This window comes from Phocoena phocoena, chromosome 10, assembly GCF_963924675.1.
Source record: "Phocoena phocoena chromosome 10, mPhoPho1.1, whole genome shotgun sequence".
Classification (NCBI taxonomy): Eukaryota; Metazoa; Chordata; class Mammalia; order Artiodactyla; family Phocoenidae; genus Phocoena; species Phocoena phocoena.
Genome location: NC_089228.1, coordinates 84,617,765 through 84,686,856, shown reverse-complemented (window position 1 = coordinate 84,686,856; position 69,092 = coordinate 84,617,765). Strand labels below are relative to the sequence as shown.

Genomic DNA, 69,092 nt, shown 5'->3' with positions numbered 1-69,092 from the left:
TTAGTTCAACATGTATAGTCAGCAGGCATTTTACTGAGAAAAAAAATGGACTCTTTTTCTCCCCCCGCCCCGGCTTTATTGAGATATAATTGACATTTAACATTGTATAAGTTTAAGGTACACATTGTGTTGATTAGAAACACTTATATTGCAAAATGATTACCACGACAGTGTTAGCTAACAACTCCATCACGTCACATAATTACCATTTCTTTTTTTGTGTTGAGAACTTTTAAGATTTAAAAGTTTAAGATTTAAAATGTTGCCCTCTTAGCAACATTCAAGTGTATAAGACAGTATTATTAACTATAATCACTATGCTGTACATTAGATCCCCAGAAGTTATCTGTCTTATAACTGAAAGTTCATACTCTTTGGCAAACATCTCCCTTTTCCCCCCTATCCTCCACCCCCTAGTAACCCCCATTCTAATCTCTGTTTCTATGAGTTTGGCTTTCTCAGATTTCCCATACAAGTAATATGTATTTGTCTTTATCTGACTTATTTCACTTTGCATAATGCCTTCAAAGTTCATCCATGTGCCGAACGTCTTTCATTCTCATGGCTGAAATATATGTATATGTGTGTGTGTGTGTGTGTGTATATCTATCTTCTTTATTCATTTACCATTGATGGGTTGCTTCCATATCTTGGCTATTGTGAAAAATGCTGCAGTGAACATAGGAGTGTAGATATCTCTTTGAGATACTGTTTTCATTTCCTTCAGATGTATTCTCAGAACTGGGATTGCTGGATCATGAGGTAGTTCTATTTTTAATTTTTTGAGGACCCGCCATACTGTTTTCCATAGTGACTGCACCAATCTACCTTCTCATCAACATTGTACGAGTCCCTTTTCTCCATATCCTTCTAAACACTTGTTATCTCTTGTCTTTTTGATAATGGCCATTCTAATAGGTATGAAATGATATCTCGTGGTTTGGATTTTGCATTTCGCTGATGATGGTGTTGAGCACCTTTTCATGTACTTGTTGGCCGCTTGTATGTCTTCTCTTGGAAAATGTCTACTCAGTTCTTCTGTTCATTTTTAAATCAGATTGGCTTTTTTTGTTATTGAGTTGTATGAGTTCTTTATGTATTTTCAATATTAACCCCTTATCAAATATATGATTTTCAAATATTCTCTCCCATTAAGTAGGTTGTTTTTTCGTTTGTTGCTGGTTTCCTGGACTCCCTTTCTTAAAGAGAAAATTCATGTTTTTGATTTCATATTTTCTTTCTATATGTTCAAGGCAAACCTGTACCTGAATCCTTATTGTGTCTTCAAAGACCTTGCTCCATCTCTTCACCCTGTCCTTCCATATCTTCACTCCCTCTTCACTGTTTCTTCCCCAAAGCATCCCCTGGGCCAGTCCTTTTCCCACTTAGGTCACTCTTCCTTTCCCTCTATTCTCCTCTGGCTATATTCCCATCCCTTCCTGAAAATATTTTTCTTGCTTTCTCTACTCTCTCATTCTCATTCACTCACCAACAAACTGCAAAGTGACCTGCACACCCATATCTCTGCTAAATGTGTCATGAAAAAGCCACCAGTGAACTTCTAATCACAAGTTGACCATGTTCCTTTCCTGACCTCATCTAATTGAATTGCCGTGTACTTATTGCTTATCTGTCATCTTTCTTAAAGGCCATGTTCATGCGTTTCTGTAAGAGTTGTGTCCTCCCATTGTTCCTCACATGTACAAGCCTGACCCTTTTGGCTCTGTTATGTGTGGGCATTTCTTATCTGCCCACTCCTTGAATGTTGGCATTCTGTCTTTGGCTTGGTATTTTTTCATTCACAGGCTCCTTCTGAGCATTAAACATTCATGTCTTTAGTACGGAACGTCTGTACTTTTATATCTTTGTCTCCATCCCAGGTCTTTTTACAAGTTTCACATTTATGATCTGGCTTTTTTTGGGCTTGCTGTTATGCATTGAACTGTGTCTCCCAAAAAGATGCGGAAGTGCTAACCCACAGTACCAAATGTCACCTCACTTGGAAATACGGTCTTTGCAGATGGAGTCATTAAGGTGGGCCCTAATCAAATATGACTTGTGTCTTTATAAAACAGGGAAATTCTGACACAGAGACAGATATGTAGAGAGGGAAGATGAGACGAAGACACAGAGAGAAAGCTACCTATAAGCCAAAGAATGCCTGAGGCTACCAGAAGAGAGGCATGGGACAGATTCTCCCTCACAAACCTCAGAAGGAACCAACTCTGCTGGCATTTTGATTTTGGACTTCTCGAATTGTGAGACAATAAATTACTATTGCTTAAGCCACAAGCTCGTGGTATTTTGTTATGGCAGCCCATGAAACTAATACACACACCCACTCATTTATCCCAGTATTACTGCTAACACATGTCCAAAGTCAACTCATTATCTTCCCTCTGAAAAGGACTCTTCCTGCATTCTCTGGCTTAGTTATTCAGACCACTCTCTATTCAGTATCTCAGGTTAGAGGTCCAGGACTCCTAACTCCTCTCTTCTCCTGCATCTATCTAACCAAATGCCGTGATCTTTCACTTCTGCCTCCTAAATGTTACTCATATCTCTCTTCTTTCCATCCCAGCTCTTCCAACCCTAGTCCAGTCCTCACCGCTGCTGTGTGGACCACTAACTAGTCTTCCTGATTCTGGAATTGGGCCAGAGTGTCCTATCTAGAGAGAAAATCTGCCCATGTCACTATTGCTTGTAGCTCCCTGACATGGCGAACAAGACCTCCATGTTCTGGTCACACCCACCTCCCTAACTTAATCTTCTGCCCTTCCCTAACTGACCATGTAGGCAAGTGATTCCCTTCAGAAATATTTATTTTTTTTCATGCTTTTGTACAAGTTGGGCTCCAATGTGGAAAATTCTACCATAACACTCCTCTTTTAACATTTAGCTCAGGAATTACTTGCAGAAGGAGATCTCCCCTGTCCTCTTCAGCTTAGGATTGGAACCCCTCATCTGGTCTCCTGTAATGACCTGCATGTCCCCCTGCTATTGTACCTAAGGCAATGCACTTGCCATGTATTATTATGTGTGTCTTCCACATCTGAATGGACAATAGTGACTGTGTCTAATTTACTCTAGTGTTCCAAGGGCCTAGATTCTAGACTATGCAAAATCTCAGTAATTGTTGTTGCTTATTCAAATTTGACCTTCTATATCCTTGCCCTAATTTTACACTCAGAACTAGCGTCCATCACATCACTTCTATACAAAATAACTTGATGGCTGTAATCTCTATTCAACACAGTAGAGATCACCATGGGGAGCAACCTAGAACATAGTTTTGGCCCCTCTTTATAAAACAGGGAAAGTAGGTTGCTTTCTACTGACACCTACAAATTATAATTTAAAGAAATACTGAACCATTTCATGTTTTGAGCTTTATATATGACTTAACTACTGAAATTAGTTGGATCCTAGAAGGAGAAACATAAGAGACTCACACTGGGTAATTTGAAGACAGTGTTAAATGAGACAATTTACACAGGATTGGGAAGGTGGGAAGGAAACCACAAGATAATTCTTGAGAATCCCAGAACTTGCAACATAAAGGCCAAAAAAGGTTTGATGGGACATGGGAAGAGAGAAATTACCAGACTATGTGGAGAGGGCTGTCTGCTAGGAGCTGTGAACTATACAGGAAGGATCAGCCACCTGCAGTCCCCACGAGGAGGAACTTTAGAGATAAATACTCCCTATCCTCACTCTCCTGCCTCCACTGAAAATCCAGCAGGAGGCAGTGGACAAGAAAGTGTGGGATGCAAACCACTCAGGTCAGCCTCCTGGGGCCCGAGCAGGATGCAGGAGAGTGGAGCACACAAAGGGAGAAACACATGGACAATATCCAGCCCAACAAATATATAAATTAATATTCATTTTCACAAGTAGGAGGAATCATTGCCCTAGGGAGGTTACTGCCCTCGATTAAGAGTTTCAAAACATAGTTTCCTGTTTAGAGATTCAAAAACTGTGAATCTAGCCTGCTGGCTCCCATAGAGCAGCTCCTCTGGATTCATTGTTAACTCTATGAAGATGGCATGTTCTTGGCTATCATTTTATTTGAATTTTCATTCATCTTATATTTTTCTCAAAATGAAATCTGAGTAAAATAAAGAACTGATCTCAGATTTGAAAAGAGCTACAGCAAAGAAAACTTTTTCTGTTGGTATTTTCATCACTGAAGGCTTCTCGTTTATGAAATAAGGTGCCTAATGATTTTCCATCCAAGGTGGGGTAACTAAGAAGGAAAAATGGCATAGAATTAAAATTTTAATACTCCAACATAAAATAAAAATTAAAAAAATTGTAAACCAGCTATTCTCCAATATAAAATAAAAATTTAAAAAAATTAAATAGTGCTTCTCTGGTTATAACCATAGATGAAATAATTTTTCTTTACCTTCATAAACGAGTGAGTTCCCTCTCTTTAGCCCAGTCTTGGACATCTGCTTTTCCAAATATAAGGTAGAGGATCAGTCCTAATGTGTTAATGGCAAATGACAAGGAGAAGACATTCCTCCACCCAAATTCAGGGTCCTGAGGGGACAAAACTTCAAGTAAATATTACCCCTTTCATCCCTTTTTCTATGAAACTCATTAATAGTTTAGAAGACAATATTCACCAGTGGGTGTTCACATAGAAATTCATTTCCTGAACACAGCTTAATAGTTTGATGGAAAGAATTTCAAAATGGATTCAGAACGTTCTTCATAAAATGGACTTAAGGACCGTTGCAATTAACCTCCAGAATTGTATTTGTCCTTATTTATCAAAGTGCCATACATTTTCTCTTTTGTGCGAATCATGACTGTATATATGCTAATAATATTTCTTCTTGCAGTGCAAGAAGAATCTTGCAAGAAGAAGATTGTGGGCTTTGGAGCTAGACAGGTCTAAGTTAGGAGAATTCCAGTTCTACACCCTCTTAGTGGAAAGACATATTCTATCAGATTTTAATCATCAGGAAATGAGGACAATAATGTTTCATTTTTATAATTGGTGGGAGAATCAATAATTAAATGAGATCACTGCATATGAAATACCTGTAATAATACCTGCATGTATCAGGCACTTAAACATATTTGATTTTATTATCTCTTTGCTTTTGCATGGTTATGCAAATGAAAATTTCAAAGTGTTGCAGAAGTAATGGCAAGTTGCATAGATGCGTGGATTCATCATCTTCTCACAGGACATCTATGTGGCTGTGTAATTTCAAATACTGGATATTACCAGTGGATCACTAGTGAGTGCTTTGGTTTCAGAATAAGTAAAGATTGAGGTCATGAAGGAAATCCTTTTATATTTTTCTTTGCCAAGTTGATCTTCATGACAAAGTTACCCACAATTTAATTTTATTATCCAAAATGTGAAAACATTTTTTTATGCTATTACCTTTATGAATGGATTCAGCAGAGTGTTTTAAGAATCCTTAACAAGAAAACTTTACCTGACTGAGAAGAAATCCACTGACAGTGGGTGCCAGGATAGCAGATATCTGTGCAAACCCTCTCGAGGCTCCCATGAGAAAGCTGGAATGCCTGTGGGTGACCGGAATGTTCCAGGCTAGATCCATAGACACTTCAGCCCTGCTTAGCATATGAATCCATCATATAGTAATTATGTCAAAAAGGACTCTCTCTGTGTATATTCAATGAAAGGTACTGAGACAAATCAACAACACCCTCCTCCCACATACTTGAAAAAATGGCCACAGGCTATCAGTGGTCCTTACCCATGATTTATAATTTCACAAAGTTTGGGGCTCCTGGAAGGCTGCAGGCTAAATCTTTTTCAGGAAATATGAAAATGAGAGTGGAAATTATAGTCCTACCTTGGAGCAATATCTAAGGCATTGATATAGATCCCTGGCTGACTAAACAAGCTTGGTCCACAGGAGAGCGTCAGAAGGCTCGCTGCTGTGATATAGCTGGAGGCAACGTATGGCAGGACCACAAGGGATGCTGAAGAAGAGAGACTTCCTATGGAACGAAGAACAGATGAATTAACCAAGATACATCTTTGGCTGTTGTATGCCTTATGAATTATCAGAGCTTTTGGTCCTATTCTTAGCTAGAACTGTGGCAATTTTCCTCACTGTAACAAGTCTAAAATTCTTGGTCAGAAGGAAATCTGCCAGGTAACCTCCCAGGATGCCAACGACCCGGGCACAAATAAAAGGAAGGGCAGACAGGAAGCCACTCTGAGGGGAAAATCTTGAGTAAACCATCATAATAAAGGCTGTGAGATCACACCTTGTATTGATAAAGCACTAATAATCATACCGACAACTCTGAAATCATACTTTCCTAAGAAAATCAGTAGCTTCTTCCATCATACCCTCAGAAAAGCTACTCACATGACTGCTACATTATCTCTTGGTAATAAAAGATAAGTTTTTCTAGATGGGATGATTTGTGAAGGCAGAGTAATTCGAGAGTCATGCAAACAGGAGAAATGGGTGGAGGGAAATATACTCACATCTCTGATATCAACATTGAATACAGAGCTGATGTAAGTTGGTGTGTATACAACCATTATGTTAATTAACCATTGATGGCTGAAAGAGCAAAAACACAAGGACCGGAGGGGTAGAGATCTGACCATAGCTTTGATGGGAAGAGGCTGCTTAGAAGAGCTGACCTGAAAACAAATTTACTGATTAGAATAGTAAGATCTGAGACATGCTCACACGTTCTTAGTCACCCTGATAAATCCAGATGCTGATACAAGATCTCTGGAGAAGGTCAGAGTTTTAACGTGTACCTGTTGGGCCAAGGAGGATATGATGTATTCTTTTTCTGTGATATTTATCCATGGGTGAGTGACAGGGTCATCATAAATCAAAACAAACCAGAGAAGGCAGGAGACACAGCCAACACCTCCTGCCAGCAGAGGTAAAATTGGTAAACGTCTGTGTGAATTTTTTTACATTGTGTTATTTTCTGGTGTGGTTCCTGGGAAAAGCTCTTGCTCTTAATATCTTCTTCCCATTTCTCAAAATATTCACATGAATATCACAGGTTTCTAGAACCCATTCCTTTATATTTCTTGATTATTTGTGTACACAAAAATCACAGACCCTAGGAATGGGACTACACTTGACAGCTCAACCTTTTTTTTTTTTTCCCAACCTTTTTAATACTAATAAAGGAAAACGATTTCTCTGCTCACAACCCTTCTGACATCAAATGTGTGGGGTTTTCACACTAAGAAATTCTCTAATTCTCTACAGACACCAACCTGGCATCCTACAGTTTAGCTCAGTTCTGACACTATCTGGCCTTAGCACAGACCCTACAGAGTAAGGGCTCAGTCACACAGGCTGCCCCCCTACTTCAGATACTAATTGCAAGTAGTGAGTCCTCAAATTACCCACACTTCTGTTCAACTTTACTACAAATTCAGAGGTTCCCACAACTCCCTCTTAGTCTGATAATTTGCTGGAACAGCTCACAAAAGTCAGGGAAATATTCATTTATGTTTACTGATTTATTATCAAAAATATGATAAAGGATACTGAGGAACACCCAGATGAAGAGATACATAGGGTGAAGTCTGGAACCGTCCTGAGTGCAGGAGTTTCTGACCCTGTGGAGCTGGGGATATGCTACCGTCCCAGCACGTGGATGTGTTCACCAACCTGGAGGCTCTTAGAACCCCATAGTTTAGGGATTTTTATGGAGGCTGTATCATGTCGGCATAATTGATTATTAACACAATCTGATGCACCCTCTCTTCCTGGGAGGATGGAGGGTGGGGCTAAAAGTTCCAAGCTTCTAATCACCGCTTGGTCTTTCTGGTGGCCTCTAGCCTGAAGCTATCCAGGAGGATACCAAGAGTCACCTGATTAGACAAAAGATTTTCCTATAACTCAAGAAATCCCAAGGGATTTAGGAACTCTGCTTAGATGCTCCTATCATCCCGACCACTCACCATGAAATTACAAGAGTTTTAGCTCTGTGTCAGGAACTGGTGGCAGAAACCATATCTATATATTTCTTATTATGTCACAATTAGCCATTCTAATAGGTGTGCAGAGGTAGCTCATTGTTTTTATTTGCATTTCCCTAATGACTAAGGATGCTGAGTTGACCACCTTTTCACATACTTATTTTCCCTCTCCCTATCCTCTTTAGTGAGGTGTCTTTGCCCATTTTTAAATTGGGTTTTGAGAATTATTTACACATTCTGGATAAAAGTCCTTATTGTATATGTGTTTTGCAAGTATTTTCTCTCCATCTCAACTTGTCTCTTTATTATTCTAATAATGCCTTTTGAAGAGCAAAAGTTTTAAATTTTGATGAAATCCAATCTATCAGCTTGTTATTTTATGGATCAAACCTTTGGTGTCATAGCTAAGAAATCTTTGCCTAAATAAAGAGCAAAGATTTTCTCATATGTTTTCTTTTAAAAGAATGATAATTTCAGATCTTACAATTACATCCAACATTCATTTTGAGTTTTTGTATAGAGTGCAAGATATGGATCAAAATTCTTTTCTTTTTTTTTTTGAGCACCACCTGTTAAAAAGACTATCCTTTCTCCATTGAATTGTTTTTGCATCTTTGTCAAAAATCAGTTTATCATTAATGTGTAAGTCTATTTATGACTGTATTCTGTTTCAGTGATCTGTTTGTCTCTATGCCAATACCACAATGTCTTTATGACTGTAATTTTATAATATACCTTGACATCAGGCTGTGTTAGTCTTACAACTTTGTCATTAATTTCCAAAATTGGTTATTCTAGGATCTTTTTATTTTCATGATAATTTAGTTTTCAGTGCATGTTTCACATCTTTTGTCAGATTTAGCACTGTTACATATTTTTTGATGCTATTGAAAATGGTAGTTCTCTTTAATTTAAATTTCTGATTCTTTCAACTTTTGTATGTCTAAAAATATCCTTATTTTGCCTTTGTTTTTGAAAAGTTTTTTTTGTCTCTAGAATTCTATGTTAACAGATTTATTTTCTTTTTTCTTGCAGTATTTGAAAGATGTTGTTCCACTGCCTTCTTGCTTTTATTGCTTCTGATGGGAAAGCTGCAGTCATCATATCTTTGTTCTTCTCTAATTTTAAACTTTGACTGCTTTTAAGATTTCATCTTTATCACTGGTTTTGAGCCATTTTATTATGGTATAACTTGGTACAGGTTTCTTCATATTTCCTGTGCTTGAGATTCATTGACTTTTTTGGATCTGTGAGTTTAGTTTCCAACAAACTTGGAAAACTTTCAGCCATCATTTCTTCAAAGGTTTCTTTCTGCTCCCCCATCCCACTCCTCTCCTTTGGGTACTACACACCTTACTTATGTTCTCATTTTATTATTACTTTTTTCTCTGTGTAGGTCATTCTGGATGGTTTCTATTGCTACTTTTAATTTCATTAATCTTTTCTTCTGTTGTATCATCTGTCATTAATTCAATCCTTATATTGTAGTTTTTATCTCTAGAAGTTTGATTTAGGGTCTTTAAAAATATATTTTGCATGTTTCTACTTAAATTTTGAACAAATAAAGTTATAGTTATAGCAACTATCCTTGTGTGCTAATTCTAACATTTGTGTCGGTTCTGGGTTGGTTTTGATTGATTGATTATTCTCCCTATTATGGATTGTGTTTTCCTGCCTTTGTCCATACCTGGTAGCCTATGCCTTGAGCCAGACATTACGAATTATATCTTGTTGGGTGCTGAATATTTTTGTATTCCTATAAGTGTTTTTGAGCTTTGTTTGGGGTACAGTTAAATTACATGGAAACACTGACCCTTTGGGTCTGGTCATCATCATTTGTTAGAGGGATCCACAACAGTGTGTCCTCTAGAGCTAATTATTTCTCACTATTGAGGAAAGACATTTATTAGGATTCCGCCCAATGGCCCAAGAATCATACAGCTTTTCGTTCTGTCTTGTGGAAACAGGCACTATCCCTGATTCTCTAGAAGTACTGGACACTATTCTTTAAATTTTTCCAATGATTTCTGGCACACACACACCCCCGCCCCCCACCGGCCTCAGATGATGTCTCCACACAGGTATTCTAATCAGTGCTCTGGTGAGTATCAAGGGGGACTCTGCAGATAGCCAGGGTTTTCTCTGTGTGCAGTTGTCTCCTGTTAGGCACTCTCTCCTGTGAGCTCTACCTGCCTTACTTTCTCAGGGCTCTTACCTCCATCTCCTCAACTCTGATACTTCTGTCTCTCACAAACCACCACTCTGCAAGTCTGTCCCCTACTGCCTGCTAGGGCAGCAGATTTTGCCCAATCACTTGGTGTTAATAATGCATCATGGCATGTTAACAGCATCATAGGCAGGAGGACTTCCAAATCCTTTGATGGTATAAGTTAATTCTTCCCTACTATTATATTAAGACATTTTCTTTTACTAGGATCTTTCTGTCTCGATTCATTTCCTCCAGAAATGTACACACAGATAGACGCTCAGAAGAATCTCCCTGAATATGAAAACCTAGGGGTGGGGAGACAGCAGCTTACCAAAGATATAGAAGACAAAAGGCCACCCAAGGTCTTGACAGATGTTGCCACCCAGGAGGATGGCAATGCAGCTTCCCAGCATCATTCCTGCAAAGAGAGAATAAGCTGTGGGGCTCTGGACTGCCACCTGATAGATGCCTACAGAATGACAGATGACATGTTACAGAGCAGTATCACCATAAAGAGATAAGCATAGTAGAATATATGAACTTCAAACTTGTGATTGAGTTCATATGTTCTCCTGAGGACCCATTTTTCTGGCAGTTCCCTAGTAACGTTGCAGATGACAACCATGCTTCCTTTTATGCCATTTTAATTTTTAATTACACAATTCATATAACATATGCTATTGTAAAAGTAAATTACTGCAAAGAACCAAGGTTCCCCTCACATGCCCCCCAATCCATCCCCACTCGAATGTTAACCAACAGCTACAATTTATTATATGATGTATAATTGCATACATTTTCCTCTCTGCATATATCTATACATACATGCATCTCTTGGTAAATGCATTTATGTAATACGTAGACAGAAAGTTAGATAGATTTGTCTATTAATGTGCTAATAGCACTGTTTTAATTTCCATGGCTTTACCAAGTATTCTCATATATAGTGAGGCACATGTCCCTTTTACAACTTCTTCAAAACTAGACCATTATGTTTTTTTTAAATTTTCCAGACGAACATTAACATGAACTTGTCAGCTTTTATATATATGTATGTGAGTTATTATTAATTTTAAATAAGCAGGACCATAATGTACCTATTGTCCTGTGACATTTATTTTTTATTTAACAATTGGGCTTGTAAATATTTCCATGTCACTGCAGATGCTACCTAGTTGTTACTTATGAACATAAACTTAATTTTCACTTCTGAACTTAAACATAATTTATTTCTGTACAGTAAAATGTCAGAGGTACACTTGCTAAACTAAAGAATGTGCATTTTTTGACAGAACTGCTGAAGTATCCTGCTAAAAGCCCATACTAAATTAAACTGCCAACAAAGATTGTTTTCCTCATCTCTTGACAACATTGGACATCCTCAAAGCTCCTAGTTTTCCAAATATGAATGCAAAACAGTATATAAGTTTTTCTTTTTATAGTGAAGTTGAACATTTTTTTCATTTTTCTTTTTTGAACTGTTCATAATCTTTTTTTTTGTTTCTTTCACTTGCTTAACTTTGTCTCAATTTATAGAATCTTTATGTGTTGTGAATAATAACCCTCTGTCTGTCATGCTGGCTGCAATTCTATTCTCCCGATTTAAACTTTGTTTATGGTGTCTTTTGTAACCTAGCAGTTGTGAGTTTTCATGGGGTCAGATCTGTAAGTTTCCTCTGTAATGACTTCTAGATTTACTCCTTTGCTTAAAAGGGCTTTCCTGATCTCACAGTTAAAAAAAAAAAATCAGACCAGGGCTTGGACCCATGTCCCCTGCATTGGCAGGTGGATTCTTAACCACTGTGCCACCAGGGAAGTCTCAGCAACAACTGTTTTTTATAGCAGTATGTTCTTTTAAAATGAATATCATCTACACATATTCCCGTGGATCTCTCTGATGTTATTTGTTAATTATTTAAAATCTTCTTTCAATTCCTTTATTAATTTCTTTTTCATTTGGGTTAGTTCTTGCAGTTTTACGCACAGGCTCATTGGCCATGGCTCACGGGCCTAACCGCTCTGCAGCATGTGAGATCTTCCCGGACCGGGGCACGAACTCGTGTCCCCTGCATCGGCAGGCGGACTCTCAACCACTGCGCCACCAGGGAAGCCCCAGTTCTTGCAGTTTTTGAGTTTGGTTTCTCTCTTTCATGCTCTTGATTTCCTTCAAATGTTTGAGGATTTGGGAAAGCCAATCCTTTTTTTTTTTTTTTTTGCGGTACACGGGCCTTTCACTGCTGTGACCTCTCCCATTGCGGAGCACAGGCTCCGGATGCCCAGCCTCAGCGTCCATGGCTCACGGGCCCAGCCGCTCCACGGCATGTGGGATCTTCCTGGACCGGGGTACGAACCCGTGTCCCCTGCATCAGCAGGCAGACTCTCAACCACTGTGCCACCAGGGAAGCCCAGCCAATCCTTATTTATATTTGAGGATATCCCTTAGTCAGCTGTGATAACCAAAGTGAGTTTCCTTAGTCCAAACTGGAGCCTGCATTCCCCTATCAGTGGATATGAGCTCAGATGACAAAGACTAATCCTCCAGGGTTGTGAAGGGCTCTAGAGAGGCATAAGGTCAGGCAGGGTGTGTATGTGTGTGCGCGTGACTCGTTTTCTGGACTTGAAGAATCCCTGGCTCTCCTACCCTTCTCTCCTTACCCAGCACCCATACTTTGGCAATTTCCAGTTTGTTAGCCCTACTCTTTCCATTTTTCATGTTGGCTCAATGTAACTGAAGCTTTCTTCCTCCAGAATATTCATTCCAAGTACACTGTGCAGACAGATCATTATCAGAAAGCAGTTCTCAGGACAACTGAGAGCAATTCCAAAGAAAATTAAGTTGGATTCATGCCTCACACTGAACACTAGTATAAACTCCAATATGTCAAAAATTTAAATATAAAAAATGAAACCATACATATTCATTAAAAGCCAGGTTGGATGCTTTTGTAACATTTCTAACTATGACTCAAACCCAGAAACCATAAAAGAAAAGAATGATCAATTTGACTACATAAAAATGTATTTTTAAAAAATGGCAAAAGGCATTATAAGCAAAGTCAAATGACAAATGACAACTTGGGGAAAATAACTAAAAGTCATGTCACAAAGGACCCATCCCCCTAGTTTATAAATACTTGATTGACATTGAGCAGAAGGCAAAGAACCTTTCAATAAAAAAAGTTGAAGAACTCAGTGAAAGAATGTTGGATTGTAGTGGACTCATTTCCGTTATATGTCTTTACCTGAGAAAGCAATGCTGCAGAGTCGGCTTCGTTCATTTGGAGGACTCCATCTTTCCCAGAGTGCAAACTGACCCCCATATCCTAACCCCTGAAATAAAAATAGAGTTCTTGATATGTGGTCCCATAGAGAAATTCATATCCAGCGCATATTTATAAAATATCTGGGTACCAGGCTCACGCCCTGAAGTGTTCGAGTTGCAATGAGGAAACCTAGGCCAAGGTCAGCTGCCAGAGGGGTGAAGAGAATGAGAAATGAGGATCCAAGCAGAGCAGCACCAACCATTCGCTTTGTTCCTACTCTTCCAGCCAGGTATCCACTGGGAGCCAGTGTCAGGATCACGCCACAGTTGATAGAACTAAAGATGATGCCCTGGATTTGAGGGCTCCAATCATACACAGGGGCCTTAAAGAAACAGAGATTGCTTTGGCAAGCCATTTACAGGAAGGCTGTTGCATAACTTAAGAAGCCTCTTTAGATCTTCCACTTGCTTTCAAATCACTATTTCCTCAATTAAAACTTCTTAACATATAAACTCTAGAAAAAATAAATATTCAAACAAACAAATAGCAAAAATAAGAACACAACTTAAATCTTGCATTGCTTACCCCCGCAGGAAGACTTTTTGGGGAATTATTTGGGTCATCAAATGAGTCAACAGGCAGCCCCTCAGTGGAGCTGTTAAACTGGGACTGATGGTTTGTGCTGTTGGCCATGGTTACCATGGTGATGTTCATGATAATATTTTGTGCCACTATTATGAAGTTGCAGAGATGTGTGATGAAGGCTATTCCATAGCGAGTGGGACATAAGCTTGGAGCTGGAAATATTATGACATTATATTAGTGCTTTCTTTATTGAACCATCATGTATTTTTCACAAGTTATAATACAGAAAGGTATCACCTGATGATTTAAATGGCACTTCTATCAGCTTTGGGAAAGAAAGATTACAAAAGCAGAAAATGACTGAGTTGAGTCAAAGGGTGTTTTATACCACAGGTTTATAGACCCTGGCTTGCTCTGAGGTGTTCTGTTCTTCCTGCAATTTTGTCTCTCCCATTCCTAGGTTACTGTATTCTATGGTTGATGAAATTACTCATATTTAAATATATATAGATATGGATATATAGAATATATATATTAAAAGTAAATATATACGTATAAATGAAATATGTATAGTATACATATTTAAATTATATAATTTATATGTACTATATTATATACATATATAATGTAAATTTTAAACATTGAAGGAGTTGTTCTTTGGTATAGATTTATTATTCTTCTCATATGTCTCAGTCAGTGAGGGCAAACTTTCATTTAAATTTTGAAATTAAACCTCTAGAAAGATTTTCTCATTAGAGAAAAATTGACACTGACAAACTACGAAAAAATAGAGTGAAAGTGAAAAAATAACAGAAAAAGAAATGAGCACAAAATTAAAATAATCTGTTTTTGTACTTCCAGGAAAGACGGCTATTGCCAGGAAGAAACTATTGCAACAATCCAGAAAAGAAGTGAAGAACCGTGAACTAGGGTAGTAGCAGTAGAGGAACTAAGATGTGATAAGATCCCAGATAGATTGCAGTAGGGGAATAACTGAATCTTGGTTTCAATTTTACAGATGGGTGAGGGAAGGGCATTAGAGAGGTTCTTGTTCTAAACAGCTGGAAGAATGGTGTTGCTGTTCAATGAGGAAGAGAGTTCTGCAGAAAAAGCAGGTTTGGGGGCAGTGGGATGATAAAGAGCTTATTATTGGACAGTTAAGACAAAGATGCCTTTTAAGCACCCAAGAGATGTTGAGAATATTGTTGCATATAAAACTCTAGAGTTTAGAATAGAGGCTGAGGCAAAACATTGGGAGTTAATAACCTTCAAGATGATACTTGAAGCCATGGTATTTAGGAAATGAGAATAAATAGGGAAGATAACCAAGGACTGACTCTAGGGCTCTCCAATGCTTAGAGGTTGGATAAATGGGAAGAAACTGTCAATGGAAACTGAAAAGGAATGGTCAGTGGGGTAGGAAGAAAACCAGGAAAGTGTGGTGTCCTGGAAGCCAAGGGGAAAAGGGCTACGGGGAGGAGGGAGTGAGTAGCTGTGTCAGATGTTTCTGATAGGTTATGTAACACGATGGCTGAGCATTAACTCATTTAATCCTCACAATAACCCTGTGAAGCAGCTACCACTATTCCAACTTTACAGGTGCAGAGCGGTCAGCTAATCGTATAGCTCAAGTGTCTATGCTTGTAACCACTGCACTGCTTGTGTACAGTGGCTTTTATTTTGTCCCAGATGATTCCATGAGAATACCTTTGCCACGACCCAAGTGCAGTCATCTGTGGGGTTTGTATGGGTGTATGGTGTAGGAGAGGACAACAACACCATGCATCACCAAGAAGTCTTCAAAGCTTCAAGAAGAGAGGTGCCTTGAGGTTTACAAAAGAGCCTTTCCCTCAAGACCATACTCTCTTCTCCTTAAGTAGAACACAAATCTTTGCAGTGAATGTAGAGGGGAAGGAAGAATTTGGAAGAAACTTGGAAGTGTACTGTAATTAGAGCGAGGAGCTAAAAAATAATGTCTTTGTAAAGGTTTTCCTTTCTTTTTTGGAGCTGGGTGATGACTTCCTATGTCAATCAAATCAACTAATAATTTATCAGTTCTTTGGCCTCTGATCTCCCCAGCTTGCTTTGGGATCCTAGAGGCCAAAGGCTACAGAAAACGAGTATCAGCAAACCAGGAGACTAATGGCTCACAAATGGGTGGGGTGAACACCTGCCTCATGAGATTGCTGAAAGATCCACTAGAGGCTGTATTTAAAAGGCTTAGTCTGGTGCTTGCTGCATATTAAGTGTTCCCTACAGGCTACCACGTGTGTCCTCAAAACTTATTTGTTTCCGTGTCTAGTTAAAATATATGAAAAATAATGTTGGTACAACATCTCATGTCTTAAAATTTTAAAACTCAGTATATAATACAATAATACTGCCTTTTGTCAAATTGAAGTTATCATTGATTTAAGATGCATCATTTTTTGCTCTACTAAAAATCAATTGATCAACGAATCGACAAATCAAACTTAATAGATCCAAAACTAAACTCCTAAGTTCCCCCTCCCAATCTTGCTCCACCCAAATTCCTTCCCAACTCAGGTGATAGAAATTCCATCCTTGCAAACACTGCAATTTATCCTTGATTTCTTTCTTTCACAGCCTACATCCAGTCTATCTAGAACATACTGCTTTCTTTCTTTCTTTCATTCAAAATGTACGTAGAATTCAACCACTTCTCACCAGGGCCACTGCTATCTTTTTGTTTAAAGCCTCTTCCATGTGGTTCTAGCTACCAACATCTCTTGCCTAGATTTTTGCAATAGCCTTCAACTTGACTTCCTGCTTCCAGTCTACTCTCATTACAGCATTTGGAGTGCTCTAGTCATACCATAAATTTGATCACGCCATTTTCTGCTCAAAATTCTCTATGTGGTCACACTATTTTTCAGATTAAAAACTAAGGTCTCTTTAGTGGCCAATGGAAATGAAGTATTTATAACCATTGCTTAAAATTTCTATTTTTCTTAGGAAAAAGCCCTGAGGAAGTAATAATTCCAACTGTAGACAAGTGTTATGTTACAGGATATCATGAGATATATAGATAGATATGTTATATAATAACATATACAATATGTTATATCTATATAACTATATCTATCAATTAATCTATCTGTATGATAGGTAAGCAAAAACCCCCAAAACTCCACAACTTAAATATCCAACCACAGGGATTTTTCAGGTAAATAATACTTTATCTATTGGATATATTGGAATAATAATATGTATCCTTTAAGAATAATGATTGTATTGTAAAGCAAATTGAAAAGTATGTGTGGTCCAAAACATACAACATAATATATACGGCACAGAACTATATAAAATATACATGTAAACGAAGGCAATAAAAACAAATTACAGTGGTTACATACAGCATAATATATACGGCACAGAACTATATAAAATATACATGTAAACGAAGGCAATAAAAACAAATTACAGTGGTTACATACAACATAATATATACGGCACAGAACTATATAAAATATACATGTAAACGAAGGCAATAAAAACAAATTACAGTGGTTACATACAACATAATATATACGGCACAGAACTATATAAAATATACATGTAAACGAAGGCAATAAAAACAAATTACAGTGGTTACATACAACATAATATATACGGCACAGAACTATATAAAATATACATGTAAACGAAGGCAATAAAAACAAATTACAGTGGTTACATACAACATAATATATACGGCACAGAACTATATAAAATATACATGTAAACGAAGGCAATAAAAACAAATTACAGTGGTTACATACAACATAATATATACGGCACAGAACTATATAAAATATACATGTAAACGAAGGCAATAAAAACAAATTACAGTGGTTACATACAACATAATATATACGGCACAGAACTATATAAAATATACATGTAAACGAAGGCAATAAAAACAAATTACAGTGGTTACATACAACATAATATATACGGCACAGAACTATATAAAATATACATGTAAACGAAGGCAATAAAAACAAATTACAGTGGTTACATACAACATAATATATACGGCACAGAACTATATAAAATATACATGTAAACGAAGGCAATAAAAACAAATTACAGTGGTTACATACAACATAATATATACGGCACAGAACTATATAAAATATACATGTAAACGAAGGCAATAAAAACAAATTACAGTGGTTACATACAACATAATATATACGGCACAGAACTATATAAAATATACATGTAAACGAAGGCAATAAAAACAAATTACAGTGGTTACATACAACATAATATATACGGCACAGAACTATATAAAATATACATGTAAACGAAGGCAATAAAAACAAATTACAGTGGTTACATACAACATAATATATACGGCACAGAACTATATAAAATATACATGTAAACGAAGGCAATAAAAACAAATTACAGTGGTTACATACAACATAATATATACGGCACAGAACTATATAAAATATACATGTAAACGAAGGCAATAAAAACAAATTACAGTGGTTACATACAACATAATATATACGGCACAGAACTATATAAAATATACATGTAAACGAAGGCAATAAAAACAAATTACAGTGGTTACATACAACATAATATATACGGCACAGAACTATATAAAATATACATGTAAACGAAGGCAATAAAAACAAATTACAGTGGTTACATACAACATAATATATACGGCACAGAACTATATAAAATATACATGTAAACGAAGGCAATAAAAACAAATTACAGTGGTTACATACAACATAATATATACGGCACAGAACTATATAAAATATACATGTAAACGAAGGCAATAAAAACAAATTACAGTGGTTACATACAACATAATATATACGGCACAGAACTATATAAAATATACATGTAAACGAAGGCAATAAAAACAAATTACAGTGGTTACATACAACATAATATATACGGCACAGAACTATATAAAATATACATGTAAACGAAGGCAATAAAAACAAATTACAGTGGTTACATACAACATAATATATACGGCACAGAACTATATAAAATATACATGTAAACGAAGGCAATAAAAACAAATTACAGTGGTTACATACAACATAATATATACGGCACAGAACTATATAAAATATACATGTAAACGAAGGCAATAAAAACAAATTACAGTGGTTACATACAACATAATATATACGGCACAGAACTATATAAAATATACATGTAAACGAAGGCAATAAAAACAAATTACAGTGGTTACATACAACATAATATATACGGCACAGAACTATATAAAATATACATGTAAACGAAGGCAATAAAAACAAATTACAGTGGTTACATACAACATAATATATACGGCACAGAACTATATAAAATATACATGTAAACGAAGGCAATAAAAACAAATTACAGTGGTTACATACAACATAATATATACGGCACAGAACTATATAAAATATACATGTAAACGAAGGCAATAAAAACAAATTACAGTGGTTACATACAACATAATATATACGGCACAGAACTATATAAAATATACATGTAAACGAAGGCAATAAAAACAAATTACAGTGGTTACATACAACATAATATATACGGCACAGAACTATATAAAATATACATGTAAACGAAGGCAATAAAAACAAATTACAGTGGTTACATACAACATAATATATACGGCACAGAACTATATAAAATATACATGTAAACGAAGGCAATAAAAACAAATTACAGTGGTTACATACAACATAATATATACGGCACAGAACTATATAAAATATACATGTAAACGAAGGCAATAAAAACAAATTACAGTGGTTACATACAACATAATATATACGGCACAGAACTATATAAAATATACATGTAAACGAAGGCAATAAAAACAAATTACAGTGGTTACATACAACATAATATATACGGCACAGAACTATATAAAATATACATGTAAACGAAGGCAATAAAAACAAATTACAGTGGTTACATACAACATAATATATACGGCACAGAACTATATAAAATATACATGTAAACGAAGGCAATAAAAACAAATTACAGTGGTTACATACAACATAATATATACGGCACAGAACTATATAAAATATACATGTAAACGAAGGCAATAAAAACAAATTACAGTGGTTACATACAACATAATATATACGGCACAGAACTATATAAAATATACATGTAAACGAAGGCAATAAAAACAAATTACAGTGGTTACATACAACATAATATATACGGCACAGAACTATATAAAATATACATGTAAACGAAGGCAATAAAAACAAATTACAGTGGTTACATACAACATAATATATACGGCACAGAACTATATAAAATATACATGTAAACGAAGGCAATAAAAACAAATTACAGTGGTTACATTAAGCTTAGTAACATCTTTTTTCATATCTTGATTTTTTGAGGTTTCTGTAAATAATTTTTTATACTTTACTTAAGCAATACAATTATGCTTACAATATTACATGCAATAACAAGCAGAATACACAATAATATGTGTAGACGATTTAGTAGCATTTATCAAGAACGCAAGTGCATATGGACTAAGATTAGGAGGTAATCATCAAAAATAAAATACTTTTTTAGAAATGTACATTAATAGTACTTGATTTTTAAAAAACAATTAAACACCTTAAAAGACATGAATTCATTTCTTTGTATTACGATATTGTAAAAATCCACCATAAAATCCTAAAACCACATAGTCAAGGTTGAGTTTACCTTTCCCAGGACTGAGCTTCTCATCCCCTTGTACATCTTGGGAGTACTTCCCTGCCGTGGGACTCAATTCTGTCATGGTGGCCATTGCGTTCTCTCCTGATGACTGTTTTTCACCTACAGGGTGATATGTTATCCAAGGTGTCAGCCACGAGAAATGAGACTTCTTGGAAACATTTAAAAAGTGGGCAACAGGCAAACAGAAGCTGGGCCGTTCCATCTGCATGGGGTATAAGCAGGATCATTACCTAGTCCTGGCTCAATACAACAGGTGTACTGCGTCTAAGGCGTGGAACTGTTTATTAGGTAGGATCTGGAGTACTCACTGTGTGCCGATTTAAGGGCGCTGGATTTGGAGCTAGGCATTTCTAAGTTCAAATCCAGGCTTGTGATTTACCTAACGTGCTGAGTGCTACCAGGAGCAAATTTGTGTGTTTTAGTTTCCCATCTGCTGTTAACAAGAACAATGACAACAACAGCGAGGCAGCAGCACCTTCCATCAAGGACTGTAAGGATTCAATAGGCTGCACGTGCCTGGCGCTCAGCAAGTGGTTGCTATGTGGTTTATTGCCATCGTTGTCGTAGCTACAGATGTGGGTCATCGCGGAGCTGTCTCCTTCTGGCCTCCTCTACTGCACCTGAGAACCTGGCTTCTGGTACTCCTGATGACTCCCACACTGCTTCCCCGTCTGACCCACTGTGAATGTCGCTAACGTGTGTCATCAATAATTGGAGACCAAATTTGTATAATGAGATGATACAAGTTTTAATTGGATAAATTTGACATGTAATGTGTAAATTTAAGGTGTACATCCCGTGTTACTTTGATACATTTATATATTGTAAAATGGTTGCCGTTGTGATGATATTTATCACATTATATACTTAGTGCAATATTATTACCTATGTTCAATAAACTGTACATTAAATCTCTATGGCTATTTTAGTACTTGGTACAAATTTGTACCCTTAAATACCATCAATGTTACTCCCTACCCTCCATCCCCCGGTAACCACTGTTTTACTCTCTGTGGCTTTTTTACATGTTTGATTTTAAAGATTCCATGTATAAGTGATATCATGCTGTATTTGTCTGTCTCTGTCTGGCTTATCTGATTCAGCATAATGTGCTCAGTATCCATCCATGCTGTTGCAAAAGGCAGGATACCCTTTTTTCTCATAGCTGAATAATATGCCATTGTGTATATATACAGGATGATATAATTCTAACCCTGATCATTTTTGGCCACAAGTTGATGATAGGTCTACAGTGTTATAGAAAAAACTAACACAGAGATCTTGACCTTTCTGCTTATAAGAGAAGTAAAACGTCTTTCCTACATACAGTATTAAGATCTTTAATACCCAAGGGGATTCTTGTATGGTACTGTGTGTAGAATTACAATATTTGTGCTGTGTTTAGTGCTCAATTTATTAATGTTAAACCTCTTAAAGGAAAAGTTTCAAAACATGTAACTATTTATGCCACTAATAAATCAAAGTTGTTGGTTCAATAAATAATATCCTCTTAAACATTTAAACACTGGCACTTAACTAGACTCAGTCTAAAACCAGTGTTGCAAACTAAGGCATGGCTTCTTAGCATTTATAAAAATTAAAAGTTTCATTAGTGCAGTAAAAGTTTCATTACTGCACGTGCCATAGGCTGCCCCCTTAGGATATAGAGTTAGACCCTCTCTGGTGGCACACGGCCAGCAATGTTGCTTCTCTTTCTCACTTTGTGAGAGTGTGGGGTCACCAGGGTTGATTGGTCTTTCCTATTCCTGACCCCACTTTCCCTCAACTGCTTGCCCTACTTTCAGGACCCAAATCCAACAATCCTTTGTATAAACGAAACTTGTAGGAAGACATATGTCCTTTAAAAAATGGGGCAAACTTCTGTCTATTCCCCTCTACATATTGAAATTTGACTTTTAAAATATCCCTAATAATGCTATCCTTCTTTGTGTTATAACTATGATATGAGCATTTCTTACATTAATACCTTCGTTTTAGAGAGTTATTATGGAATCATGGTTTTAAAACGATTCCATTTCAATGTAATTCTATTTTCTTTTCATGTTATAATTATCCTACTTGGGTGCAGGTCAAGTTCAGAGTGTGGCCTTTGGATGTCTCCTCTCTATTTTTATTCATTGTTTTTCTTAAACAGCTTCATTGAGGTATAACTGACAATGAACTATGCTTATTTAAAGTGTACAATTCCATAAGTTTTGAAGGATGTATACCCATGAGACAATCAATGCAATCAGAATAGTAACTTATACATTACCCCCTGTAAGTTTCATCCTGTCCTTTTGTAATACTTCTCGGAAGCATTTCTTAGCTCCTGCCCATTCCTCCTGCTCTTCTACCCCTGGAAACAAAAGATTAGCTTGCATTTTCTAGCAATTTGATAGAAATGGAATCATATAGTATGTCCTCACTTTTTTCCTGGCTTATTTCACTCAGCATAATTATTTTGAAATTCATCTATGTTGTGTACATTAATACTTCATTCCTTTTTATTGCTGAGTAATATTTCATTGCATGGTTATACCACAATTTGTTTATCCATTCATCTTTTGATGAAAATTGTATTGTTTGCCGTTCATGGCCATTACAAATAAAGATGCTCTGAACATTCATGTACAGGTCTTTGTTTAGACATGTGCTTTCATTTCTCTTAGATAAATACGTACGAGTGGTACCTATGAGTGGATAAATACCATACGGTAAGTATATGTTTAACTTTTTGAGAAAATGATGAATTGTTTTCCAAAGTGGTTGTACCATTTTACACTCTCACTAACAGTGTATGAGAGAGTTCCAGATCCTCTACATACTCAACAATTTGATGTGGTCAGTCTTTTTAGTTTTAGACATTCTAAAGGATGTGTAGTAATATCTCATCATGGTTTTAATTTGCATTTCTCTAATGAGGTTGAGCATCTTTCCATGTGTTTATTTGCTATCAATATATCTTCTTTGGTGAGGTGTCTCTTCAGATCTTGGCACTGGGCATTCTAATTCCCTGGTGTGGCCAGAACATTTCAAAAATAGGCCTTTTAAATGTGAAACTAACACAACATTGTAAATCAAGTATACTTCAATTGAAAAAACTAGGCCTTTTGTACCTAGGGAAATTGCCCTGATTTTAATTGCAAAGATTGCTTGGGAGATACTTTACTAAAGACAAAGATGTGGCCACCTGCATTGTCTTGCACAACCTGGCAATGCTGAACAGGAATATGTTGTTTTTATTAACACCTTTTCCCTATGGGTGATATTTATTCTCACTTCCATGTTCTGTTATGATGTCAGTCAATGTAACTCTGTGGCTGTGAGACTCTACCATCCCCCTGCTGTGGGACTGTTTGGACTGGAACATTCTGAATGTTAGATTACTTCCAGTTTTCTATTATCTCTGTTCTAGACAACAAGGCATGCCTTGTCTCGGAAACCTGAGTGCCCAGTCCCAGCAGATGTGACCATATATTCAATACACAGAGATCACTCTCCCAGGAGGTTTTACAAGCATTCACTCACGCAGCTAAACAGGTGGTTGAGTATAGGCAACAAACAGGGATCCACATAAGGGAAAGTTCTGAGAGCAAGTGGCTGCCAAGGGAACGTCTGAATTCCAGGGAAGGTTGGTGACCTCAAGAAAGTTTTCTGGCTGGATGCCCCGGCAGTGCGGTTGCGAGGGTAATACAATTCCACTCCCGCTAGCCTCCAAGGCATAGGACTATACAAAAGAAACTACATACATATATTTATATATTATATATGTTTTGTATATGTGTGTGTATACACACACACACACGCACACATATTTTTTAACAGCTACCTTATTTTCCAGTATTGGTCCAGAAAACGCTGCTGGTGGCCTGAGTCAGATACTATATGGCATCCTGTGATGTTTCTGGTTCGAAGCAGTGTTCACAAGGAATTATACTGAGGTTTACCTTCCTGCAGAGACCACTGGGTTTAAAGGCTGGGGCTGTGCAACCAATAGTACCCTCCCTATACATCTGTGAGGGCACAAGTGTCATCAAAAAGTTGTAACTTCTACATCTCGGCCTTGAGGACTCTCCCTGATCACCTCCTTCCAACTGTCTTCAGCCCACCTACCGTTTTCTGGTGGCCCTGGTGACTTTTCCGTTGCCTCATCTCTTCTTCTATCCCCAGCCATTTTAGTTTGGTTAAATTTCACACCATCTCACTGGTTCCTACTCAGCATTCTTCTAGATGCTGTCTTAGACTAGAGTCACCCCCAGCCCTGTCTTGTGTCAAAGCCCTGGACCCTAACTGATCTGGGTGGGAAATCAACGAACTTGATTACAAAAGGATGGAGTCCCTCAGGACACTGGCACTAGTCCTGTTGCTGCTGTCGATCTGCCCAGGAGAAAAGCCCTGCACAACCTTCGCGGGGGCAATGAATCTTCATGTAAGAGATGGCGCTGTGATTGCCAAGGCTTTCTTATCTGAAGTGTTCCTTCACAACCACTCTGCAGCTCTTCTCCCACCAGCTGTTGCTGCAACAGAAATTATGATAGCTACTGTTATTAACTACTAACCCAGGCAGTTTACATCAATCCCAGATGGAGCTATTACTGACCCTTTTCAGCTAGCTCATCCCGTTGGCAAATGAAAGAGCTGATGTTTGCTCACAAGCCCCAAAATTAAACTCCCAAAACTCAGCCTTTAAACATTTCCCTAGAGCGCCTGCTTCTTGGAAATGTCTTCCACAGTTGGCATTTTCTCAAAGCTTATGGCTGATCGGGGACAATATTTCAGCTTCCTGCTTCTACATCTCTTCTCTCCGCCTTGTTACGGAGATAAGGCTTTTACATTTTCATTTACTTTTTTTTAAAACTCAATATGAGAAAACCTGCGACTTGGAGGGTATACAAAAATTGCCAATTGTTACACAGAAAGGACCCTTTGAGAGCTTTCGTAGCAACACCAAGGTAAGTGACTTACTTTGTGTCTGAGGAAGGACTTCGACTTAGAACCTGCTCTTCCTTCACGCTCTCTCCCTCCACAGCTTTGCCAGCAGGAAGCTGAAGATGCTTTGCCACCTGGGGCCTGACTCGGTGATCATTAATGAGATTCATCAAACTAGAAGTTGAATGAGAAGGCTTCTTGCCAAGTGGCCTTTGGGGAAATTTTCAGAAGAGTGTGCCTTGAGTACTCGGAATCTGAACCCCCTCTGCAGTTCTGCCTGCTTCTCTGCCAACATGTGATTCTCGACCTTTGTCCTCAGGTGTATCTCCTCAAAACCTCAGATGCGTTCTCTAGTTCAGACATTTGCGTGTGGTTTTTACTTTACTTTACTGTGTCTTCGATGACTTTAGTTCTCTTTTGAAAAGGTTAAAAAAAGAAAGAGAATATTATAATTAAATGCAGTTTAGTACTTTTTTCCCTTCTTTGTTGTTTTTTCCCTTTGAAATTTTATTTTTTTCTTTGAAATATTGAACTATAACAGATAAAGTTGAACTTCACTCTATTGCTTTCCCTGATCCTTTCTCTTTTACACACACACACATGAACAATAATATGTCTCACATAAATTTAGTGAGGTTTCTCCACATTTTTCTATTTTTACTATCTATAGGTATGTTCACAAACTATATAAAATAATGCTTTGTATCGTTTCTAAATTTGTGTACATGCTATCATGCGGTATGGGTCACACTATAACTCACTTTGGAGAATAAGCAACATGTATTTGGAACACCCACATGGGCACAGTGGAAGCCAACCTCTCTCAGTTTATGTTGACTTCTTTTTAACTACGTGCCCATGCAGTTGAAAACATCCTCACTGCTTTCCAAGTTTGCATATGGTTCTGCTTGTCTTTGTCTCAGAGATGAAGCAATGTCTTCAGATCTCCAGCTTTATGTAGATAGTTCACTTCCAGCTCCCTGCATGTTCTGTGCTTGCAACCCAGACACCTTTCCCTATGTGAGCATGAGAGTCAGTGTCCAGCCATGGAGAATTAAACCTCGCTCTGCATTTCTTTGAGCTCTCCTGGCTTAAGCTCTGGCTCATCACTTTGATTTTAAGTTCCTTCTTAGTTCTTAGTTTATGGCCCCTGAGGAGATCTCCTTTTGATTTTGAGCTTGACTCTTTATACCTATTTGGACTATATCATGGGACAGTAAATCCCCTCCCAGCATTCTGGTGGAGGAGTGGGACCCTGGCAAAGTCTATTACTGAGATCAAGGATTCTGAAGGAGGTGCCTGGGTCTTGGGGAGTCCAAGCTACTATTTTTCTTTTCTTTTTTGGCTGCGTTGGGTCTTCATTGCTGCGTGTGGGCTTTCTATAGTTGTGGCGAGCAGGGGCTACTCTTCATTGTGGTGCTTGGGCCTCTCATTGTGGTGGCTTCTCTTTTTGCAGAACATGGGCTCTAGGCGTGCGGGCTTCAGTAGTTGTGGCACACGGGTTCAGTAGCTGTGGTCCACAGGCTTAGTTGCTCCATGGCATGTGGGTTCTTCTTAAACCAGGGATCAAGCCCACGTCCCCTGCATTGGCAGGTGGGTTCTTAACTACTGCGCCACCAGGGAAGTCCTCCAAGCTACTATTTTTCAAGCATTTATTATATGTCCTCCTCACAATTCTTTCAGGTAAGTAAGTTTTATTATATTCATTATGAGATAAGGAGAGAAAAAAACCAATTTGTTCCATCTGCACTTTGGGAATTTAAGCATGGATAATCTAAGTCCATTATACAGAAGAAAGGGATGAAAATTTCACCTTCCTGTGTAAAAGATTTTTCCCTGAGTCATTTTTTGAAAGACTCTGAACCCTGCAATAAATAATCAACAACTTTAGAATTCAAATACATCTAACCCTGAATTATTATCCAAGTCAGAAAATGTGACTTGGTTTTGCAATTTAATTTTTAACTTCATCTTAAAATGCTCAACTTGGAGCATTCTTGCATTCAACTTGCTTTGATTTGGTAGAAATAGACGTAAGTTGTCTCTGTGTGGGAAAAAATCCAACTTCGCTTCATTTCTATAATTAATTTTCAAACACTTGAATACAGATAGAAATATTATCTTGACTTAGATTGTGATATCTACCTTTTAAAAATTTTATATGTTTTCCTTTTGAAAAGGGTTGGTTTTTAAATTGCTTTCTTTTAGTCACTAGAATTATTAGAAAGGATAGCGTGCACATTTCTCCTGTGGTAACTGTTGAAGTTATCCTCAGAGCTGGTTTCATAAGACTGTGAACAACTGTCATTAATAATTAGACACACGGGGACTTCCCTGGTGGCACAGTGGTTAAGAATGCACCTGCCGGGCTTCCCTGGTGGTGCAGTGGTTGAGAGTCTGCCTGCCGATGCAGGGGACACGGGTTCGTGCCCCTGTCTGGGAGGATCCCACATGCTGTGGAGCGGCTAGGCCCGTGAGCCATGGCCACTGAGCCTGCTCGTCCAGAGCCTGTGCTCCGCAACGGGAGCGGCCACAGCAGTGAGAGGCCCGCGTACTGGAAAAAAAAAAAAAAAAAAGAATGCACCTGCCAATGCAGGGGACACGGGTTCGAGCCCTGGTCTGGGAAGATCCCCCATGCTGCAGAGCAACTAAGCCCGTGCACCACAACTACTGAGCCTGCGCTCTAGAGCCCGTGAGCCACAACTACTGAGCCTGAGTGCCACAACTACTGAAGCCCGTGCACCTAGAGCCCGTGCTCCGCAACAAGAGAAGCCACTGCAATAAGACCATGCACTGCAACGAAGAGTAGCCCCTGCTCACTGCAGCTACAGAAAGCCCACGTGCAGCAACGAAGACCCGATGCAGCCAAAAATAAATAAACAAATAAATTTATTTTTAAAAAATAAGGTATAAAAATTAATTAGACACGACAGCTCGGTAAGATGTGGGCTCTGATTCTGGCTGCTGTTTCAGAGGGCACCAGTGTACAGTCCTGTTGTAATCACAGAGAGCCTGCTGTTTCTAGTCTAGGAGGCTCCGGCAGAGGAAGCACCTCTCATGTGCACACTCTGCCCCAACCCTCATAATGTCTAGCAGTGATTCAGGGGCAGCTGTCGAGAAATCACATCGGATGAATCTGAATCCTGAAATGAAAGACTTGACTAAATGGTAACGGTCACTCTCTGGAGCTTGGCTGCTTTTTCACACACACTCGAAAGGTCGGAAACCATGAACCCAAATGATGTGTCATGTCTGCTCAGAATCTAAAGTCCACAACACGGTACTGGCAAATCCTTTTTTCTCCAAGTTCAAGTCAAACTCCTGTTTGCCTCACCGTCGCTAGGAACAAATGGGGTCAATCCGGTCATCAAGCTCATATTGGAAGACCATCTCCATTATTCTGACTTTTATCAGCTGATCAGAATGGTATGTCTTTTGTTATCTACACAACACATTCAAGTATGTGCTAGATTGCCATACTGCAAATACTCCTTGCTTTTGTCCTTAGATATGGCTTTCTTTTACTCTACTTTCTAGTTTCAATGCCCCTTACTTCTGCAACTACAGTAACAGGAATGCTTAACTCAAACTGCAAAATCTTATGCTATTGAAGATAGTAGTCACAGGAAAGAAAAGACCAAAACACAGGAAAGTCTATTACAATTAGGATAATAAATTAAACTTTGTGCTTTTGATGTTCCAAAAGAAAAAAAAAAGAAAAGAAAATGTTTGCTTAATCACATAATCACTTTTCATTACTCTACAGAGATTAATGGCAATATACACCCATTTCTCCTCTGAACTCCAAGGTCAAAGGTTTGCAGGTGTGCCTCATTCTTCACTCCAGATCAGACTCTATTCCACAGTCCAGTCTGGGAACTGACCTTACGTTCTGGTTGTCAGACAATGGCAGTTGTTAAAGAAGCTTAAGGTAGTCTAGCGTTAGGTTTAAAAAAAGCAAGTTTTAGACTAACTTCTACCACGTGTGCAGACATTTATGAATCCTACTGCCTGGAGAAGTGGTCAAGCACACTGTGTCTGAGGGTGTCAAAGCCATCAACAACTACACCAGCGGCGAGTTGTTTTTAACCAGACTTGAATATCATTGGTTGTGAATCACCCAGTCAACTAGTAAGTTAACACGGCAGGGAAAAAAGGCAGTTTAATTTTTCTCTCAGCATTGACACCTTTCCTTATGAATAAAATAGGTCTTTTGCAGTTTTTTGTTTCCAAGGTTGTATAGTACTGTGTGCATGTGCTCTGATGTACCAGTTATGAAATGATATCCTCTATCCTTTACTTTTTGATTAGAGGCTTTAAATGTCATTTCATGCCATGTTTAAAGCTTTTCTTCGGTGTTTAAATACCGTCTTCATAATGTTCTCAATCTTTGATGGTGCCTTGATTTAATCTGTTACCTAATATGCTAATCCAACTCCTTCTCTATAAATTGTTTAGTATTTTTCCAACTTACTGAGGTTTTCAATCAGTCCTGGAGACACTGTGGCCTCAGCCCAGGTGCCATGTTTTCCAAGATCATTCTCCTCCCCCAGGTCAAATAGTTCTTGCTCAATCTAGGGATGGTCCAGTCTAACAACAGTTGATTGTGGGTGGGTGGATATATGACCCAAAGTAGGCCAACATTATTCCTCATGGATTTAGATTAAGGGGGTCAGTCTCTCTCAAGTGGTTGAAGCTGAAATCTACAAAATGTAGGTGCTGTAGAGAGAATCATTTCAAAGTGCTCTTGGTAGAGGTCACAGTCAGCTACTAGGCTGTCTGGTTGACTTTGCTTCTTGAGTGGTTGATGCCAAGTATTAATACTATCCAATCAGCGTGAACTTCAAGCAGCTCATTTACATGTATTTTTTTTTCTACTTTTCATCCAATCAAAGATTGGGTTGCCCTAACACCTCATTTGACTACAGCAATTGTAAATAGGTCCCACTTTGTCCCAACTGCCATTTTCTTTACCTCGAAGTAGTGGAAGGCTGGATATATTATACCTGGGTCTTCCCTTAAGGATTTTGCCATCTCCATAGATGATTCTAAGAAAAATTGCTGTCTCTAAAAACGACTCTAAGAAAACTTTTACCAAAACTCAGATTTGCAGGAGAGATGGCTTAGAGACAAGTAGATGTCCATCTACCTTATTAACCTTTTGAAACAGGTATACCCCAACATGGGCATTTCATCCAAGTGTATTGAGAAGTATTTTGCCAAAGATACCTTCAAGCACTTAGTAGGAGGTGCTTCCTACCTGGCTTCTTGTTACAGGTTCTGGACCATCCAGGGAGATCCGATTGTCTGTGAGCCTGCTCCTGCCCAGGGAATTGACTAAGCATGCTGTATCTGATGATATCAAGGCCATCATCAAGTACACCAGTTCTACCCAAATAAGCTGCTGTTAGGAGGATTTAAACAGCATAAGACAAAAGCTCTTTTCAGAGCCATCAACATTTTCATTTTATAGTTATCACAATGAATTTATATTTCTAATATAAATATCTGTGTTACCTCTTTGTGAATTGTCCAGGGTTCTGTGAAGTTGACATTCTTTGTAAACTCGTATCCTTTCTATTTAAAATGTCTATTACCTTATCTGATATAAAATTAACTAATCTGGGTGGAAATATAATAAGGAATTTTTCCATTATATTTTTCATTGCTTTTCTGTGTTGGAATGCTACTGATAATTTGTGCTGTAATATTGTATTTGGCCATCTTGCTGAATTCTATCATATGGTTGATAGATTTTTGAGGAACTGCCATACAATTTTCCATAGTGGCTGCACCAATTTATATTCCCACCACCAGTGTAATAGGTTTCCCTTTTCTCCACATCTTTGCCTGCATTTGTTATTTGTAGATTTTTTGATGATAGACATTCTGACAAGTGTGAGGTGATATCTCATTTTGGTTTTGAGTTGCATTGCTTTGATGATTAGCAATGTTGAGCATAATTTCATGTGCCTGTTGGCCATCTGTATATCTTCCTTGGAAAAATGTCTGTTCAGGTCTTCTGCCCATTTTCTGATTTTTCTTTTTATATTGAGTTGTATAAGCTGTAAATATACTTTGAAAATTAACTCTTTTTCAGTCTTATCATGGGCAAGTATTTTCTCCCATTGCTTAGGTTGTCTTTTCATTTTGTCCATGGTTTCCTTTGCTGTTCAAAAGCTTTTAAGTTTAATTAGGTCCCATTTGTTTATTTTGCTTTTATCTCTTTTGCCTTAGGATAGAGATCCAAAATAATATTGCTATGATTTATGTCAAAGAGCATTTTGCCTATGTTCTCTTGTAGGAGTTTTATGGTCTTAGGTCTTATATTTAGGTCTTTAATTCATTTTGAGTTTATTTTTGCATACGGTGTGAGGAAATGTTCTAATCTCATTCTTTTACATGCAGCTGTCCAGTTTTCCCAGCACCACTTGTTGAAGAGACTGTCTTTTCTCCATTGTATATTCTTGCCTCCTTTGTCATAAATTAATTGACCATAGGTGCGTGGCTTTATTTCTGGGTGCTCTATTCTGTTCCATTGATCTATGTGTCTGTTTTAGTGCCAGTACCATGCTGTTTTGATTACTATAGCTTTGCAGTATAGTCTGAAGTCAGGGAGAATGATACCTCCAGTTTTGTTTTTTTAAATCAAGACTGCTTTTGCAATTTGGAGTCAATAATCCCCCACAAATATTATCAATTGATTTTTGACAAAGGAGCATAGGGAATGACATGGAGAGAGGATAATCTTTCCAACAAATGGTGCTGGAACAGTTGGATGTGCATATGCCAATAAAAGAACCTAGAGACATTCCTCGCAATTTACACAAAAACTAACTAAAAATAGATCACAGACCTAAATGTAATACATAACATCACACTTTTAAAGTAAAATATAGGAGAAAATATGTATGGTTTGAGATTTGGCATACAGTTTTAGCTATAGTTTGAGATTTGGCACACAGTTTTAACTATAATACCAAAAGCATAATCCATGGGGAAAAAAATTGATAAGCTGAGGCTGGGCTAGATTTAGTGACTCACTTTCAAAGAATAGAGTGAGGAAAAGGAAGATAATAACTTTACAGGGGAGAAAGCTGGCAAATATCACCTCAACCAGGTGATGAAAGTTGACATCACAATGATGTCATGTGAATATTATGTACTATCTGATATCATGAAATGAGAAGGACACTTCACTTCCCTGGTATTATTTCAAAAAATCCATAACTTGTTTCCAATCATAAGAAAAACAAACAAACCCAGATTGGGGAACATTCTACAAGGTACCTAGCTAGGACTCTTCAGTACTGCTAAGGTTCTGAAAAACAAGAAAGGCTAAAGAAATATGACAACTAAATGCAATGTGGTACTCTGGATTGGACCCTGGGACAGAAAGAAAATATTGATGAAAAAGTGGTAAAATCTAAATAAACTCTGGAGTTTAGTGAATATTAATGTATTAGTGTTAGTTTCTTATTTTTGACAAATGTACCACAATAGTGTAAAATGCTAACGAGGGGGGAAACTGGGTGAGAAGTATATGGGAACTCTCTGTACTATCTTTGCAACTTTTCTGAAAATTAAAATTACTCCAAAATAAAAAATTGTATGCTAATTTAAGTCAGGATAAGGGTCACCTTGAGAGACCTAGGGACTGGAATGGAGCCTGAAGGGTCTTATTAGATGGTAGTAGTGGTTTTCTTCTTAATCTGGGAACTAATTATATGGGCCTGTCCTTTGTGAAAATTTAGCTTGTTGATATGTGTAACTTTCCTGTTATAAATGATCCTTCAGTAAAAATCATTTAAAATGAGATCATTGTTATTAACTGTCCCCTAAGTACTTTTAACTCTAAAATACAGAATTATTTAGTACTAAATATTGTGTATTTTGAAACAAAAGTTTTTTGTTTTTTTTTTTGGCCACACCATGTGCCTTGCAGGATCTTAGTTCCCTACCCAGGGATTGAACCTGGGCCTCGGCAGTGAAAGCTTTGAATCCCAACCACTAGGCCACCAGGGAACTCTCAAAAGTTCTATCTGAAACATAACATTATTTTGAACATGTAACACATTCATGTGGTTTGAAATTCAAACCTATAAAATAAGATAATAAAAAGCAAGCAAACAAAATTAAAACAAATTAAAAAACTCTGCTTAGCGATGTTTTCCAATCCTTCATTTCCCTCTTGAAAAAAACCAGAGTAATGTTTCCTCGTATCCTTCCAGAGACAATTTTTTAACATATTTTTTCTTGTTAACAGAAAGGATGACAGGCTACCTCTTTTAAAATAAATTAGTATACATTTAAAAAAACTTTAATACTATTTCAAATAAATTTGGGAAACAGGAAAATTGCCCAAGATTCATCATCCTCATCCTCACACCTACCCCCAAATTTCAGTTATATGTATTTTCCTTTTGTTTTTTATTTTTTACCCCTACTTATTTTTTCATTTGGTTGGAAATCACAGTGTAGATAAAATTTAAGGCAAGTACTTCAAGATGTTTCTTTTTCTGTTATATTACAGAACATTGAGAGCACCAGGGAATCTTGAAATATTCATTCAGTTATGTACCTACCATTCAAAATGTTATTATCACACATCCATTTTGTATCAGGCTATTTGTTAAAAGCTGAAAAGAAAAAGATGCTTACCACCCTCCGGGAGATTTCATTCAAATAGAACAAATAAAAGTGCAGAGCTTTAAAATGAGACATGAAAAGGACCAAATAGGGTGACTGACTGCTTGGGAATATTTTAAAAGGCTTCCTAGGGGAAGGAGTGTTGGCATAAGAGTTTTCCATGTGGGAAAGCATGTACAATGGAGAATATATATAAAAGACTGTGCTGGCTTGGGAAGTCTATATTATGACTAGTGGAGAGTCTTAGGGTTTGATGCCTCCAAAGAATTAAGGTTTGCAGGTGCTTCTGGATAGGTGAGATGATTACGAGCAAGGAAAACACAAATCTAGGGAAAGGAGGAGTTAGTGGAAAGCCAATAACACATGGGGAGGGGGAAAAGAGAGCTGTAACACCTGAGGGGAGAAATGGCAATGCTGAAATCTAAGTATAAAGAAGGAGGAGGCTGGCAGATGCTATGAAATCCTTTTATGGGGCAATGGGGCAATGACCCTGGAATTGCTGAGCTAGCAGCAGTGACATATCCAGTGCCAAATCATGTGCTGGAATACAAATCAAATAGAAGTGGACAAAAGCCCAGACCTAGAGAAGAGTTTTCAATAGTAAAGCAGACAGGAGAACCCACTCAGCTTATGAGGGTACCGGGGTTCCCTTCCAGGCACCAGGAACACTGGAGAACCAGGAGACCGGGACATGATGGATCCAGGTAGAGCATGTTCACCACACAGCATAGTCAGGCAACCGCCTACCAAAAGCAACCCCTTCCCACTGTTGCTGCTGTGTTTAGTTAGGGCTCTCTTGATAAGCTGATCAGCTGGGAACATTGATTTTAGGAGAGAAATGGGCAACCTACAAGATAAGCAGGTGTTAACCTCAGGCTGCCTCTGTGCACACCACGCGTGAACACGTGGAGTTCTGCACGCTGTGGGGTACAGAACTATTACGGACACCATAAAAGTTCTGGTTTCTTTGTGCTCTGTTGTGTTCTGAAAGCTTTTCGTTAATTAGCCTTATTAGCCTTCACTGGAAGTCAAATGTCAGATAATAACCTTCTGTCTTGTTAAGTGGAGCCATTTTAACTAAAGCAAGGCTTAAATTTGGATTAAATTTTCTCCCAACTGTTTGCTATTTCTCTACAAGTTCTCTTAAAACACTGGTTACACACTAAGAAGGCTCTCAGCACCCTGCATAGTATCGTAAACCAGTAACCTCCAGAAGGGTGTCAACTTATTCAAAATCATTGCTATCCTCAGTTTCTGAAAAGAACCATTTCATATCTTCCAAAATTTCTTGATCATTAAGATCCAACCAGACTGCCAGGATTCTAAATCCCGTTATGTAATATCTTATTTGCCTCTGTTGCCTCATTATAAAATGAGGGTAAAAATCCTACCTACCTGTTGGATTGTTGTAAGAATTAACTGGCACATAATAAGCACTCCAAAATGCTGGCTACTATACTATTATTTTTATCATTTTTCTTCTTATTCATGCTGGTTCTTTTACCTGGAACGTACTTACCATTTTCCTTTATCTAGTAATTCTCACTAACTTTCAGAGCTCAGCTCAACTCAACGATCACTTTCTCAGTGAGGTCTTCCTTGGCCACCCTCTCCTCCCTCCAATCTTTTTAATTCTTCTTCATCACATTCCCTTAGTTCTCACCCTAATTGTAATATGTGATTGATTTAGAATCCACTGTTTAACCTTCTGCCTGGAGTGCTCTTCCCCCAAAGCCAATTCCCCTCCTTCCCTTCCCCTCTTTAGGACTTTACCCAAATGTCACCTTTTTAATGAGTCCTGCTTCCCTGTTTAAGTTTTTCTCCTTAGCATTTATCACTTGTATACAATATGCAGTTTATTTAATGTCTTCCTCCATTTCACATGGATAGGGACTGTGTGTCTGTCCCTGTCACTACTTTCGCCCAAGTAGGTTACATGGCAGGCATGTGACGTGTATTTTTGGAACTGGGCTATAAGCCCTCATTTAGGATGTTGACTTCTGTGGTGAGAACAGCAATGGCATCACTTATCACTGTACCTCCAGCACCTCACCTCCAGTCACCCAGAAGTGGCTCAAAGCATAGATAAATGAACAACAAAACAGGAGAATCCCATCTGGAGGCCAGGATACATCATGAGCAACCAATCGTTTTATGAACTAACATGGAGAGGTTCAACCTTAAGACTACAGACTAATCTTGAGAAGAAACTACTGAATTACTGAAAGAGTAAAAGAACTCATAAAGATTGATAAAAATTGACTTTGAAGAAATATATGAATAATGATGATACCTGCATGAAAAGAAAGAGTTCCTCAATTTCATTGTACCTCACACGTAAATAATATTCTAGGCCACCAATCTGAACCTGTTTGACACATTTTGGTTCTTCCCTATACCTGTATGTGAGGCCAAAGACCCCTTTACATACAACTTCTGGATGGCAGCATCAACATACACCATACCCTGAAATGGCTAAACAGCTCATCCTCAGGATTGGTTCCAAGAACCTCAACAAAATTTATAGCTTCAGTTGCCAAAATGGCTGGAATTCTCAAGCTCCTGGGTGATAACAGAGTTGTAAGTATGGCTACTGTCCACTAATCTCAGTGATGTTCAGCCTCTCTGCTTTACTGAGACTATGTCTAGGGTACCCAATTTCTCTTCTGGTTCCCTAGGGGCCAGGGTTAGAGGTAGAGATGGGCTGGACCATTGGGGATAATTCACCCTTAAAACTAGGGAGTGCTTTCTGGAACCAAAGAATCACATATAAACAGGGAGTGGGCACTCCCCTGGCTTAAGAAAAACAATAGGACATGACCACTCTGAAAGTGGTCTCAACAAAAACTAAGGGAAGCCGTTACATTCACCTGCTGGGGATGTCCATGCCTCTGCTCCCTTGGCACAACTGAGTCATTTAAATGAATTGTTCATCATATAAACTGATATCACTTGGCAAAGAGCTCAGGTCTTAAGAATCGTAGTGGCGGTCGGAGCAGCAAGGGGGGTTCCCAAGGAGAAACCATCCCCGCTTTAGTTGGGCAAATAGCTGGCTTAGGTAGAACTAGTTCTATTCCACAATAATAAAAAGGAAAAAAAATAGATTTTATATAAATCTATTTCCAATATTTCTTACTCCTTCTTACTTGTATCACAACTTTGTTTGGGGGAACTAGCTCTTGCCCGTTGTGTGTAACCATACTGCGATAGTGAATCATGGTGCTCTGATCCCCTTCTGGAAGCTGAAAGGCTCAGTTGAGACTCCGCTCATCAGCTTTCCAGGCTCTGTTAAAGCCAAGGAGTGAGCACTTTACCTAAATTCCGCCCATTAAATTCTCTCCTGAGACCTTAACTATTAAGGAGAGGGACAGGAGAATGGAGAACATAGGGTAAACCATATATTTTAGCAATGGAGTGAGCTGCTGTAGCTCAGACCTTTTGAGGCTGCCTGCTTCTTGAGGTTTCGCTTCAGGTTTCTTGGAGCAGCCCCTCCTTCAATTTCTTTGAATAAATCCACTATGGCTTAAACAATCCAGCCTCATTGATGAAAACATTTCTTAAAAATTCTCAATATGAGAAAAAGGAAATCACCATCATGGGGTATAGATGATGGGCACATTTTTCTTGAGATTTTCTCAAGGAAGTAAGAGTAAATTCCTAAAACGTTTTTAAAGAACTCAGAACAAATCTGTACTGTCTGAGGCAAGTTATAAAAATTAAAATATGACACTAGCTGAGAGGAAAAAGAAACTGATAGTATTAAAGAAAGATTTTAATTAACAAATAATGCTATGGCAAATTTTTAAAGCAAACTGGAAATAGTAAATATTAGAATGGTTACTGCTTAGAAATAGACAATTTGTACAGAGGAGTGGTTTTCAAACTCTTTTGATTGTGTACCACATAAAAGAATTTTGAAAACTTCAGGTACTCCCTTGAATATTTTAAACTTGACATCTAAAACTTTTCATCAAAAATAGAAATGACTTGCTTTGTAAATAAAAGAAAATATGAAACATAAAATGAGGAATGACTACAATTAGAATAAATATTTCATGACATGATTTGATTTTAATAAAAAAGTTTTAACCATCTTATTGTATAATTTATAGCAAATCTAGAAGAAATCACGTAACTTTTTTGTCTGAAGATTTTATCGAATATATCTTGAAACTTTGTACTTTAGGAAAAGATTCCAACTTCATTTGAAAGAACCAGTTCCCTAACCTGCCTTGCTTCAGTTGTTCTGAACTCAGAGCATTACAACTCTGGCCAATCTCTAATAAGGGCACACACAGCAGACAAGGAAAGGCAGGAAAACCAAAAGCCAGATGAATATTAATCATTAATAGGTAATCCCCAAACCAATATTTGGAAACCATTTGTTTATATTCTAGGTACTGTTCCACAATAAAGTGTGGATGCCTTTTTCCTTTTCAATGGAAAGAGGGATAGTGCGAACATAGGCATATTTTCAGGCAATTTTAGGAAATAAGTTGGAACTTATGGAAGTCGGGGAAGACCTTGGGAAATGTGTTCATGTGCTTTCAGCACTGAGAAGTCCATGAAGAAAGCAAAGTAAAAGAAAAGAAAAGAAAAAAAATACAAGAAAAGAAACTCTTAAGACCACTAGCTGAAAAGCAAATTATTCATAATGTTCAAGGCAACATTGGTTGAAAGTAATTTACACTTTACAACATTTTGGGGAAAGTATGGAATTCCAGGTTAAAGAGCGAATCCTGTACCACTGAGCCTAAATATATCTCTCCTACAAAAGGTAGCTGGCTAACCAGACTTCCTTATTATATTAGACACCAGAAAAGACTTGCAGGAAGTCAATACTGGCTAAGTTAATATTTTAATGTATTAAGTCTCCATAATGATAATATGGTATATGAAAAAAGAAATTCTCCACTATTATGGGATTCATCCAAGTACCAAGTTCCAAAATAATCTCCACTGAAATATTTTGAGAAGTGGGGGTAGTGTTTATGAAAAGAAGTGTCAGTGGCTAGGGCTAGGCTAAGGTAAGCGAGAGGTGTCCATGGTGCAAAATTAAGGAGATACTCACTCTCAGGTGCCAATCTTGTGCTTGCACGAAATGAGCTTGAGGAAGAGTGCCTCCCTGGGCACCTGGCTTGCCTCACCCTACTGACCCTTGAATTATATCCAAGTAACAGTGACAATTATGATGCTTGATAGAATGCAGTTCTTGTATGCAAAGTACTTAATGCAACACTAATACATTAACTGCAACAAGTTAGAGCAAAATTTCAGAGAACAGCAATGAAAACAAGGGACTGCACTTAGGTGGGATATTCGGATGTCTCAGTGAACCAGTTTCCTCATTGTATGTAAGGTAGGAGTCAACAATTGCTCTTTTACTCCACAGGTTATTAACTTAAGAAATAATGCGTTTAGAAAACAATAAATTTGGGGTCACAAAACAGTAAAATGTAATCTTCCCACACAAGAGGACTTGGAGCAGAATTCTTCCTCTATGCTTTAAATTCTTTCATAATTAAATAAAAATAAATGAACTCAATATTCAAAACAAAATTTACAGGAAGTAAAACAAAGGGAAATAGGAAGTAAGAATGACAAAAGATAAAGCTACTATATTAGAAAATAAAAGACAAGATCTCTTAGAAATAAATAAATCATAAGTGGTCTAATGAAGAAGCAGAAAAAAAGCACACATGAATCACGTCAGAGGTGCAAAAGAAGCTCAAACCTCAGCTACAGAAAAAATGAATATATTGTAAAAAGATAACTGATAAAACATAATTGATAATTATATTTTGCAAATATAATTTAAATTGTGTATAAAATGGATGGTCTTCCAAGATACCTTAAGTTGTCAAAACTGATGGAAGAAAATATAGAACCCCTTAACAGGCCCATACCAATGAGTAAATTAAGAACCTTATCAAAGAACTTTCCTCAAAGTAGCTTTAAGCCTGCATAATTTTACAAACCAATGCTTTCAATCCTTCAGATAATAATAACAATGATAAAATTTCTGTTCTAGTTAATTTTTTCAGAGTACTGGGGAATAAGGAAAGTTTCCCTTTCTTTTTTTGAAATCAGCATAAGCCCCATATCTAGATATGGCACGCACGCATACAGAGCCAGTGTCATATACCAATACAGCAGCCAAAGTCCTAAATAAACTATCAGTGAATCAAATCCTCTCGCTTATCAAAAGGATACTCAAGGAACAGTCTGCTCAACATTAAGAACTATATTAATATAACTCATAATATTTAACAGTCAAAAGAGAAAAAGCAGATCATCTCATTGTTCAATAGATGTCAATAAGCTATTCAAGAAAAGCGAACTAACTCACATTAATGTTAGAAATGAATGTTAGAAAAGAATTGTTAAATCAGAACTCTTTAGGATGGGGGAGATGGGTTAGAGATGCTTCCTATCAACTCAGAATGCATCTATTCTGAAGCCATTAGGAAATGTGAATGGTAACTTTTTCAAACCATCAAATGGAGAAAGATAACTAAAGCGTCTCTGACACACATGTTATTTTTCAGGAATCGATCATAGCAGGTGCTCAGAAAGCCTAGAAGTGCTGAGCCATCATTCTTACCTTTACCACCGATGACAACCAATGCTTCCAGGGACTGGATTTCTTAGGAAGCCCAAGCTCATTCATTTTGCTGTTTGGGAACTTACACTTTAATCCAAAAGCTGACAACACAGACTGTCCTGCTGCCTTCCTTCCTGCTCTGATGCTGGAGGGTCGGGCAAAGGAGGAGGCGAGAGATGATCAGGGAGCATGTGAAAGTAGAGACCACGCCTCCTTCCCAACTGCTCCATTTGTCAGACCTAAGCTGAAAAGAGAGGAGAAACTTTGAAGTGGATGAAACACTGAATTTAAGTAAATGTTTTACTTTTTATATACACAAAAATGTACGAATCATAAATATACACTTTTCACAAAGTAAAAACACCCATGTGACTAGCACCCAAGTAATAGGTCATTACCAGCATCTCAGGAGCCTCCTTGAAGTGCCCCCTTCCATTCCTACTCCAGGGGAATTCCTAACTTGACTTTTAATAGATTAGTTTTGTCTGTTTTTGTTTTTTTTTAAAAACTATTTAAACTTCTTAAATAAGTTTTTTTTGTCTTCTTTCATTTAAAATTGTGTTTATGAGATCCATCCATGGTGTTGTGTATTGTGGTCTATTTATTCTCATTGCTGTATGAATACACCATAATTTCTTTTTATTCATTGTTCTCTTGACACTTTGTTTGCTGTTGGGCTACTATAAGTAGTGCTCCTATGAACATTGTTGTACATCTTTTTCCAAATATCTAGTACATTTCTAAGTGAAAGGTCTAAGTCATTGGAATGTCTAAATTTAGCTTTAGGAGATATTGCTAAGAAGATTTCCCCGAGTTCTGATTCATACTTACAGTCATAAGGTGTGAGAATTCCAGTTGCTCCACACCTTGCCAACGTTTGCTGTTTTCCATCTTCTTTTATTTTGTCCTTTCTGTTAAGCATGTAGTGGTATCTCACTGTGGTTTTTTTTTTTTGTTGTTGTTTTTTGTGTGGTATGCGGGCCTCTCACTGTTGCGGCCTCTCCCGTTGCGGAGCACAGGCTGCAGACGCGCAGGCTCAGCGGCCACGGCTCACGGGCCCAGCTGCTCTGCGTCATGTGGGATCTTCCCGGACCGGGGCACGAACCCGCTTCCCCTGCATCGGCAGGCGGACTCTCAACCACTGTGTCACCCAGGAAGCCCTCACTGTGGTTTTGATGTTCATTTATCTAATGTCTAAGGAAGTTGAGCACCGATTTATATGTTTATAGGCCTCTTAGAATTTCTCCATTATGAAGTCTTTGTTCAAAATATTTGCCTATTGTGTTGTCTGTTGGGGTTTTTTTTTTTGCCTGTATTTAATTTGCCTATATTTAATTTAATTCATTTTACTACTCCTCTCTTTTATTCTTCATTTTGTTTACTACAAACTCTCCTCCCTCTCTAAACTGTAAATACCCAGAAGACAGAGCCAGAGTGTTCTTATCTCAGTATCACCCTCATAGCCTGTCAATCTGTTTTCTTTAAAGCACCTGCTCAAAAATACCGGTGGATTTGCATTAGGAGATTCTCTTTATCTGCTAAACTAGCTCAAGGCTTTAGTCTCTGTGGTTCTACTTGGCTTCTAAACATGCTAAGAATTTCTCCTCTGGAATAGTTGCAGCAAAACTGACATCAGCTCTCTGTGTAGAGACAACCTAGAGGATGTGTTTTAAAGGTTAGGAGACAGAATTAATTCCTGTTGGGGTTGATGATGAGTATCTGAGAATCTTGGGCAAATAAGGAAAATCTGAAGAAGGTCAAATGATCTTTTTCAATCCTAAAAAGGAATTTCTCTGATGTGTGATATTGTCCCATGATTTCTTCCATCTTGTTATACCTTCAGTATTCTTCTCCTCCACTTAAGTCTTCATTTCATTTGAAAATGCATCTGTCATCTTCCTCTAATTTTCATTCTATGGACCAAACTATCTCGATGTCTCTTCTAGAACTGCCCATATTGCTTCCCTTCACATCCATTCTTTTTACATTGTAAGCTTTGCAATTCTATCTTCTCTCTCCCATGATTTTCAATTAGCCTAATTTAATCTTCTCCTTGTCATTTCCTGGTTGTTAATCTCCTGGAAATTAGCTAGGATAAATAAGTATCTATTTTGCCTGATGGAAATAATCCTAATGTAAATAATTTTTAAATGGCCCATTTAATTTTAGCATGTGAATTTTAATAGAATGTAACCACATAAATAAACATCCATGTTTCTCAGTGTATAAAAATGTTAATGCTGTGGATTACAGCCTTAAAATTCTGTGCTGAGCTCTAGAACATACAACTCTGGTTCTAGTAGATCTTCTCTGTGTCTATAATCGCCCTCATGAAGGTACTTATCAGTGATTATTTTCACACAGCTTTTTATCTAGTTTCTTACAAAAAGGAAAATTCAAAGGCAACAGGAATTGATGTTTCAAGTTTGTCTAGCAGTTTGTCAACCCTGGCTGCATGTTAGAAATCCTGGGGAGTGTCTAAAAATTAGTGATATCTGGGCTTTATCCCAGACCAATTCATTCAGAATCTCTTGAGTAGAGCCCATTCATCTGTATGTTTTAGAAACTCACCAGGGAAATTTAACATGTAACCGAAATTGAGAACTGCTGAGCCTATGGCCAAGAATATGAAAAAAGAATGATGATAAGTAAAAAATGTTGAAAAAGCTAATGGTCAGTACTACATTTAAGTCTGCAACTATATCCTCAGAGACGGGTAAGAGTCCTCTCTTTGGCCCAGTGCTGGATTTCTGCTTGTCCAAATGTGAGGTAAAAAACCAGGCCAAACATGTTGACAGCAGCAGCAAGGAAAAAGACATTCCTCCATCCAGACACAGAATCCTGGAGGAAAAAAAAAAAAAATACACAGAGTTATCAGCCTCACAGTTGCTTCTCCACTAGTTCTAGAAATCCTCCATTTTGTATATTGCAACACTGATCACAAAGAATCTAGGGAACAATATGCAATAACCACTGAGCACCTTGAATTCTCAAAGAAGGTTTTATGAAACTGGTGGAAACAAGAGGATGCTAAAATGAACACTGGGTTCTGGCTTGGATGAGCTTTTCTTTAAACCCAAATAAATTAACCTACACTAATGTTTTTCTAGAAATTTGGATCTCAACATTCTTGAAAATATCATTATTACTCATTTAAAATTATGCCTAAAACAACAGCTTTAAGATTTTCACTCTTGTGCTCTCTCTGATTTGTTTTGTTTTTGACTGTTGACATCAATCACACCAACCCCCTGGATGGACATCTCAATATGATGTGAGTTACATTTGGTCTGACTGTATGATTTTCCTCATCCAGCCCTTGTAAGTCACAGTTCATTTCTGGCATTATAGTCAAAGTGGATTCCTAGCAATTTGGTTAAAATCAACCTGAAAATAGATCACCTAGAGATGTATTGAAAACAAAACAAATCTTTTTCTGTAAGTTGGATCATGTCATCCTGCCATCCCAGCCTAGTTCTGCCTTTGCATCCTCCCTACCAGCCCACACTTGGTACTGAGCAAGCCTCACGGGCTATGCTCCCTGCTTTGTGTCACAGCCTTTCTCTTTCCACCCAAAATTTAACCTCTCTTCAAGCTGGCCTTGGGACCCTTTGAGTTTCCATTTTGTGATTTTTTTTTTAGAAATTGGAATTAATCTGAACAGACTGTTCATAACCTTCCCCTTCTGATCCTGTGTCTTCATCTCTTATCCTTGACATGTATCATTCACTCTGGTCATAACTAAGAGCTGTTTCATACTTTTGTTCCTCTAGGAAGTCATATGTGCTATTTTCTCTGCCTGAACTGCTCATTTTCATTAATCTAATACCTATTCATTTTTAGAAATTCAGCTTTTACTTCTCTTTCCCTGGGAAATGTGAACTACCAGACTCTGATTTAGAGTCCCTTAAGAATAGAGTAATTATGTTGGCATCCAGGCTTATTTTCCCCATCAGACCATACAATCCTTGAGAACAGAGGCCCTGTTGTGAATCCCCAGTGCCTAAAACAATACCTGCCACTTGCAGATGTTCAGTAAACTGGCCCAACCTGACTGATAAGGAATCCGGTGGCAGTGGAAGAGATGATTCCTGCGATGAGCCCAAATCCCCTTGAGATTCCCATGAGGAAACTTGCATACCTGCGGGGAGATGATTTTATATAGAAAGCTGCCTATCACTTTTCAGCAACTCAATTTTAATGCAGTCCAGCTCTAATAGTAAAGTCATTTAGCCTAACGCAGTTTTTTCTGTTCACTTCAAGATAGTTAGGGCAATGTCTGTTTGCCAAACCTGAAATCACCTATCCACCGACTCAACAACTAGGAAACAATTCTGTCTCTCAGGAGCCCAGGTTCCCACTCCAGCATCTCAGCACGGCAGGCAGTTTGCGCAGTGGATGAGACAACATACACTGGACAAACATACACTGGACAGACGGCCTGGGTCCAAATCCTGGCTCTGCCCTTGTGTGACCTCAGGCATGTCACTTAAACTTCTTGTGCCTCAATCATCTCCCTTATAAAGTAAGAATAACAATAGGACATGTAGTTATGCAGACCAGATGTGTTGATACGTGAGAAGTCCTTTGAATAGGATCTGGCTCAGGACAGGTGTATACATATGTGGTAGCTAATATCATCAACACTCTGGAAGCTTTTCCAAAACACGTGTGTGGGTCCTTTCCCAGAACACACAGTCTAATCTCTAGTGGAGAAGCTAAGGAAGTTTCATTTACTTGTTACTGGCCAAGATTGGGCACTGTTTCTCTAAAAACACCTTAGGTCATGGCCACATACTGACATTTCTAGTTATTTGTTATTACTCTGCCATCATTTTGTGCGTGTCAACAACAGGAAGCAGTTGCGAGAAGACTGAGGCCTAAACCTCCGGAAGGGCCTGGGGGAGGGGAACAAACAGGTCAAACCTTACCGGGGAGCGACGTCTAAGGTGTTGATGATGAATCCTGAATCACACAGGTTGCTGGTCCCAGGAATAAGTATCAGCAAAATAATAGTTGTTGTGTAACTGGAAGCCACAAAAGGCAGGGCGACAGCACACAGCGATGGAAGGAGGAGCCCTGGGCAATGGGGACACACCATCAGGAAACTTCTCTGACCATGTGTGGATAAAGGGATTGGTTAACCGAGTCCCCGCATCCTTACCTAGGGATGAAAAGAGTTTTCGGACGGTGATTAATCTGAGAAGCTTCCTGGACAGGAGGAAATCTGCCAACTGACCTCCTAGAATCGTACAACTTGAGGCAGCGATAAAAGGCAGGGAGGACAGAACACCACTCTGAAGGGAGGAAATGTATACAGTAAGTAGTTACAGAGGCGCATATGGCACCAGAGCTTATCAGTTACACAGACCAACCATTAGCCCACCCTCCTGACACTTGGAGTTGCTTTAAGGAAATTAGCATCCTTTTCCACATGAGGAGAACACTTCCTCAGGTAAGAGAGCCAGAACTTGCATTACACTGGTCTCCAGAGAAAAGCACTACTCATTTCTAAGGGAAATTGAAGCATCAGCTAGTATGGCAGCATTGCAGAGTGGTTAAGAACACAGATACTGCAGCAGCTCTACCACTCAGTAATTGTGTAATCCAGGGCAAGTCATCTCCCCTCTGTGTCCCCATTTCTACACCTGTGTGATGGAAATCATTACAATGTCTCTCAATCATCGTGAGGGTTAAATGAGTGGTTATGTGTAAAGTCAGAATGTAGTAGGCAGCAAAGAACTGTTTCTTCTTATTGCCATTATCATGTTCATAGAAGTACAGGAAGCATACTCACATCTCTGATGTTGACGTGGAGCACAGAACTGATGTACGTTGGTAGGTAAGTTATGATTATGGTGCATAACCAGAAATGGCTGAAAAAACCCGTGAAAATGGCCCAAAGTGGTAGGCATCTGACCATAGCCTTTATGGGGACAGATCGTCTAGGAGAACTGGACTGAAAGGAAATATCTAATCAGTATGGGTATTAGAACAGGACAGAGGATGCCTCTCCTGAGAGCCCCACACCCTACCCTGGAGCTCTCTGCATGGCCCACAGGTAGAAGGGCTGCACTGTACCTGTTGAGCCAGCGAAGACACGATGTGGTCCTTTTCCCTGACGCTTATGCATGGGTGATGCATGGGGTCATCATAAATCACCATGAACCACAGGAGACAGCAGACACAGCCAATGCTACCTGGGAAGCTGGGATCCAATTAGTTTTCAGGTAGATTTGTGTGCTAGGGGAAGGGAATTTCCTCTGAAGTAGCACACATCACCCCAAAACACACATATCCATTCATGGTTGTTCCACCATCATGACCTAAAGTTTCCCACTTCTTCATCTCAACTCATCTACAAATCTCCTTTTGACTAAATGTAGAGTGCCACTTGTCAATGTCAGAGCCCTCTTGACAGAGCAGGAGCATGAACGTACCACTGTATAGCTGATTAGTTACTCTTCAGACTCCGGTGGATATATCGTGGTGTGTCATTAGCAACAACTTCTTAATGCACACACTACTGTCTTATTTTAGAAGATCTGAATAGTCAGGATTGAAGAGAAAAGTATTCATCCATATACAAAACAACCTGCCATAAAATGAGTGTAGCAAGGAAAATTTTCCAACACATTTGCAAATGACAGTGTTATTTGTATTCAAACAATACATCCATTATGGATTTCCAGAAAAATATTTCTTGACAGTACCTGATCAACATGTGTGGACAAAAATGACCTGGGATTAGCATCATTAATGAGAAAGCCATCCTAGCTGGAACCATATTGAGAATAGAAACTTGTCTCATTGCTGAGATTTGTCACCTGAAGAGGTTCTATGTTAAAAGACTCTGTGGACTAATGTTCTTTAAATTTCCTCCAATTACTGGATTTATCCATTCTTTTATTTATAAAGCTATAAGTCAGGCATTATGAAAGTACCAAAGTGATAAAAAAAAATATGGAATGAAGTTCTTGCCTCAGTCATTTCATAATCTAGTGGAGAGGGAGAAGGGGAAATAAATAATTACATGCCAACACAGCCTAGAAAAGAAATTATCAGTAAGCATCATAGAGGACAGAAAGACTTAATCTGATGGGATAAGTCTTGGTAGTCTCCATAGGGAGGTGTACATTTAATTTGAGCTTTGCAAGATTCACCTGGTAGAAAATAGGTTAAGGGCATCTTGGCAGAAATAATAATTATAATAAAATATGAAGACATATTGAAAATGTGCTTCACCAGCTCTGACATATTAACCATATAGAGCAACTAGACCTGGTGTTTCAGACGTGGTGGCAGAGATTCTACAGAAGATGCCTGGGGTGGGTGTGTGAGGCTACACTCCTGATTTCTCAGAAGTCAGCACCATGCAGATGGTCATCTCTTAGACTAGACTAAGAAATCTACCAATCCTCAACATTCTTCGTCATCTCCCATTTAACAATGGACATTTTCTCTCAAATGGGAAGAATGTGGGCGATAGGTAACGTAAGCATAAAAACAAATGCCTGGGAAGTGGAGGTGTTAGGAGATAAGAGAAAGTGACTCACCAAAGATGTAGAAGATAAAAGGCCAGCCCAACGTCTGTGAGATTAGTCCCCCCACACAGAGGATGATGAAGGACCCAAACGCTGCCCCTGAAGAGAAGAGGGATAAAAAACACTGAGGAAAATAGCAAAGGTTGAGACTGAGTGACTTCCCTGGATGTTGTCCCAACAAAGAGGTGGCAGACTTAGAATTACTGGGTGATGAGAGTCTTTCTTCCAGCTCACAGATCTCCCCCAATAAAGTCATGAGAAATAATCAGAAATAATCAATAATAACAATATGCCACCTGACACTTCAACGGCTCCTTAACTCCAATGTGACCAAATACAAATCCCTTTGTTTGTCATAGACACTCTCTGCAAACATAGCCCACCAGTATTTCCTTATAATTAGAGTTACATTCTGGCAGGGGCAATATGAGGTTGGCAACAGAAAAGGAAACTCTTACAAAAATTAATAAGATAAAGTCCTTGACCTCAAGGGGATTTCAGCCCAGTTGCAGAGAAAAACGTGAACAAAATTCTCTATTATAAGTGTAATACAATGTAGACCTTGGAGTCTGAACATATTTTTCAGAGACCCATAATAAGAAATGTATCTTTCACGGCAACACAATATATACACAAATACACACACACACACACACACACACACACTTCAAACAAGAGTTTCATGAATCAATACTTAGTCTTACCGTGTGCAATTCACTCCCAAAATTTCCATTCTATTCTATTCAGTTTCATTTTAAAAATACTGGTTTTGACCTACTTAATTGATTTTATGACCCCTTCAATGGGTCCCAATATATGCAATTTGAAAAAAAAGAATGTGGAATATAAATATGATAATAAAACTACAATTTTCTTTGAAAGTATACATGAGAAAATTAAAACTGATGATAAGATTCACAAACTGTTTACATGGGCTAAGAGTAGGATGGATGGAATTTTGGTAAAAGAAGCTGGGAGCAAAAGACCTTCCAGGAAAATGAGCCAGTAGAAATAGAGCCAGAGAGAATTTAAGTGCAGACTATACATGCTACAGTCTGAGCATTGCTTACAGAGGGATGTTGAGTGCAAAGGCAGGTTGGGACCAAATGGTAGAGCACCTTTATATCCATGCAATAAGGAGGTCAGTCGTCTGTAATCATGAAGGCACACACTGAAGATTCCCAAGCAGGTTAGCAAAAATGCCCTGTCTGTGCTTTAGGGAGATAACCTGGCTTTGATGAGAAGTTTGAAGGAAACAAAGCTAGAGGAGAGAGAAGACCAACTGAGCATTTGTAGATAGAGGAGATGCTGACAACTGCAATGGAAGGAGCCACACAGGACGGTGGCTTTGGAGTAAAAATCTGCAGGATGCAGCCATGCATTGGATTGGGGAGTGAGAGGCTTGATGACCCTCAGTTCTGTTCTTCAAGTACACATTCTCAGTGCTACCAGTTGGGGCAAATAGCAATGAGGTAGTTATCAAGTCCTTACGATCACAAGCTCTGGTGGGGGAGGGTAGCATGGTGATTGAGAGTGTACACTCTGGGACCAAATTGCTGGGTCTCAAATCTCAGTTCTACCGCCAGCTATTTATTTGTCTCTGGGAAATTTACTTAATCTCTGCATACTTTAATTCCCTCCTTTGTAAAATGAGAGTTAAGATTGGTTCAAGATGGCAGAGTAGAAGGACGTGCTCTCACTCCCTCTTACAAGAACACCAGAATCATGACTAACAGCTGAACAATCATTGACAGGAAGACACTGGAACTCACCAAAAAAGATACCCCACATCCAAAGACAAAGGAGAAGCCACAATGAGACGGTAGGAGGGGCGCAATCACAATAAAATCAAATCCCATAACTGCTGGGTGGGTGACTCACAAACTGGAGAACACTTATACCACAGAAGTCCACCCGCTGGAGTGAAAGTTCTGAGCGCCACGTCAGGCTTCCCAATCTGGGGGTCCGGCAACGGAAGGAGGAATTCCTAGAGAATCAGACTTTGAAGGTTAGCAGGATTTGATTGCAGGACTTCGACAGGACTGGGGGAAACAGCAACTCCACTCTTGGAGGGCACACACAAAGTAGTGTGCACATCGGGACCCAGGGGAAGGAGCAGTGACCCCATAGGAGACTGAAGCAGACATACCTGCTAGTGTTGGAGGGTCTCCTGTAGAGGCGGGGGGTGACTGTGTGTCACCGTGAGTACAAGGACACTGGCAGGAGAAGTTCTGGGAAGTACTCCTTGGCGGGAGCCCTACCAGAGTCTGCCATTAGCCCCACCAAAGAGGCCCAGTAGGCTCCAGTGTTGGATCACCTCAGGCCAAACAACCAACAGGGAGGGAACCCAGCCCCGCCAATCAGCAGACAAGTGGATTAAAGTTTTACTGAGCTCTGCTCACCAAAGCAACAGCCAGCTCTACCCACCACCAGTCCCTCCCATCAGGAAACTTGCACAAGGCTCTTAGAGAGCTTCATCCACCAGAGGGCAGACAACAGAAGCAAGAAGAACTACAATCCTGCAGCCTGTGGAACAAAAACCTCATTCACAGAAAGATAGAGAAGATGAAAAGGCAGAGGGCTATGTACCAGATGAAGGAACAAGATAAAACTCCAGAAACACAACTAAATGAAGTGGAGATAGACAACCTTCCAGAAAAAGAATTCAGAATAATGATAGTGAAGATAATCCAGGATCTCGGAAAAAGAATGGAGGCAAAGATCGAGAAGATGCAAGAAATGTTTAACAAAGATTGAGAAGAATTAAAGAACAAACAAACAGAGATGAACAACACAATAACTGAAGTGAAAAATACACTAGAAGGAATCAATAGCAGAATAACTGAGGCAGAAGAATGGATAAGTGACCTGGAAGACAGAATGGTTGAATTCACTGCTGCAGAACAGAATAAAGAAGAAAGAATGAAAAGAAATGAAGAAAGCCTAAGAGACCTCTGGGACAACATTAAACGCAACAACATTCACATTATAGGGGTCCCAGAAGGAGAAGAGAGAGAGAAAGGACCCGAGAAAATATTTGAAGAGATTATGGTTGAAAACGTCCCTAACATGGGAAAGGAAATAGCCACCCAATTCCAGGAAGTGCAGAGAGTCCCATACAGGATAAACCCAAGGAGAAACATGCCGAGACACATAGTAATCAAATTGGCAAAAATTAAAGACAAAGAAAAATGATTGAAAGCAGCAAGGGAAAAATGACAAATAACATACAAGGGAACTCCCATAAGGTTAACAGCTGATTTCTCAGCAGAAACTCTACAAGCCAGAAGGGAGTGGCATGATACACTTAAAGTGATGAAAAGGAAGAACCTACAACCAAGATTGCTCTACTCAGCAAGGATCTCATTCAGATTCGATGGAGAAATCAAAAGCTTTACAGACAAGCAAAAGCTAAGAGAATTTAGCACCACCAAACCAGCTCTACAACAAGTGCTAAAGGAACTTCTCTAAGTGGGAAACACAAGATAAGAAAAGGACCTACGAAAACAAACCCAAAACAATTAAGAAAATGGTCATAGGAAAATACATATCAATAATTACCTTAAACGTGAATGGATTAAATGCTCCACCCAAAAGACACAGGCTTGCTGAATGGATACAAAAACAAGACCCATATATAAATGTCTACAAGAGACCCATTCAGACCTAGGGACACATTCAGACTGAAAGTGAGGGGATGGAAAAAGATATTCCATGCAAATGGAAATCACAAGAAAGCTGGAGTAGCAATACTCATATCAGATAAAATAGACTTTAAAATAAAGAATGTTACAAGAGATGAGCAAGGACACTACATAATGATCAAGGGATCAATCCAAGAAGAAAATATAACAATTATAAATATATATACACCCAACATAGGAGCACCTCAATACATAAGGCAACAGCTAACAGCTCTAAAAGAGGAAATTGACAGTAACACAATAATAGTGGGGGACTTTAACACCTCAATTACACCAATGGACAGATCATCCAGACAGAAAAATAATAAGGAAACATAAGCTTTAAATGACACAATAGACCAGATAGATTTAAGTGATATTTATAGGACATTTCATCCAAAAACAGCAGATTACACTTTCTTCTCAAGTGTGCATGGAACCTTCTCCAGGACAGATCACATCTTGGGTCACAAATCAAGCCTCAGTAAATTTAAGAAAATTGAAATCATATCAAGCATCTTTTCTGACCACAATGCTATGAGATTAGAAATCAATTACAGGGAAAAAAAAAACGTAAAAAGCACAACCACATGGAGGCTAAACAATACGTTACTAAATAACCAAGAGATAACTGAAGAAATCAAAGAGGAAATCAAAAAATACCTAGAGACAAATAACAATGAAAACACGATGATCCAAAACCTAAGGGATGCAGCAAAAGCAGTTCTAAGAGGGAAGTTTACAGCTATACAAGCCTACCTCAACAAATGAGAAAAGTCTCAAATAAACAATCAAACCTTACACCTAAAGGAACTAGAAAAAGAAGAACAAACAAAACTCAAAGTTAGCAGAAGGAAAGAAATCATAAAGATCAGAGCAGAAATAAATGAAATAGAAAAGAAGAAAACAATAGCAAAGATCAATAAAACTAAAAGCTGGTTCTTTGAGAAGATAAACAAAAATGAGAAACTTTTAGCCAGACTCAAGAAAAAGAGGGAGAGGACTCAAATCAATAAAATTAGAAATGAAAAAGGAGAAGTTACAATAGACACCACAGAAATACAAAGCATCAAAAGAGACTACTACAAGCAACTCTATGCCAATAAAATGGACAACCTGGAAAAAATGGACAAATTCTTAGAAAGGTATAACCTTCCAGGACTGAACCAGGAAGAAATAGAAAATATGAACAAACCAATCACAAGTAATGAAACTGAAACAGTCATTAAAAATCTTCTAACACACAGAAGTCCAGGACCAGATGGCTTCACAGGTGAATTCTATCAAACATTTAGAGAAGAGCTGACACGCATCCTTCTTCCAAAAAATTTCGGAGGAAGGAACACTCCCAAACTCCTTCTACGAGGCCACCATCACCCTGATACCAAAACCAGACAAAGATGTCACAAAAAAAGAAAATTACAGACCAATATCACTGATAAATATAGATGCAAAAATCCTCAACAAAATACTACCAAACAGAATCCAACAACACATTAAAAGGATCATACACCATGATCAAGTGGGATTTATCCCAGGGATGCAAGGATTCTTCAGTATATGCAAATCAATCAATGTGATACCCCATATTAACAAAATGGAGAAGAAAAACCATATGATCTTCTCAATAGATGCAGAAAAAGCTTTTGACAAAATTCAACACCCATTTATGATAAAAACTCTACAGAAAGTGGGCATAGAGGGAGTCTACTCAACATAATAAAGGCCATGTATGACAAACCCACAGCAACCATCATTCTCAATGGTGAAAAACTGAAAGCATTTCCTCTAAGATCAGGAACAAGACAAGGTGTCCATTCTCACCACTATTATTCAACATAGTTTTGGAAGTCCTAGCCACGGCAATCAGAGAAGAAAAAGAAATAAAAGGAATACAATTTGGAAAAGAAGAAGTAAAACTGACACTGTTTGCAGATGCCATGATACTATACACAGAGAATCCTAAAGATGCCACCAGAAAACTACTAGAGCTAATCAATGAATTTGGTAAAGTTGCAGGATACAAAATTAATGCACTGAAATCTCTTGCATTCCTATACACTAATGATGAAAAATCTGAAAGAGAAATTAAGGAAACACTCCCATTTACCACTGCAACAAAAAGAACAAAATACCTAGGAATAAACCTACCTAGGGAGACAAAAGACGTGTATACAGAAAACTATAAGACACTGATGAAAGAAATTAAAGATGATACCAACAAATGGAGAGATATTCCATGTTCTTGGATTGGAAGAATCAATACTGTGAAAATGACTATACTACCCAAAGCAGTGCTCGCTTCGGCAGCACATATACTACCCAAAGCAATCTACAGATTCAATGCAATCCCTATCAAATTACCAAGAGCATTTTTTACAGAACTGGAACAAAAAAATCTTAAAATTTGTATGGAGACACAAAAGACCCCAAATAGCCAAAGCAGTCTTGAGGGAAAAAAATGGAACTGGAGGAATCAGATTCCCTGACTTCAGACTATACTACAAAGCTACAGTAATCAAGACAATATGGTACTGGCACAAAAACAGAAATATAGATCAATGGAACAGGATAGAAAGCCTAGAGATAAACCCAAGCACCTATGGTCAACTAATCTATGACAAGGAGGCAAGGATATACAATGGAGAAAAGACAGTCTCTTCAATAAGTGGTGCTGGGAAAACTGGACAGCTACATGTAAAAGAATGAAATTAGAACACTCCCTAACACCATACACAAAAATAAACTCAAAATGGGTTAGAGACCTAAATATAAGACCAGACACTACAAAACTCTTAGAGGAAAACATAGGAAGAACACTCTTTGACATAAATCACAGCAAGATCTTTTTTGATCCACCTCCTAGAGTAATGGAAATAAAAACAAAAATAAACAAGTGGGACCTAATGAAACTTAAAACCTTTGGCAACGTCAAGGAAACTACAAACAAGATGAAATGACAGCCCTCAGAAAGGGAAAAAATATTTGCAAACGAATCAATGGACAAAGGATTAATCTCCAAAATATATAAACAGCTCACTCAGCTCAATATTAAAAAAACAAACAACCCAATCAGAAAATGGGCAGAAGGCCTAAATAGACATTTCTTCAAAGAGGACATAAAGATGGCCAAGAAGCACGTGAAAAGCTGCTGAACATCACTAATTACTAGAGAAATGTAAATCAAAACTACAATGAGGTATCACCTCACACCAGTTAGAATGGGCATCATCAGAAAATCTACAAACAACAAATACTGGAGAGGGTGTGGAGAAAAGGGAACCCTCTTGCACTGTTGGTGGAAATGTAAATTGATACAGCCAATATGGAGAACAGTATGGAGGTTCCTTAAAAAAACTAAACATAGAACTACCATACGACACAGCAATCCCAGTAGTGGGCATATACCCTGAGAAGACCATAATTCAAAAAGACACATGCACTCCAATGTTCACTGCTGCGCCGTTTACAGTAGCCAGGTCATGGAAGCAACCTAAATGCCCATAGACAGAAGAATGGATAAAGAAGATGTGGTACATACATACAATGGAATATTACTCAGCTAATAAAGGAATGAAATTGAGTCACTTGTTAGAGACGTGGATGAAACTAGAGAGTGTCATACAGAGTGAAGTAAGTCAGAAAGAGAAAAACAAATATTGTATATTAATGCATATAAGTGGAACCTAGAAAAATGGTACAGATGAACTGGTTTGCAGGGCAGAAATAGAGACACAGATGTAGAGAACAAACGTATGGACACCAAGGGGGGGAAAGCAGCGGAGGGTGGGGTGTGGTGGTGTAATGAATTGGGAGATTGGGATTGACATGTATACACTGATGTGTATAAAATGGATGACTAACGAGAACTTGCTGTGTAAAAAATAAATAAAATAAATTTAAAAGAAAAGAAAATGAGAGTTAAAAGTTATCTTCAAAGGGATATTGTGAATGTTAGCTCAGAAGAGTAAAGAACTCAGAATAATGTGGGCTCTTGAAACTCTACTTTCCAGACTGATTTATCTCCTTACCACTGATAGTCTTAATTCTCATTTGCATATCTTTGCTAAAATGGTGTTTATGCAGTTTACTTGGTTTTTTTTTTCTATTTTTGCAAATTCTTAAAGTTCTAAAGTTTTCCCTACAATGCTTTTCTGACTACCCTCGCAATGCTCAATGGTCTTTTCTGCTTCTGAGTCTTAGTGGCTTTACAGCACAGATGTATCTGTCTTATTTGTTATGTGACTGTCTTACATTGTTGAATATTTTTCCAGCACTTTTCTCCCTGTCCCCCAAACCATCCTATGCATAGAAGGAAAGATGTAATAGGGTGAAGCAGATTACAAAGTTGTGATCTATATGCATATCCTTACCTGATCCCGCAATGCTGGTGAGCTTGCTTCGTTCAAGTGGGGGAGCCCATTTTGCCCAAATTGTAAACTGACCTGTCCATGCCATTCCCTGAAATGAAAATCATTAAGACTCTTGATCTCTAGTAGAATTCAGGAATCCATATCCCGCACAGAATGAGAAAGTAACCGGCTACCTGGGCCATGCCCTGGACTGTCCGAATCACAATAACCAGAACCACTCCAAAGTCAGCAGCCAGTGGTGTAAAGAGGGTGAGAAGGGAGGAGATCAGCAAACCAGCACCAAGCATCTGCTTTGCTCCAAATATCCCTGCTAAATAGCCACTTGGGATCAGAGTCAGTATTATCCCATAGCTGATGGAGCTAAAGATGATACCCTGAGTCTCTGGGCTCCATTCATATACAGAGGCCTGGGGGGAAAAAAAAAGGAAAATTCTTGCTAAGAATTTCTTTTATAAAAATTCTAATTTATAGCCAGAGCTGCTTGGGGTTTTGACCCTCCTATAAAATATCAATTTTGGCTTTCCTCCATTTTTTACCAAACAAATATTCCACCTTTTCCAAACAACCAATTATATCTCTAATTTGCTCCTCTCAGAGGGAGAAAAAAATAGAGAAATGAAGAAGAAAAGGAAAAAAAAATAGAGAAATGAAGAAGAAAAGAGATAAAGAAATGATTACATAGGTAGTTGATAGGAAGATGTAAATGAAATATAGTGAAAGAGCTTCTTTTAACTATTTTGGTTCTAGTAAATAAGTCAGGTGACATGCTGACTCTCATTTTAAATAATAAGGAAAACACATCTTTACTGAATGCTTATCAAAATTAGTCCCTAAAACCAAGTTTAGGAACCATGGTCTGCCCTGGCAGAGGTGACTTCCTAAGACACATATTACACATTAATAAGATCACATTTTCTTCTGATGTAACCCAATAAATAATTTTGGTAGACCACTAGATACATGGCATCATGGTATAAATTGAAGTAAAGAGCCAAACAATGTAAAATATGAAATATTTTGTCCACTTAAAATAACTATAAATAATACAAGATATATGACTCATGTCAGAATTCAAGTTTGAGGGTGAACGGCAGTAAAATAGGGACTTTAAGAAAAGGGAAGAACAATTTTGGGAAGGTCCCAGGAAGGAAGGAGTACTTGAACCATTCTTTGAAGAATGCCTATGATTTGTGTAAAGAGAAATAGGAAAACTCATTCTTATTGAAGAAAAACAGCAAAAGTGGACTTGCAGTATTTGGAATGATACCCAGTGAAACTAACCAGGACTCTAACTTGCTCAGAGCAAAGACTCTCCCTGGGTCATTGAGAGCAGACATGAGTGTGCTGAGAAGTGGGCCCAGGTTCTGGAGAAGTACAGCATCTCAAGAGAGGAGTTCGTGACTTGAAGGTATTCTGGATTCTTGAGCACAGGTGTGTGAATGTGTAGAATGAATGATGGAAGAAAGACTGGAGACAGAGAGGTCATTATAAGTAAGCTGGCTCCAAGGTAACAAAATCATAAAATATGAGGATGACTTTAGAAATGTAAAATAAATGTTAGTTTAAAGAAAAAATTTAAATGGGTTATAATCATGATTCTTATACAAATTAAAAACGAACATGTAATAAAGATTTTATTTAACTCATTGATTAATGGGGGAATTGGTAAGATGTTACAACTGGCCCAAAGGAGAATTCAAAGGCCCACACATTTATAAGTGGGAAGTAATGCTGAAATCGATTTTAAATATATAGCAAAACTGGCTTATTTAACTGAGAGGCAAGTGGAGGAGAGTAGCAATTGATTTTTCTCAGAACAAAATGCATTTGCAGAGCTATGGGCAAGAATCATTTGCATTACTATTTATTATATAGAACTTACTGAGTTGTAAAATGGCTCAAAGACTATGAAAAGTACAGAGACCTGCTTAAAATCAGGCAGAAGGATGTGCTTAGATACATCCTAGTGCCTAGTTTTTCACTGAAGATACCCAGTAATCTATTCCTTTCTAGAAGTGTTCACAATTTTTTCCTATAGTCCCTACCCCCAACCTTGTAATCATAATAATCTCAGTGAGACTATTCTAATCACAGAGAAGCAATATCTCAAAGAAAAATACTTCCAGTCCTTTTTAGTTTGCCACTGAAAATTCATGCTTCTGTATGCCACAGAATCAAGATACAATTCTTCCTTTCAAACTGGGTTTTCCCTCTCAACAAAGAGCCTTGTTCTCCATTATACTTACTCCAGAATTAAACTCCTTGGTGGATCTGTTGGAGTGATTGAGGGTGAATGCAAGAGGTCTTTCTGTGGAGGCATTGAATAAACCAGGCTGCTGAGTGCTATTCACCATGGCAATGATTGCAATGCTCAGACTCACACGCTGGGTTATCACGGTAAAGTTTGAGAAGTGCATGATGAGAGCCAGTCCATAGCGTAATGAACAGAATTCAGGAACTAGAGAATAACACAGATGTCTGCAGTGAGTATCCTGACTGAGATCACCTTCTTTCCATTTCTCCCACTGCTAAGTCTGAGAAAACTACAGATGATTTCATGCAGTCCCACTATCTTTTTTCACCGAAATAATCATAACTACAACCCTTCTTTGTCATATTCTTTAGTTGGCTTCAAGACAATAAATCGGGGATCTTACCATAAAGTGAAACAAATACGGCCTTTTTTCAGAGGTGTGGGAAGCAGATGAAAATATAAGAAAAATTAAATGAAGGCATTTATGTCACATTGTTCCAAAATAAAGTGAATGAGGAAGATGGGGACGAGCCAGTCACAGAACCTGAGTCTCCTAGTCTCAAGTCTGTGGTCCCATCTGTTTTGCATATACATCTACCATAAAGCTTGAAAGTTTATACTTAGAGAGCTGCCTTTGAATTAAGCTACCATCCAAGGGTTCTCTTTTATTTATTTATTTTTATTATTTTTAATTCATGCTCATGCCTAATTCGAAATTTTCTGCTATTTCTTTTTTTTTTGAAGATGTTGGGGGTAGGAGTTTATTAATTAATTAATTTATTTTTGCTGTGTTGGGTCTTCGTTTCTGTGTGAGGGCTTTCTCTAGTTGCTGCAAGCGGGGGCCACTCTTCATCGTGGTGCGCGGGCCTCTCACTATCGCGGCCTCTCTTATTGTGGAGCACAGGCTCCAGACGCGCAGGCTCAGTAGTTGTGGCTCACGGATCTAGTTGCTCCGCGGCACGTGGGATCCTCCCAGACCAGGGCTCGAACCCGTGTCCCCTGCATTAGCAGGCAGATTCTCAACCACTGCGCCACCGGGGAAGTCCCAAGGGCTCTTTTTTAAAATACCTGATATATAGTGTATAAATGAGCACAACCACTAACTCCTTAGTGTAATGTTCACTTGGAAGTATTTTTGTTGGATGTCACTAGGCTCTGCCTTCACATATATTCAGCTTAAAAAAAAACTAATATGGGGAACCATTTTTACTGTTTGTAGGTGATACGGTACTGGAGGAACCGTCATTCTGTTACAAGAGCAACACATTCTTTTAGGTCCCTGTGAAGTGGAACAATGGGCCTATATTGAAAGGGTTCCCATGTGAATGATGGATTAAATTTTTTTGCACATTTGGTGAAATGGGACTAAAGAGAAACAAAGAGAGAACCTGTGAAGAAACAGATAAACATATAAAAAAGTATATATAATGGAGAAATAATTTTTAATGGCCAAATAGGCTCAGGGATGAGATTTGGTTGCCTGCAAAAGAATTATTTCCCTATTACTGGAGGTTTCCAAAGCTCATGGGAAATAACCAGCTACATAGCAAAGATATTGTAGCAGGAACTCATATATGGGTTAGGGGTTTGTTTAAAATGACTTTTTCTGGACTCATTCCATTCCTTATGTCCTGGGATTCAGTGATCATTTGACGTAATTTCTCATAGATACCTCATTGGGGCTCCCTAAGGAAAAAGTAGCAGGTAACAGAATGAGGGGCTGGATCTGGTCCAATATTATACTGGGAGAATCTCCACAACAGGGAGGCTTGATAAAAAACAAAGGAGAAGGAATGCAGAACGAGGATGTGGAAATAAAACTTCCACTCTTCCATAAGGTAGCCTGCAAATACAAGATGTGACTTGGGACTTCCCCGGTGGTCCAGTGGTTAAGATTCCATGCTCCCGATGCAGCGGGGCCCAGGTTCGATCTCTGGTCAGGGAACTAGAGTCCGCATGCCGCAACTAAGACCCAGTGCAGCCAAATAAATAAATTTTAAAGAAAAAGAGAGAGAGAGAGAGAGAGAGAGAGAGAGAGAGATGTGACTTTACCTTTCCTGGTGGAAGGCTTCTCATCCATTTGGCTCCTCTGGGAAATGGTACCACACTTTGTGGGGGAGATTCCCTCTGCCCTGAATCTCTTTTACCACGCCGGGCTTTTATCTATGGGGAAGAAGAACAATCCAAAACAAGACACACAAATAATTTTCTCATGTTAATGTTGCATTCTCTCATCATCAGTGAAAGTTTTGACCCAACACAGGTATATGATTTACATTTTGCAGTACGCTTCCTTATTGCTATGCTTACGGAGGACTCTATTTTTATAAGAAATCTAAGTCCCAGCTAAGTGACATAGAGCTAGTCATTTAAATTCTCTAATTGGCCATTTCCTTGTCTGTTCAATAAAAATAAATCTCCTTTCTGAGTGATGCTGCAAGAACTGAATGAGAAAATTGCAAACCACAGAGAACCATGCAAAGGTAAGGTGCATTATGGCTTGAGGCAAGGTCAGAAGACAGGAAGATTAAGCCCAAGAGCTGGGGAGGAAAGCTCCAGAGCAGCCCTTTCTTTCATTTTGGCCATGTTTCTGTACATCTTTCCGTACAACCAGAACAAAGTCCCATGGTTCCTTCTTTGAACATGAAGAATGACATTGCATAACACATATATATGATACTAATAGTATTTAATGGTTTAAAATGTTTATTCTTGTCTTCGCTAACAAAACTTGGACACTTTACTGGGCTGAAAAGTTCTTCAAATCACCTGAATGAGGGCTTTCTACTATAATTATGAATAAATCCAGCTACTTGACAGGTAAAGAGAATTCATGACCTCAAAATGGACATGTCTAATTTGATACCTGTACCCCAATATTTGTGGATTCATACATTTATTTCTTTTATATTCATACATTTCAACATTTGCGGATTCATACATTTATTTCTTTTAGGTACAATCCTCGTGCTAAGAATATCATAAGTTTTGCAGTCATTCCTCAACTGAAGCATCCATGACCTCACAAACACATGTATCATGTTTATACTGCATCATTCAAAGCTTTGCATTCTTTCTGCACATAAATTTAACAAGACTTATCTGCACACTTAAGAATGGAGGATGGAGGATCATAATGAAAGAGACAGGTGAAGAATTTTGTTCAAAAATATTCTTTGCAGTATTATTACAACATAATATTGGAGACAAATTAACCTAACCATAAGGGTTTGGTGAGTCAATTTTAATAGATTCTTATAGTGGACTATTAAAATAATGTTTTCAAAGATATGGAATAATATTAAGGAAATGCCTGTACTCTAGTATACAAAACAAGCACTATGCCTGTGTTGATACACTCACATCCAAGAAGAGAGAAATGGATTCACACAAGTGCCAGCAATGGCTATTTCTGGGCTGCAGACACACTGTGGTCACGTAATTCTTTATGATTTTCCATACTTATCAAGTGATTTTTTGAACAATTAGTAGTTATTTTATACTCAGTGTCTTTGAAGGGACAATAATTAGGCTTCATAAAGCCAGTCAGGATAGTTTTCTACTTGCCAAATAGCTCTAGAATTTTGAGAACAAGATCACCCCATCTGAGTTTTGAAATTTTCTTTTTTTGTTACAATGTACACAGATAGATGCCCAGTTGCCAACAAGAGAATGTCAGCACCAGGAAACATGTTGGCCTTTGCTGTGCTTTTTTTAAAACATCTTTACTGGATTATAATTGCTTTACAATGGTGTGTTAGGTTCTGCTTTATAACAAAGTGAATCAGCTATACATATACATATATCCCCATATCTCCTCCCTCTTGCATCTCCCTCCCACCCTCCCTATCCCACACCTCTAGGTGGTCACAAAGCACTGAGCTGATCTACCTGTGCTATGTGGCTGCCTCCCACTAGCTATCTATTTTACATTTGGTAGTGTATATATATCAATGCTACTCTCTCACTTCGTCCCATCTTATACTTCCTCCTCCCCATGTCCTCAAGTCCATTCTCTACGTCTGCGTCTTTATTCCTGTCCTGCCCCTACGTCTTCAGAACCTTTTTTTTTTTTTAGATTCCATATATATGTGTTAGCACATTGTATTTGTTTTTCTCTATATGACTTATTTCACTCTGTATTACAGACTCTAGGTCCATCCACCTTACTACAAATAACTCAATTTTGTTTCCTTTTATGGCTGAGTAATATTCCATTGTATATATGTGCCACATCTTCTTTCTCCATTCATCTGTCGATGGACACTTATGTTGCTTCCATGTCCTGGCTATTGTAAATAGAGCTGCAATGAACATTGTGGTACATGACTCTTTTTGAATTATGGTTTTCTCAGGGTATATGCCCAGTAGTGGGATTGCTGGGTCGTATGGTAGTTCTATTTTTAGTTTTTTAAGGAACGTCCATACTGTTCTCCATAGTGGCTGTATCAATTTACATTCCCGCCAACAGTGCAAGAGGGTTCCCTTTTCTCCACACCCTCTCCAGCATTTATTGTTTGTCGATGTTTTGATGATAGCCATTCTGACTGGTGTGAGGTGATACCTCATTGTAGTTTTCATTTTATTTATTTATTTTTTACATCTTTATTGGAGTATAATTGCTTTACAATGGTGTGTTAGTTTCTGCTTTATCACAAAGTGAATCAGCTATACATATACATATATCCCCATATCTCTTCCCTCTTGCATCTCCCACCCTCCCACCCTCCCTGTCCCACCCTTCTATGTGGTCACAAAGCTGATCTACCTGTGCTATCCAGGACATGGAAGCAACCTAAATGTCCATCAACATATGAATGGATAAAGAAGATGTGGCTCATTGTAGTTTTGATTTGCATTTCTCTAATGATTAGTGAGAAATCATTATGTTGAACATTCTTTCATGTGTTTGTTGGCAATCTGTATATCTTCTTTGGAGAAATGTCTATTTAGGTCTTTTGCCCATTTTTGGATTGGGTTGTTTGTTTTTTGATATTGAGCTGCAAGAGCTGCTTGTAAATTTTGGAGATTAATCCTTTGTCAGTTGCTTCATTTGCAAATATTTTCTCCCATTCTGAAGGTTGTCTTTTCATCTTTTTTATGGTTTCCTTTGCTGTGCAAAGCTTTTAAGTTCCATTTATTCCCATTTGTTTATTTTTGCTTTTATTTCCATTTCTCTAGGAGGTAGGTCAAAAAGTTTTGCTGTGCTTTGGAAGGCTTTCCAGTCCTGCTAACATCTGGATGATATCAGGAGTTCAGTTCAGGGCTCTACACTCAGATCTTAGCTGAAGAAACGGGAGCGGCCACCTGGTTGACCCGGAGTTTGGACCATTTTCTATTTGATCTCTCTTGTTATGTAAGATCCCAAGACTTGGCAGAAGGCAATTTTTCAACTGTACACTCAGCTACAAGTACTTGTACTCCAATGAAAGGTTTCCCACCAACCTCTCCAACCAATCTGACAAACATTGAGCTCTAGAGCTGAAAGAGACTTGGAGATTCTCTGACCCAACTGTTCTTTTTTTTTCTTTTTGATGAGGAGATTGATGTGCAGAATGCTTGAAAAGTTGCTTCGAGTCACAGAGTATACTGAGTCAGCACCAGGTCTCCCGATGCCCAGACTACTGCTTTTTTCTATCTATTAATACTACTTCCTCTTTATGGGCATATTTTAAGCACAAGCTTAAAATACAATTGGGTAGTTTCATTTTAAGGTATTCCAGATAGGAATTTATATGATTTTAAGTTAAGGTTTTTTTTAAAAAATTGAAGTATAGTTGATTTACAATATTATATTAGTTTCAGGTGTACAGCATAGTGATTCAGTATTTTTGCAGATTATACTCCATTCTAAGTTATTACAAGATAATTGTCATAATTCCCTCTGCTCTAAAGTATACCCTTGTTGCTTATCTATGATTTTAAATTAAGTTTTAATCATTTATTCCAGAAGGAAATTTGATGATGAAAATACTTTCAGGTTGAGTTTTGAATATTTAAAAAAAAAAAAAGACTACTCTTTCTTGCTTTTTTTTTTGGCGGTATGTGGGCCTCTCACTGTTGTGGCCTCTCCTGTTGCGGAGCACAGGTTCCGGATGCGCAGGCCCAGCGGCCATGGCTCACTGGGCCAGCCGCTCCGCGGCATGTGGGATCTTCCCGGACCGGGGCACGTACCCCTGTGCCCTAGCATCGGCAGGCGGACTCTCAACCACTGCGCCACCAGGGAAGCCCTTTCTTGCTTTTTTGATTAGTGGAATTATATCACAAACCCATCCCTTCAGTTCCCATTCCATCTGCTGCCATCCCTACCTTGGCTTTCATCGTTTCAAATGCTACTTTGAAATTTGCCTTAATAGCTAACTTCAGTTGTTAATTGCCCTGTTTCCTGTGTTTGAGACAAATGCAGAAATCAGGCAGACATCCCAAACCAATCGAAAAGAGGGTCCTTCTGTGACATAGTAATGGCAACTATTTTTCTAAAATAATCACAGAAGCATATGATAATATGGGATCTGAGAATTGGCATAACTGATATCACTTAGAGACAGTGGAATGAGTTTTAGCCCAATTATAAACATTGTCAAGGACCTTCCTACTCAGGAGTGACATTTCTAAAAAATAGTGAATCCTAGCGTCAAAGCTGTAAATAGGGGCTTCCCTGGTGGCGCAGTGGTTGAGAGTCTGCTTGGCGATGCAGGGGACGCGGGTTCGTGCCCCGGTCCGGGAAGATCCCACATGCCGCGGAGTGGCTGGTCCCGTGAGCCATGGCCGCTGAGCCTGCACGTCCGGAGCCTGTGCTCCACAACGGGAGAGGCCACAGCAGTGAGAGGTCCGCATACTGCAAAAGAAAAAAAAAAAAAAAAAAACCTGTAAATAGACATGGAAAAAATGAATTAAAATTAAGTAAAATAAAAATTCTATACTTTAAAAATAATTTTATGACACAAAATAGAGTTATATTTGGTATAAAAATAATATAGACATAGACAAGATGACATGCATAAACAAAATAATTTTGTCCTCTTACTATTAGTCTAGAACTCACTATTTTGTTATAATGGTCTTTCTGTTGCTCTTAGATTTCCCTTAATACTGAGCCTGTCTTGCATCACCTCTGTTAGCCGAGTCCCCTAGTTTACTCAAAGTAAATGTTACACGTGGTTGAAAGAGCAGGAACCTGCAGGTCAAAGGGTATCCAAGGACCAATTCTTCTCTGTCATTTACAGTCTGAGTAAAGCAGAGCAGATTTTATAAGATCCCAGAGCTGTCACAGTTTCATAGGAAAAATGGGGATAATATTACTTCACAGGACTATTGGGAATGAAAACAAAGGTATGAGACACGCCTTCTCAATGTAAAATATCATACATTGTAAAATGTTATTGATATTAACAACAGAAATAATAATACGTAGTCACAAGATTGGCACTTGGGCCCTCTCAGATTAATAAATACAGGTTTACAGCAAATGAAATTTCTATAAAAATGCTTTTGATTGATTGTTAAATTGGTTTTAAATGTTTCCTTTTAGAAGTGGGTTCTTCTGGACTAGAATCCAGAAGATGGATGAGGAAGGGATGCACCTTGCTACCAACACCAGAGAACATGCCAAGAAGTAATTTCTTCCATGCTAGTCAAACTGAGGCCTCTTTTATCACCTGTTTACCTTTCTGAAAGATTGGTAGTTCTGGAATAAAATTGGTTATTCCAGTAGGTCATTTACATCATGCTGTTAGTTCATGTGAACGTAATCATGAAAAAAAGAAAAAGAAAAACGTACTAAGCAGGCTTCCCTGGTGGCGCAGTGGTTGAGAGTCCGCCTGCCGATGCAGGGGACACGGGTTCGTGCCCCGGTCCAGGAAGATCCCATACGCTGTGGAGCGGCTGGGCCCGTGAGCTATGGCCGCTGAGGCTGGGTGTCTGGAGCCTGTGCTCCGCAACGGGAGAGGCCACAACAGTGAGAGGCCCGCGTACAGCAAAAAAAAAAAAAAAAAAAAAAAATATATATATATATATATATATATATATATATATATATATATTAAGCACCAATAGTAGGTAATCCTAGAAGGCAGGGTTAGGTCAAAATTAAGGTGCAACTTGGGCCCTGCCCACAGGGGACTCACAGCTCTGCTCACCAAGAAATAACACAGGAGTGTTTGGGCACCTTTCCTCCAAGGAACAACCTCAGGTTATGTCTTCCAGGCCTGTATGAGTCCATCTCTGCTATGGAATTGGGGTTTTCCCTGGGCAGGATGGGAGAGGGCACCTTCCTTGGGTCTTTTCCCCTAGGCCTTCCCATCACAGCACTGATAGGTACTAACCATAATCTCTTGGGGCACCTTTCCTCAGCTGTACAATGAGGGCAACAAACCAGGTGATCTCCACAAATGTAGAGGTTTTCTTGCCTTCAATCTTATCCACAACCTTGTTCATATTCTCCTTTTCCTGAGAGACAATTTCAACTATACACAGAAATCTGAAAAGGCCCATGAATCACAGTCCCCAATCCCAAACTTCGTTAGTTCTGATCCAGTATTTTATTCTGCAGCCAAAGCCTGTTTGATTCATCAAGGTGTCACAGTAAATACTTACGGAATCCTTGGAGAAGTGACAATTGTCCACAGAGTCCATTGACACTGGTGGCCTCTCAAACCTTGCTGTAGGGTCTTGACTGAGTCAATTACATTTTTTAGAAAGTTTCTTCTTCATTTTGAAATCAGAAACCATATTCCCAGGTGGAGATCCCTAGGCTGCTGACAATGTTTTCTTCTGACTTTCCCTTAAACTGTTCCCTCCCTTTAATGGATCTCTGATTGATTAGTAATTATCCTCTGATCCCAAAAGAAGAAATGCACTTACCTTCACCATTAAATCAGTATTGTAAGCCCTAGACTATAGGCTACCTTGAAGAAAGAAGGCATTTTTGTCCCTTCTTCTCTTTCAAATAATTCCACAATTTCACAAGGATAAATATTGCATCACACGGCAGGCAGACTGCATTAGGTTTAGCCCTACGCTCTCAGAGCAGAGAGCCTGGGTTTGGCTTTGCCGCTTAATTTTTAACTTCATTTTCAAGTTCTCGCTGATAGAATATCTCAAAAGATGACACCATGTTTTTTCTGCTTTGAAGTCTGCAGACAGCTGAAAAAGTCAACACGACTTTTTCCTGAAGGGGAGGCAGCATGATGTGGAAGAAAGGTCAGGGCTCCTGGAACTGGAGGAATGAGGTCAACCCCACCTTCACTTCCTAGTGTTTTCTGTGGCCTTGGACAAGTCATTTAACCTCCTTGAACTGGTTTCTACCTTAGTATAACAAGGGCTTAATGCTCAACTCATGGGGTTATTGGGCAAATAAAATGAAATACATATGCTAACCAGTAATAGGTCCTCAATAAATGAGATGCCCCCATAAAAGTGTTCTGTTAAATCAGCTAGACTTTCCTTAAGCATTTGGTGCCCACAGCTTAATAAATGTGAACTTTGGCTACTCTGACATCTTCCCATGAAGCTACCCTGCATCCTTCCTTCCTGCTTCTTATCTGTGCTCTTTCTCATCCAGTCTCTACTTGACTCTTGGTATTTGGACTTGTGTTTTATTTGAGATTCTTAAATTTTGGACTGTGGTTGCTACTGGGTCTTCCCAGTTTGACTCTCAGCCCTTATAAAATGAGGTGAAGTCCTGCCCTTTCTGCCTTTATTAGCTTTAAACTGCCTTAGTTGAGTTTCCCTGTCCCAGTTAGTCTTGCCCAAGGAGCCTATTGGAACCAGCACCTTAGCTTAACTACTTGTTTCCTCTGTATTAGTGTTCTATTGTGGCTGTAATCAATTACCACAAACTTAGTGACTTAAAGCACCATATATTTATTCTTCCAGTTCTGAAGGTCAGAAGTCCCTAATGGGTTTCCCTGGGCCAAAAATCAAGACGCCATCAGGGCCACACTGTCCCTGGAGGCTTTAGGGGAGAATCTATTTCATTTTTTCTGGCTTCTAGATGTCACCTGCCTTCCTTGGCTCATGGCCACATCCTCCATCTTTAAAGGCAGCAGCATAACATCTTCAAAGCTTTCTAACTCTGACCCTCCTACCTCCCTCTTTATAAGGACCCTGGTAATTATATTGGGCTCACTTGGAAAATCCAGGATAATCTTCATGTCTCAAAATCCTTAATCATACACACAAAGTCCCCTTTGCCATACAAGGAAACATGTTCACAGGTTGCGGGGATTAGGATGTGAAAATCTTCAGGTGGCATTCCTCAGCCTACCTCAGTCCACTTTTGGAAAGTG

At 38.4% G+C, this 69,092-nt stretch overlaps 2 protein-coding genes across 4 annotated transcripts; both read right to left on the bottom strand.

The window, feature by feature from the left end:
• Positions 1-4,410: 4,410 nt before the first annotated feature.
• On the bottom strand, positions 4,411-20,834 carry SLC17A3 (solute carrier family 17 member 3). Of its 2 annotated transcripts, XM_065885073.1 has the most exons (11): positions 20,750-20,834; positions 14,021-14,232; positions 13,584-13,817; positions 13,415-13,502; positions 10,504-10,590; positions 6,776-6,894; positions 6,491-6,652; positions 6,086-6,212; positions 5,844-5,994; positions 5,460-5,550; positions 4,411-4,545 (listed from the first exon to the last, which is right to left on the bottom strand). In XM_065885073.1, exons 1-11 carry the CDS (start codon positions 20,832-20,834, stop codon positions 4,411-4,413), a joined length of 1,491 nt encoding a protein of 496 aa, XP_065741145.1. The 2 variants fall into 2 exon arrangements, with proteins under 2 accessions (XP_065741145.1, XP_065741146.1); XM_065885074.1 differs by lacking the exon at positions 13,584-13,817.
• Positions 20,835-43,119: 22,285 nt separating this feature from the next.
• On the bottom strand, positions 43,120-67,722 carry SLC17A2 (solute carrier family 17 member 2). Of its 2 annotated transcripts, XM_065884594.1 has the most exons (12): positions 67,666-67,722; positions 60,856-60,966; positions 58,796-59,007; positions 56,723-56,956; positions 56,550-56,637; positions 48,506-48,592; positions 47,031-47,149; positions 46,747-46,908; positions 46,114-46,246; positions 45,881-46,028; positions 44,965-45,090; positions 43,120-43,790 (listed from the first exon to the last, which is right to left on the bottom strand). In XM_065884594.1, the coding sequence occupies exons 2-11, from the start codon at positions 60,881-60,883 to the stop codon at positions 44,982-44,984; spliced, it is 1,320 nt and encodes a 439-aa protein (XP_065740666.1). In that variant the 5' UTR covers positions 60,884-60,966; positions 67,666-67,722; the 3' UTR covers positions 43,120-43,790; positions 44,965-44,981. The 2 variants fall into 2 exon arrangements, with proteins under 2 accessions (XP_065740666.1, XP_065740665.1); XM_065884593.1 differs by lacking the exon at positions 67,666-67,722 and having other exon boundaries at positions 43,656-43,790; positions 45,000-45,090; positions 60,856-60,883.
• Between the last annotated feature and the right edge of the window lie 1,370 nt (positions 67,723-69,092).

Excerpts from the sequence above, each read along its gene's own strand:
- SLC17A2 (XM_065884593.1), bottom strand. The coding sequence starts at position 60,883 with ATGGATGAGAAGCCTTCCACCAGGAAAG. Across the intron at positions 47,150-48,505 it reads TTTTATCTTCTACATCTTTG|GTAGCATTGGCTGTGTCTGC; the intron begins GTGAGTCACTTT and ends CCAGCTTCCCAG. Across the intron at positions 45,091-45,880 it reads ACCTTAGACGTCGCTCCCCG|GTATGCAAGTTTCCTCATGG; the intron begins GTAAGGTTTGAC and ends ATCTCCCCGCAG.
- SLC17A3 (XM_065885073.1), bottom strand. The coding sequence starts at position 20,834 with ATGGCCACCATGACAGAATTGAGTCCCACGGCAGGGAAGTACTCCCAA. Across the intron at positions 6,653-6,775 it reads TATCCTCCTTGGCCCAACAG|GTCAGCTCTTCTAAGCAGCC; the intron begins GTACACGTTAAA and ends ATTTGTTTTCAG. Across the intron at positions 5,551-5,843 it reads GCCTTAGATATTGCTCCAAG|GCATTCCAGCTTTCTCATGG; the intron begins GTAGGACTATAA and ends GGTCACCCACAG.